Source organism: Taurulus bubalis (assembly GCF_910589615.1).
Source record: "Taurulus bubalis genome assembly, chromosome: 11".
Classification (NCBI taxonomy): domain Eukaryota; kingdom Metazoa; phylum Chordata; class Actinopteri; order Perciformes; family Cottidae; genus Taurulus; species Taurulus bubalis.
Window position 1 is genome coordinate 4,142,691 of NC_136599.1, and position 70,491 is coordinate 4,213,181.

Genomic DNA, 70,491 nt, shown 5'->3' on the forward strand with positions numbered 1-70,491 from the left:
AGCACTTTGAACGCCGCGGAACAAACGCAACCGCAAAATTAGAACTCGAGTGACAAATACTTGCAGCAGCTCTGACGCAAACCCCCTCCTCCTCCTCCTCCTCCTCCTCCTCCTCCTCCTGAAGGAGACATCACTTTGTACATCTTCATTATTTATTTATCGTTCATTCGGTGGAACATGCTTCAAAATGACAGATTTACACCAGAGATGAAAGGAGAAGGAGAAGGACTTGCATGGAACGTAAGTGTGTGGGATGAGAACATTAAGTCCATGACATGAAAGACCAAAGGCAGCATCGCGGCGGTCGGGGATGAAGTATTTAAAACCAGATGGGATGAAAAAAACTGTAAAAAAAGAAGAAATAAAATCGATTTCTTTAAATCCCCGCGTCCACAATGTTGTGAGATTGTCGTTTTAATCTCAATGCAAACAACGAATGCGACTGAGGATTGCATCGGGATTGAATGGGATTAGATGTAATCCTTCATATAATATCAAAGAGAAGTTGCCGGCAACACAAAAGGAGAGCATGTCGTCAGAGGGAAGCGGGGCCTTTAGGTCTCTCTAAATCCTTCATTAAAAGTGGACTCCGTTCAGATATTGTTGTGCAACTCGAAATGTAAAAAAATAGAAGATAAAATCACAAATAAATCAATCTAAACCAACGCAGACTCTCTGGGATTGAGCGGCTGAGGTTAAGACTAAGAGCACCGAACTGTGACGCAACCACTCGCTTTAATCGCACTGAACTGTTGCGTTGCCGCCGCTCGTAAGCAACATTCAAAGATTATGCAACACGCCCCCGTGTGCGTGATGTTACATCTTGTATCAGAGACATGACCCGGTGGTGTTTTTTTAATATTCAGAGACAGTGTATTAGAGACATTACACGGTGCGATGACTCGGGGTTAGGTTTTCAAGGAGATTACCACGAGGATAAAAACCAGGTGCTGTGTCAATTTTAGTGTTTTCAAATCCCTCTAATCTGGCTCGCAGCTGGGTTTTTTGGGATTTATTGTTTCTGATATGATTAGCAGGCAGGTTTAAAAACACAGAGGACACGATGTGAGCACTTCTATTACACGGAGGCGTCCACCAGGCGACCCCGGTTACGCAACCGCCGCTGTAGGCGGAGCTGGAATGAGGGACGTTTGTATCCTGATGCCAGGTGGTGCAAGTACTCTACCGATAATAGGAGGCCGTGGCAGTGCATTCTGGGGGGAAAAACCAACAGATCATTTAGAATGTCTCCGCTTTAGAAAATTGTTACAAATGTAAAAACACGAGGCGGTGGTGTGCAGACGTTTGCTGAAATGTTTTGTATTCGGATTATTAATGATGACACTTCATAACAACATCAGAATTCACATAAAATGACACATAAAATTACCCAGATGTGAAGGGGAAAGACCCCGTCGATGCTTTAAAAAGATCCCCCACTCCCACCCCCCTCCTCTCCTACGCAAAACACTCCATCAGGCTTCAATTAGAGCGCTCACTCCCCTTCCCAGATTAATTGTTCTCCCGGCTTCTTCTTAGGCTCCGAGGGATTTTAAAATCATCGTATTCAAGAACCTAATTACTTGGAGAAAAAGGGGTGATTTTTTTATTTTGAATTGCTTCCACCGGTGGGAGGGCCGCCTCCACTCTCAACGGGGGCCATTACTGAACCGTCAAAACAGTCGTCAGGCAGAGTGGAGGCATCCAGCTGTGACAGATACACACACATTTATAGGGCGACACCCCTCAGACGCTGCGACACGCACATACACAACCTCAGCGGAGACCCGGTGCCACCAAAACCCCCTCAAACCCTCATTTCGCCTCGGGAGAAACGCCCACAGCACCCGGCTCAGAGCGGTCCAACCAACTGCTGGACTTAACTGTGGGTCTGGGGTTTAACTGTGGGTCTGGGGTCTATCTGTGGGTCTGGGGTTTAACTGTGGGTCTGGGGTTTAACTGTGGGTCTGGGGTCTATCTGTGGGTCTGGGGTTTAACTGTAGGTCTGGGGTCTATCTGTGGGTCTGGGGTTCAACCGTAGGTCTGGGGTTTACCTGTGGGTCTGGGGTCTACCTGTGGGTCTGGGGTCTACCTGTGGGTCTGGGTTCTTTTTGGGGAGGTGATTCGGTCGCTTCCCCGAAAGAAAAAAGGGACTTAAATGAATGGACTGCTGCACACCAGACAACGGGCTGTTTATCATACCTGTGCACTTGGATGCCAACGCAGGCTGTTTTCTGTGTTTCTAAAGCAGGAGGAAGCAGCTGGATCCCCTGACGTGTGCACCGGGGTTCTGGTCTCAGTTCGATCCCTGTGGGGCACGATGCACATGAATAATCAAGCAAACAAACCCCCACACACACAAAGCATAAGCAGTGATACATCCGTATCAAAGCCATGCAGCATGATGGAAGCGGTATCGCCGTCTTTCTGGGGCCGTGATGCGAGCTTAGCTGGACATTATGGGATATTATGTGATCTGACAAGCACGATGACTCAAAGTGTCTTTACTTTGATGCTGTTTGCTCTCATGACTGCTCTCCTTCAACATCCTCTTGTCGTTTTATTCTCCCCCTGTGCTCCGCCCGTATCATTTCTCCCACCAGCTTTATTGTACCGTGCGGTAAACGCCGCCTCCCTTGTTATTATGATCTGTCACACTAAAAGACAACGATGAACTCTGGTGAAATATGGCTTTATTATTTCCATTAAAAAAAAGACATGTACTGTCAGAGACGGTAGAGGAGTCTTATAGTGTCAGTGATAATCAATAATGTAATTTATGGTGACGTTTTTTCTTTCCATAATAGCGGCCTTTCAGTTGGTCCACTACTTTGAGTTAATTCCTTTTTAAACCCTTTTAGATCACAGCCCCAGTCATGTTGTGGACATATTTAACAATATATGTCTGTTTGTCTCCAATCAGATGCAAAGGACTTGAAATAAATCCCTCTCGTAACTGTACACGACTCAAATATTACATTTCCCGTAACAGAACGGAAGCTGAAGATGATCTAACTTCTGTTTCACTGGATCTCAGGATGGATAGCGATGACATTTTGAACATTCAGGGTCCCAACGGGATGAAACCTGCAGGTTGACGTTCATGGACGTTACCAAAATATCTTGATGACAGCTGGACCGATTGGCCCAAACTTTGGATAAAGACCCCTGACTTTGTCCTCTAGCGCCACCATTACGGTATCACTATGTCACTCATATTTCTAATCAGGCATGGGACAATATTAACTTTTTTTCTGGCCAAAATAATTGCAATTGACGATGTTTTAAACAAAATATGCGTAAAACTCAAACATCTTATTTTAAAGCTTACATTTTTGTATAAAACAAGTATTTGTATTGCATGAGACACATATTTTTGTAGAGAACATCATTTTATAAAGGCTACTACGTAATTAAGTGTCCATGCATAAACAAATGATAAATAAAAAGAGTGTGATTCTGTTATTTCTTACATGATGATTCCTGTATTGTATAATATGCAGCGTTTTCCTATGAAAACATTACATATACACACACACACACACACACACACACACACAATCCCTCTCAATCATGACCCACTACGAGTGTGAGGTGGTCCGTCTCAACAGAGCCCTCTGCCTCTACTTTTTATTTCTTATTGTTCATACCTGAACTTCAGCCTCGGGTGTGAAGCCCCCGGGCGATAACAGTGAGCAAGTGAGGTCGGGACCAATACTTCTAATATTCACAAAGATATAGGAGGCTATAAATAAGCAATCTTTATTACCACTGTTGCCGTATAGCTGCAAACTAAAAAACAAACAAGCAGTGGGAACTTGAGGATTTCCACAATCTGAGGCAAGAGAAGTGACACTCAGTTACGTGACACTTCCCCTGTGTGCTTTAATGCAATGATTGTTTTTATTTTAAGACCGGAATCGGATTGATTAAAGTAAAAAGGTATCAATGTAACAATGGAGAAAGAAAAAAATACTCTAATACAAGTTTAAAGTTCCTTCATTTAAAATATTAACTCAGTAAAATTAGATAAGTAATATCAGTCAAATGCACTTTGAGTTTGGTGTCGTCGGTATTTATGACGATTGTTAATACAGACGCATCAATCCATAAGCAGCTAAAATGCTGTGTATAAACTGAAGCTAATATGAACAACTTCATATTCAGTTAAGTCGTTAAGTTCCAAACATAAGGGTAGGGGTCCCGTCATCAGATGATTAATGGGGTAGTTAAAAAATATATTTATTTTTGTAACTATTCTGCTACACAGGTCCGTATGAACTTTTTGGACTTTCACAGAAGCTTTCTTTGGAGTTAGTGTGAATTATTGGACAGTTTGACCTCTTTGTGCCTTGAAAAGCTATTTAAATGAAACCATGTTAGCAGTTTGGAGGAAGCGCTCATAACTCATACACGTCTCTGCAACATGATGGGGGTCGGGCGCCGCTAATGTAGTACATTTTATAAGCTCATCCTGATGTTTAAGGCTAGAAACGAAAAATGTTTTTATGCACTGGCCAATGAAGCTTTCTACCAGCGCCTCCGGTCATTCAGAGCCTCATTTATACGACATGCATTACTAAAAACATGGAGAAATCTGTTTTGTTAATGGCTGTTTAATTTCTGATTCATGGAGTGATACAACGATATTATCCATAATTCCCTCTTCTAGAAATGTCTACAAATTAGCACAGAATTGTACATTATTGTTTTATTATAATATTCAATTGGGGTAGTTTCATGGTGATATCTATTAGTGTTAGTTATTTATTTATTCACCCTATCCACCTGTAGGATCTCCCTTTAATGTAAAATCCTAATATGCAATGTAACTAACGCTAGTTACTACAGCTGTAAAATACACATCGTGTAGTAAAAAACACACAATATGCTTCTAAAGTGTAGTATAGGAAAGATAAACCATCTGATAAACCTGCTGTTTGTTACCTGTCCAGCACCTGAGGGCCACAAAGTCAGCAACTAGCATTAGTTAACTTAGCTAGCTAGTTAAACTAATGCTAGTTAGCTAAAGTTGTTTAAGCTAACGTTAGCTGTGAGTATTTAGCTGTTAAAGAGACAGATTTATCCCGCGAGATTTGATGTAAAACTTAAACAGAAGTAAAATATTGGACTTACATCCACCAGGTAGCCGGAAACCTTTGAGATAAACGCATATTGAGATAAACATATTGGGAAACTGCCGTTGATCCACATCTGCTTTTTCAATTTAACGTCAATGGGTCGAGTGTTGCGTTCATGGCCCATGAAAAGAAATCCGTTCCTACTAGTTTTAATTAAATATTTCGTTACATTTTGTCACAAATGTACACAATAGACCACACAATAATACAATTACTTCCATATTTATATTTATTATAGGTATCGCTTTTGTCTGAATATCTATCGTATATTCAGTTTATTTTTCATTGAATTGTAAATATTTCATTGATCGGTGTGTTTTCCCTCCATTACTAACCTGCGGATCCCGTGGACTTGAACACAACCTCCTTAACGCGCAGTTCAATGGACTCATGCTGTGTTTGAGGTTAAGTATTCCAGGTGTAAAAGGGAACTGTGTGTAGTAGGAGGATGCAGGCGAATAAATACATTTAAAAAAAAAACTATCTTTCTCAGTGTTTGTGTGATGGGTATAAACTGCAACTGATTTAATGAGGGGGAAAATGCCCTCTCAGCTCTCCAGAGTTACCGTGGCACATCTAATGCACCACCGGCACAGGAGGCTCTGGAGATAACGTGGTAAATAGGTTAACGCTTTAAGAGGGGGAACAGCGCCCCCTGGTGGATTTATTGAACCAGATCCTCCACAGGGTTACAAAAACACTACAATAAACCCACATGGAGAGGACCCTCCTAATGATCCTTTCAGCGGTGGTCGGGTTGAGGGACCCATGGCACTCAGCACGGCGTCTCAAAGGGCTTTTAAAGTGCTGCATTTCCTCCTCACCGCTCTCCACAGGCAGCTTACCCTGCTGGAGACGATGGATTTAACCGATTTCTACCGCAGTGCCTTGTCATGGTCACAAATGATTTTGTCCACAGAGTTTAAAGGCTCTTTAATACACTCGTTTTGTGAACAACACATCTTCTCTCTTTGAAATCTGACCCATATTTGCATGTTTAAATATCAGCATCTTAGATTTATATATAGGTGAATAACATGCATTCATTATATAAAACTGTACTGCACATGTACATAAAAACGTCTAGGTTGTTGAATAAAGTCAGGAGTTTTGAGTGAAAGGACAGTAAGACAGCTGTGATTTATATTTTTAATAGTTTGCTTGACACCGTCATCAAACCGATCACACAAATAAGATTTGAAATGTTTTTATTTTAATAGAATTTAGGACAACCAAACATGTAAAAGAAAAAAAAAAAGAAAACCAACAGCAAAAGCGAAATTTCATTCACTTGATTTTTTTTCTTTTTCGCTCTCTCTCATTAAAAAAATATCAGCCTCTCCTCCCCGTTGTTCACAAACCGTTTCAAAACCTGGACAAACAGAAATAACGTGTTCAATTCCGAGAAGCTGGAAGGCCATTACCATTTGTTGGCAAATATAAATATAGTGGTTTTGAACAGGGTCTCAAATAGTTCACATGGAAAGAGCATACGTACAGTTCACACGACGGGAGGACACTCGGCACTGCCTGTATCGATTATTTTTATTAATGTAGAAAACCAGGATTCCATATTTTCTGATTCAAATCAATGCGTTCATAATAAGGAAATATTTACATTCAGCCAGCTTTTAAGAGTCTCTGGAGTTTGGCGTTTTGTGTTGCCCTTCGCTCATGTTTTGATTGTCTATTCGGGAGCATAATTGTGAGTGTATGTGTAGTCCGAGTAGTGACCCTGTGCGCCGCCCCTGCCTGTCGGGTAACCCCAGGAGCAGGGGCCCCCCAGATCGTGTCCTCGTCCTGGCCGAGGCCAAAGTCCCATCGGTGGGGGTCCCCTACCTCGAAAGTTCCCCTGAGAACCGAAACCCATACCGCCCCGCATCGGCCCGTGATCCATCTGTCCAGGGAGGCCGCCATAGCCGATGCCACACATTGGATGCGGCGGCATCTTAGGCCTGAGTATTGAGCCCCCCCTGGTGGCCGCTGTGGGGATACCCACAGAGGCTCCGAGGTTGTTATGGCAGTTCACCTGAGTCCTGCCGGGGGTGCTGCCGCCGAGGGTTTCCCCGGTCGCAGGAAGCCCGCTTGGGTTCGCGGGGCCAGGCGTGACGACACCCTGGCCGCTAGCAGTCCGACAAGCGGCGCCCCACATGCCGTCCCCGGGTCGCGCGAGTGTCCTGTTGTGTTGCGCGGGAGTAGCGTTTTGAGGGACGCCAGCCATGTACGCCGGCTGGGCCGAGTCGTTGTGGTTGGCGTACGGGAGGGAGGTGGCGAGCGGGGAGTTCCCAGCCGCCCCGGCTCCTCCGGTGTCCGAGCCGTACGCGTGGCCCAGCATCATGAGGTGAGGCGGCGGGGGAGGTTTGACCTCCATGGGGAGGGACGCCAGGTTGGCCATGACGGCCGGGGGCGGGATGGTGGCGGGGGCCGCGGCCGCCGGGACTTGTGGGCGGTACTCCTGCTCCTGGGCGCCGCTGCAGGGCGACGCCGGGTAAGCCGGGGAGGCCGCGTAGCTGGAGGAGCCCGTGTAGGACGACCACGAGGGACACAGGAAGCTCTGGTGGGGATTCACGGGGAAACCTCCCGGTGACAAGCTGCCGACGTCCGAGGGGCCCATCCCCATCTGGTTGGTGGCCTTGAACTGAGAAATGGCCGTTTTGAGAGCGCTGTAGTCGGACAGCGACGGAGTTCTTTCCGGGGTGCCCAGCTGCTCCGGGAGCGGAGGTCGGAACGTCTCCATCTCCGGCGGCGGCGGAAGCGGAGGCTTCCCCTTGTCGCCGGCCTGGCTCTGCTCCGGGGGTCCCGACCCGGGGGTCGCCTCGCCGGCACCATCCTCGTCCTCAGAGTCTATTGACATGTCCTCCTCCTCCACACACTCGTCATTCACTACTAGGAGAAAAAGGAAAGGCGCAGAGAGAAAGAAACATGAAAGATATTATCAAACAAATGTGTTGTAGACGCTTTAACGGCACTAAGAGTGATTTAAAATAAACTTAATGGACATATTTAACTAGCAAGAAAGCGGTACGGAACAAAAAAAAGGTATTTTTAACAGCGGTTACACTGTGAAACGGCATGAAATCCTGAGTGTTTCTGACGGTTACAGTCCTGCTGTTGGCGCTCCCCACCTGTAGAGGGCGGTGTCGGAAGCTCATTGTGATTGATGGAGCCAATCAGACTGTGGAAGCCGCTCATGACGTCGTCGATGCTCCCGATCACGATTCCATTTCTGGAGTACTGGAGGAACATCTCAAATGGCCTCTCTGTAAAAAAAATATATATAAGAATAAAACATCACATAACAAATGAGCCAAAAGACAGTTGTCAAAACAAAGGCAAATCATTTTATATCACTCCAATAGGCCAATAGGAAGTCTTAAAAATCTTAATTTGAGTCAATATTTTGCAGCCGAATCAAGGTTTGTTTCTTTATAATGCTTTTAATACTTGACTTGTTTCTTTACACGGTTTGTACAAAGACAATGAAGTAGTCTGTGAATATGAGACATGAGTTTACAGATAACTACAATCCCTCCTCATGGTGGTGGAGGTCTGTTTAGGGTTCATGTCGGTTGCTTACACCTGCAGTCTGTGTTCATATCTCTGAGTTCCACTCGTTGGATAAAGCTCATCCATACAAAAGTGTTTCAATGACGTTACCTGTGAGGAAGATGAGGTGCCGCTGCTGCGTGTGCTGAGCCTGGAGCTTGATCAGGCACTCCAGGTCCGGCGCCTGGCGCGACTGGGTGTCGCACTCGTGATACGGGAGGAACTCCACCAGGTGCTTCTTCTGATAAGCCGTGAGGAGGTTCAGCAGCCCCATGGCGTTGGCGTTCAACCTTTCGGGGAACGGTAAAAGCAGATTCACGCCGTGTCCACGGTACGCACTCGCACGCGCTCAAAGTCCGGCGCCAGTTGGTAAAAGATGAGTATGATTAGCATTATTTTAGAGGGAAGCTCCTACTCACGATACCGACCTCCCGAGTTCTTTAAGCTTCTTCTGGGACTTGCAGTGCACCTTCCACTGCCAGGGGTGCTCCGGGGTGCTCTGCTCCTCCAGGAACTTCAGCAGCCCCTGCAACCGATCTGCACAAACAAAAGAAGAAAAAAAAAAAAAAAGAGCTGTGAGGTACCGTCCAACCGATCCGTGAAATCGTACACCAATTGGTCGGACGAAAACCGGCAGAACTTACCCTGCGAGATGAGGTCGGGGTTGAGGACAAACTCGTCCGACACCATGAAGCCCCCGGACACGAAGAGCTCGTTGTAGGTGTGGTTCTTCACGTCGTCCAGTGTGTCCACGCCGGCGAAGCTCACCGAGGGCAACTTCTTCAGGGACACCAGAGCCGGGATCTGCAGGGCGAGGAGAAAAGAAATGCGTATAACAGCAGCAGCAGCAGCAGCGGAGGTTTAAATCCAATTAGGTTGCTATTATTTCCGTTTGATCTAGATCAGCAGGAGACGAAGGCGCTCGTACCTTGTGCACGTGGGCCGCGATGTCCTCGTTCTGAATGATGATGAGCAGCTTATCTAAACTGCCGCTGTTTTCCAGAAACGTCTGCGGGCTGCACTCGCTGTTGCCGAGACTCTTCAAGTACTCCTTTGTGACAGACGGGAAGAAGGGGGGAGGGAGTTGTTAAGAAGAGAGACAGATGAACGCGTCTCTTCTCTCTTACGCGTACAAACGCCGCCTTGACTGACGGATGCAGAGCGACGAGGAACACATAGCGACGAAGAGGAGCGGGTAGTCGGTGTGCGGCTTCTCTCGTGTCGTGCAATTTACTGCTGCAGAGTGCGATCTGTAGAGATCTAAAATAAATCTACAGATGAGGAATACGACAGAAAGGGGATGCGCAACTATGTGCTAACCTAGTCCACTAATCGGTCAAATAAGATTCTCGTTTTTCCAAGGAATTCATGAGCACATCTCAGATGTAAATTGGTGCGAGTACTTTGTGTTTCATGTTAGTGGAATAAGAATTTCCTTGGTCGGAGAAAGCCAGAGTAAAAGAATAACACCTTAAATTTGTCCTGAAACGATGTAATCAAATGATAACACGGTTAATAGTAGAGGTAGCGCGTCCAAAAGAGGTTGTCTTTAGATCTAAAAATCGTTGGGTTGTGACTGGATCAAATGGAAGACGTGTGAATGGACATTTTCCAAATCTTTTCACACCTTATTGCCTAAACCATCTCACAGATGAATTGATATGTAGTGCCTGCTCCACTGCAGTAACCTTGAGTTGTACCTTGATCTCCTTGCAGACGGTGCTCTCCTCCCCCTCGTCCCCGGAGTAGATGTAGAATTTGACCGTATTCTTGGTGACGTCCTTAAAGATCTCCACCAGGCTGCTGAACACCTCGGGCTTCAGCTGACCGATGAGGCTGCCGGCCAGCAAGCCGGACCCGCTGCCGGAAGCAGCTTTTTGGGACGTTGTACCCGGAGAGTCCGCCGTGACCCGAGACGGGGAGTAGACGGCGGGCTCCAGCTCCGCTGACGAGCCTTCCGTTTTAGACTTGGCGGACGCCGCCGGCCCTTTGACGGTGCCCATTTTACCGCCGCGGGAGGAGGCGGCGCCCTTCGACGGGGAGGGGTCCGCTTTGGGTTTGGAAGTCTGTACCGGGGTCGGGGGCGGCGTCGTGAGGGTAGACGTCGTCACCGGGGGCGGTGGGGAGGTGACCTCGGAGGGAGCGGGCGGGGCCGGGATCAACCGGTCCATCCTCTCGCACAGCGCCTTGACGTGGGAGAGGACGGGGACCGGGGACACGAAGGGCACGACGTAGTCCGAGAAGCAGCGGTTGGGCAGCCAGCGCTGGCGCGGGCTTAGCCGCGGGGGAAGCCGCGACGAGTAGCAGATGCGGTGAGTCTGCATGATGTTCTTAATGTCCGAAGTGAGACTGTGAATCTCCTGGGTGAGTATGGTGTCCAGACTGATGGAGGGCCGGAAGGGAACCTCCTCCGTGGCCGCGGACGCCTTTTTCGGTTCCGCGGGCGTCTTCGGCTCCACGTAGACGTCCACCGTCACGGCCTCGGGCTCCGACTTCGGGAAAGGCTGCGCTTGGTCTGGAGGAAGGAAGACGGGACACGTGTCACACTCAAGGAAGCCTTGTGAACCCGAAATATGCGCACAAGGGAGAGGTCTTTGTGTACCTTCATTAGCGGGCTTCACCCACGTCGTGTTGTCCGAGGTGTGAGCTTGATCTGCTGGGGAGTCCGGGCTGAGTGGACTACCGGGACTACAGTCCATGTCCTCCTAAGCAGAAGAAGAAGAAGAAACATGTATTTTTAGCTCTACAAGCGCAGAGAGGTGTCGGTAGAAAAGAAAACACAGTTTTCTTCTCTCCTTTGCTGTACATCGTGGTTTTCTTGCATTTTTTTTTAAGACGTATAAAAAAGGTACATGGATATTTTCAGAGCAAGAGAGAGACGGCAGGAGGAATGTAGTGTGCTTGTGATCTCGACAATAAAAATAAAAACAGCCACTGAAATGCCGGTAGATGTGGTAGAAACGGACCATGGCAAATGCAGACAAAAGGTTGATATTAAGCGCTTTTAATTCAAAATTAAGAATATAATTATTTCCCCCCCTCTTACATTTGATCACTCCACCGGTTCGTCATCCGTTTTGCCAAATAGGCGCTTTTAAAGCGGCATGTTGCAATCGGGATGTAAATAAAACCCTAAATAAATTCAAAAACATCAACCCCCAGAAAAACCGGCGTCCACATCCTTACCTCCGTGTAGTTGGTTTGGGACGCGGGTTCGTTTGGGTTCTTGAGGTCGGGCTCGGGGAAGACGGGGTCCCCGCTTCCGGCGCCCGTCGACGGCTCGCCGTGGTTCGACAGCGCCGCCATGGAGCCCTGAGCCACGGCTTTGTTGAGGGTAGCCAGGAGGATCTTGAGCAGCCGCTGGGTCTCGTTCACCGCGGGGGCGCCGGCGTTGCCGTGGGCGTTGCCGTGGGCGCGCAGGTCGGTGTCGTAGATGCCCATGCTCTCCATCACCGCCGTCAGGTTGTCGCCGTGTGCCGCCTCGTCGCCGAGCTCTTCTGCTTGGGCTCCTGGCGGGAGACATGCAGTCTTTAGCGGGACGCATTTTCTACATTCGGTATTTATCTGCAAGAATATCCTCAATATCCGGAGATCTAATAACTAAGGGTTTTCTTCGGATGTGCATTTTTGCAAATTTGTCAACTTGTACAGGATCAAATATTATTTATAGGTTGAAAATTAAACTACTTTAATTGCTCAGCTACGATTGCTGCAGCAGTTGTCACACTGGCAGAGAAAACGCATACATCTAAAAAGTTTACCAACGTAAACAAGCGTAAAGTAATTCAATTTGCAAAGCAATACACCGGCTGCATGTTAATATAATGCCAATCAGGAAACAATGTTATTTTTTTTTAATATCAGCAATGCAATTACTGGGAGCTAATCAGACAGTGCTGTGAAACTAATATCATATTCATTATTTCAGAGGAATTGACTTTCGAGGCAGTAGGTGGAAATTATCAAGAGAGAGAGAAAAAAACAACTCAAATTAAATGACACGGTTTGAACCGGCCTCACCTCGACTGGACTCCCCGTTGCCGAGCGGGTCGGTGCGTTGCCGCTTGTTGGCGGCGCCCCGGTCGTCTCCCTCGAACTTCCTCTTCAGGCTGTTGACGTCCCACGCCCCGTCCTCGCCGCGCTCCTTCCCCGGCTCCTTCACGATGGCCTTCTTGTGGAGCTGGATCAGCTTGAGCAGCTTCTTCATCTTGTCTTTGTCGTACTCGTTCTGGGACAGACGCAGCCTCTGCGGCGTCTGAACCGGGGGCTCGGCGGGCGGCTCCGCCGGGGCGGCGTGCTGCGCCTGGGCGCCGTTGGAATGGGTCACGCCTTGCCGCCGTCGGCTGCTGCTGCTGCTGCTGCTGCTCTCCTGCGCCGGCCTCTCCGCGGGTCTCTCCGCCCGGTCCGAGCCCCGGTCCGAGCCGCCCCAGTCGGACACGGGGCTGTACTCCACCGGGGCCGGCGGCGCGGGAGCGGGAACGGGCGCGGGGTTCCTTATTCTATCGATGATGTCCTTCATCTTGCTCAGAGGTAACATGTAGCTGGCGGGGTTGTGCACGTAGGAGCGCAGCACGGCGTCCATGTTGCATTTGGGTCGGTGCAGCAGCAGCGGGTTGGTCCGGTCGTCCACGTTGTGCTTGTAGTCGGGCAGAATGAACGGCCGCACCGTGCCGGAGTCCATGCGCGTCAGGTATTCGGTGGCCTGGCGCTCCACCCCAGAGCTCGGGTCCTTGCCCGGGTTGAGGCGCAGCTTGAAGAGCGAGAAGTGCAGGGCCGGGACGAAGGCGTCCACGGAGGAGAGGGCGGCGGGCCGGGGCTCCGTGGACAGCGGCTCCGGCTCGAAGAGTCTGGATGCTGCGAAGGAGGACGAGCATTAGAGACACGGAGGAGACGTCCATCTTTATACAGGGTTCAGGCACATTCTGACCAATGGATTTCCATGACTAAACATTTAGTGAAATCTGGGTGTAAACAGTAAAAAGTGAGTAAATGTAGTATTTAAACTAACAATGAGAATCCAAAGCATACAGTAAACCTTAAATGACACAAATGAATGAGACAATAGTTTGATTAAAAGAATAAACATTTATATAGATGCCTGTATGTATGCCTGCTTATATTTTGAGTGTCTTTCTTTTAAAAGCAGATTCATTATTTCAAACTCAGCGTGAATGAGCGACGTGAACACATGAATATAACACATTTACATGACTTTTCCATGACCGTAAGAACCCTGTTTATAACAACAGGAGTTTGTTTGAACATAGAAGCTCTTTAAAAATCTGTCTTTGAGGTCAGCAGGTAGATGTGAGAAACATCTTCGTTGCCTCCAAACATTCTGTTTCTTAATAATAAAACATTGCGGAGCGAATAATACTCACAATACTTGACAACCATCCTCGACTCCTGAAAGATGAATAACGCTTGCAGGTTCTTCTCGACTCGCCCCCGCCGCTCTGGAAAACAAAAAACGGCAACCTTTATTTCGTTTGAGTTCTTCTCTCGTTTGAACCTTCACCTGAAGGCAACAAGTGGGCGTTCAGATGCTACAACGGAGAGCTGGAAGAGGAGAGTAAAAAGCGTTTCGGCACCTTTGGACTCGACCATCTGAGCCGAGGACAGCAGGAAGAGAAAGCCGCGGTCAAACAGAGACTTCACCAGCACCTGAGAGAGGAGACGCTCCAGTCAGTCACTTCAGGTGTTTTAAATATATATATTTAAAACCGCACGACCGTTTTGGACGGCTGGTTCCCGACATTAACTATTAAACGATTATGCTCAATGCAACATTGTTGTCACAGTGACGAAAATGGACGTCCTGAATCTTTTGAAGTGTATTTTGTGGGCGCCGGTGACTCACCATGCGGTCCCGCTCCAGCTTGTGGACCAGCGCCGCCAAGCTGCCGCTGCTCGGTTTGCCTTTTCCGTCCACCACCTCAAACAGGCTGCAGGACATCCCACATTTCATCACTGCGGATCCAAAGAAAAGCAAATCGATGGTATAAAGCGCATGTTTCTGAATGCAGTGAGAATCGCTCTATGAATGGAACATGATTTAGTGATGGACCGACCTTCCCGTGACGCGCTGTAGGTGTCCCAAGAAAAGAGCGCAGGGGGAATCTTTCGCTTCACCTGATCCAGCTGCATGCCTCGACTCATCTCCAGCTTCTCGCGGCTTTTGGGAGGAGGAGAGTCATCAGAGAGGACCATCATGACACATTACAGAAAGAAAGATGTATATATTGACTGTATTGCACCACCTTTGATGTCTACTCACAGTTTGAACGGGAGATAAGGGCGCGAGGAGGACCGTAAACAGATCGGGAATAACTCCTGGCCCTTGTTCACGAGCGGGCCGCTCCACACAGTGTAGCAGCTCTTCCCTGCTGACGGGGTCAAAGGTCAGGACACAAAGAGTTCACAACTTTTCAGAACTGCTGGTTTATTACAGATTCTTTTCTCTTTTTTTTTAAAAAAGGCACTTAATGCTCTTTAGATATTTGTTGGGTCTGATCTGGATCATCCAGGAAGACACACAGAAGCTTATTTGCCCCATTAAACATTTATCAAATATCTAAGATTTGTTTTAAATCGCCTTACCTCGACTTCCTTCGGAGGAAATTGTGCTAAACCTGTTCAGCAAAGAGAGAGAGAGAGAGAGAGAGAGAGACGGTTGAAACACACAGAACATCGTAACAAACCTCCACCAACTTGTCTGAAGGTTCTCGCAGGAAAACGTACCTATGTGATGTCATCGGCGTGGCGGCGGCCTCCTTGCCTTTGTACTTGAAGGAAACCACCGCGTAGGGACACACGTGCCGGGGCCGCGCCTTGATCTCGTCGAACGCAAACTCGAAAAAATATTGCTTGAAAAGAAAAAGAAAAAAGAAAGAAAGACGCATTCAATTTGACAAATTCTGTCCAAGAAATAAAAAGAACTCGCTCCTTTAAAAACAGACGTCATGAATGAGAAAAGGAAGCGGCGTTTACCTGCGTGAGCTCAAACGCCCGGTAAGACAGCAAAGACGTGACCCGGTTGGCACTTTTGGACAAGTGGCAGTCGAACTTGGGACTCGGCTCCATCGCGTTCTTCGGCATGTTCTCGTGGATGTGCTTTATTCGACCCTGAGAGACCCCACACACACACACACACATATATATATAAACATAAACACAGATACGGGTGAGCTGATGTCTCCCCGAACGAGGATCACAAATCTGTCACTGCCACAAGGTTTAAAAATAGAAGAGCGGCGGCCATACCCTCATAACTTTAAAAATGATCATGTCTCCGGACGAGCCCACTTCAAAGGGATTGATTTGTAACAGGTCGGAATATTTGGAGACGAAAACACCTGCGAAGACAAAGGAAAAAGCATCAGATTCACACTCAACGATGCTTTAAAGCTTCAGATTTACGCGCGACATTCTTCGTCAGCTAATCGTACGTCTGCGTTTCACCTCGTTCGGTTCTGTCTAGACGAAAATAATGCCGTTTCTTCCCAGGTTTTCTTTCTTTCTTTAAAAACAACACAACTACGTCAACGAGCGCTTCAGCAACACTTCAACGGAAACTCTTGACGAGCCTGTAGCCGGCCACGCTCGGCCAGTTTTTGTTGCTTTTGGCGCTCGTGGCCTGAGAATTTTACTCGTTGATATATGTATTTTTTTTAAAGACAAAGCTTTCATTCCAACATTTAAGTGATGCATGTAATCAGAATGTGTGTGTGGAGCATGTGACAGCAGTCTGTAAGTTAATCAGGTTCAGAATGCGAATCAAACATCAGTGAAAAAGAACTTTAACCGGGTGGCAACCCTTAAAACAATATCACGGAGCAGGGATCCATCCGTCATTCCCAACTCACCCACTGATGGATTTCCCAGCGTCGTAATCCTGGAGTGTCCGACCGACAGACCCTTCTCACAGATCCACTGGAGCTACGCGACAACCAAGAGAACGCACAGAGCTCAGAATCGTGCAACAAGGAGAAGACAACGGCGTGCTTCATCTCCATCAGGTCACAGATTTTGCATCCAATACCTTGGATTTGTCCGGATTAAGGAAGCAGTACGACTCCGTCAGCTCCGGCTCCGTCCGGCCCTCCTGCTTCATCTCGCGCCGCTTCTCGATAAACTGACGCCACAAAACAGACAGCCAATGAAGTACAGCAGCACAAAAACTCACACATATATATGCATACACATGTGGTGAGAGCACTGGTGGCCCACCTCCTTCTCCAGCAGCTCGTTGTGGATGAGCCGGGCCTTGCAGTAGGAGATGGTTCCCCGCGACGAGGAGTCGAGGTAGAACGACGACACGATCTTCACGAGGTCCTCGAACTCCCGGCTGTCGGGCGGCAGGAACTGGTACAAGCCTGCGAGCAAGAAGAGCGGAGACGCGGCGGGTCAGCGGCCGGCATCGAGCAACATCCTGCGCTCTCATTTATTGGGTTATATATGAAAAAAATGTATTTATAATCGTAAAGACGAGATAAATAAATATATATATATATACACGGCATTAGAAACAGCAGTAGTACTCTTTGTGTGTGTGTGTGTGTGTGTGTTAGAGCTCAGAGGGGTCCTGCGAAGAAAAAGACGCCATCAGTAACTGGGGATCTGTTAACCGCTGAACAGGTGACCGAGAGCAGTAAATACCTCTCATGTGAAGCACAGGCGGTTGAGTTTCCCACTTGGGCAATAAGACATTGAATGCAACTTAACTTTGCATATATACAAATAACTTTTGGGATATGCATGTGTGAATGTGTGTGTGTGGGGAGGTGATGTCGCTGTATTGTATTGTACTCTGTAGGAGTGTTTTGTGTAAGATGCTACAGTGACATCCAGGCCTAGATTTCAGCAATGACAACATACAAATACAAATACAAAGTAAAATGTCCTGGTATTGTGGGGACACAATACCTGTCGTCTCAGACAGGTGGAGGTGGGTCGTTTCACGCCCTTCACTGAAGTCAGTGAAGCTGCACGAGCTGCTGCAGCCTCTGGTCCCACGTAAAGGTGAGGAGGCCAAAACCAGGTGGCCCTTTTTTCCTGTTTTTTTTTTTACGGGCAGTGAACCTCCGTTAGCTGCTGCTGTCTCTGTCACTTTGGGACAAGCTGCGTCTGCTTAATACCCCGCAACCCCTCCTTCTCCTCCTCCTGCTGCCCACCGTGTCTAAATAGTACCACCATTGCTCTAATCTAAGCCTTGACACATATTTAGTTATAAACTCGTTAAACCAGAGCTGCAGCGGCAGCAGCAGCACGGGCGCCCGCTGGCTAACGGTAGCAGCGCGAGCGACATATCCGCAGAAGCGGGATCATGGAACAAGAAGGAGGACAGGCTGTGTTCAAAATAGCAGCACCACCTTTTATCTTCCTCGGAATTTGAAAATTCCTCCGCGGCTGCTCGTCGCCGGGTCTCTTGTCCGGCGGCCCGGAGCTCCTCCGCCGTTCGGGGGCTTCTTGCTCGGGCACCGCTCCGCCGTCTCCACATCCAGGAGGCTGCTGCTGATCGCCATTTTGGTTGACTGTGGCCGAGGTGGCGGTTGAATTCTTCGGGGGCTCGCCGCCCTCCTCCGGCCGGAGATCGTCCGCCTCGGCTCGGTCTGCGTCCCTTCGCCCCGCCGCCGCCGCGCTGGGGTTCAGGGCCATTTTTTTTTTTTACGGGAAGGAGGGCACCGTTGCGCGGGACAACCGGGAGGGCAGTGTAGCTCTGGTAACAGATTACGGCGCCGCTTCACGCACACACACACATAGCACTCTCTCTCCTCCTCACCCTGCCTCCGCCATTGTGAAAATGACGTACGCGTTCTTCTCCACCACTGCAAAACGCTGCCGTCACTGTGTTTACATACGAGAACATCCGCGCCGCCTATCGGCGGAGGGCGGTACTGCACCTGTATTGATGGTGATGCGATTATGTGAACTTACTGTATACACTTACTGTATGTCTTATTTTATTTTTAGCACTATGCAACATTTTACAATGATGTGTGTGTGTGTGTATATACTATATATATATATATATAATATATATATAATTTTGTCACTTTTGTGTATATATATATATACTGTGTATGTATATATATTATATATATACTGTATATACTGTATGTGTATATATAAATATATATATATATATATATATATATATATATATATATATATATATATATATATATATCTGTGTATATGCACTATTTTCAATTCAATGTGCTTTATTGGCATGAATGTTCCCAAAAAACGACAGTATTGGCAAAGCATTAATATAAGAACATTACAGTAAATTAATTAAAAGAAAAGAAAATATGTATTTATGTTTTGTGCGTGTACATTTTTATATATTACAAAATATATATGTGTGTGTGTATATATATATATATATATATATATATATATATATATATATATATATATATATATATATATATATAGTATATTACTGTAAAACCAGAAGAACAAATCCCTCCTGCAATACTTCACTATACCTCCAGGGGTCGACAAAGGCATTCTATTCCTTACTCCATCTAAGAAGAAAGACGAAAGAATCGTGCCATTTTCAATGTTTTAAAATTACGTTTTAATTTCATACTGGTTTTATGCTTTTATGCCAGCTCTCCTTTCAACTCTCTGTCTTCACATTATAAAAGGACTCCCGCTACAATAAGACTCTATAATGATACTTCTACTGTAATAATAATACATTTTCTGCAGTTTTTTTTCTTCATATTTCTTTATGACCCATTTAAACAGAGAGCCACTCAAACAAAGAGTGAATCTTTATGCAAAGCATTAACATGGCACTGTAGCTTTTAAAAAGAAAGAACTCAAAAGTATGCTTACAACTTTGTGGCTTACACATATTATTGCACAGCATAAAGTAGTCAAAAGACAGCATGTACTTGGAAAAAATCCATATTATTGGCCATATTATCTTCCCAGATCCTTTTTTTTTGTTGCTGCTGTTTACATTCCTTATAATGCAACTTAAAAAAATGCACTCCAGGAATACTCGAAACAGTTTTTGTTTTGTTTGTCATGAGTTTGTTGTATTATGTTGTGGTGCATCCCTGTGATGCATAATGACAAATAAATGATCCTTGAATCCTAATGAATACTGGCTGTCTTTGTTCCTCGGTCACATTGGGTACATGTGTTTTCATCGTGGGTCAACGATGCTGCCCCTGCTGTAGACGTCAAACTCCTTGTAGCGTAGATAGTCTTTCAGCCTCTGAGGAAGAGGAAGGAAGTTGATGAAAAAGGGGCCTTTCAACCGCAGGCGACTGAGATGCTCCCTTATCCGCAGCCGACAGAGGTGCTTCAGGTCCCGTGCGTTTCCTGAGTGGAAATAAAGTCAGTTAAAGTGGCAAAATCCTCATTTAAATAAACATGTTATATATCGCCGAAGGAGCTAACACAATGGGGACTGATGAAAGTATTGAAAAATATGTATGTTCAGTTTTATGAACTTGTCTAAGGTGACATTTATGGTGGAAAAAAATCCTTACTTCTATAAAAACAAAATATAGAACTTTGCACACAATTCTGAAAACTTTGTTGTGAACCAACAAGACTCCAGACTGCTGAACTCTCAGTGCAATTTCACTTAAAACTACTACAAAGGATTGGACATTTCCATTCAAATCACCGTAGCTGGATGGTCAGAGGGGCGGCCATTTTGACGTGTAGCATCAAAGCATGGTGGAATTACAGAGCTGCCAACTTTTCAAAAAACCTTGGAGTGAGATTTTGTCGGGGGTGACCAAAATTTTGCCGCGCACGTTCGTGGCTCATATATCAGGAAATTTTAATTATTTTGGTGTTGTCCCCATGTTGTACCCTGCATGCTGGTGGTTTGTGGGGCCTAAAGTCGTTGATCGGGGCGGCCTACTGGAGATGGACAACATTGGTGACATTCTGTGAAGCAAAGACATAGCTGATGGTCCACCCCCAGGACATTTTGGTTTAAGTTGATGTTATTTCATGCATTCTAGTGGATTTTTGGGTGGTATGCTAAAGATGTAGCCTGGTACCAGCCAAACTTAGCCCCGCCCACAACATTTGAGGTCTGGAAGTTGTTGGGGAGAAATTATCCAAAAAAAAAATTGTTTGGACCAATCAAATTGTCAGGGCGGGCTTCATACGATGATGGACAGATGACAGTAACGTAATCAACCACGTCACCAAAGAGCTCTTGGGAACCACATGTCATTAACATACCTTAGTCCAGGGGTGGGCAATTCATTTTCCCAAGGGGCCACATGAGAAATTTGGACCGTTGTGGAGGGCCGAACCAATAGTCTGAACTTAATTCAATTAACTCAATATGAATGTTATTACTTTATTAAAAAACTGTAAACTATATTGTTTTGAGCTGCTACTGGTAAGAATACATGTTACAATAAGGCTATGAAAATAAGCCTTAAATATGTATGTTAAAGACCAGCAATTTATTAACTTCAAACAAAAGCAATAAGTGCTTTTGATGTTTTCCAGTTCAGTTGTTCTTACTTAGTCCAGTCTGTGTTGCTTGAACTAGAGCATGAAGTCTGGTTGAATGAGGTGGAGATGTGAAGGACAGCTGAGAGAGGATCTGATCTGTTGAACTTCATCACTAGAATGTTTGTTCTCATGTAGGTAGATCCAAAGAGAACCAACATCTTCTGAGCATCTTTCCTCATGTGAGGAACGTTCTCCTCTTTGAGAGAAGAGTGAAGATCCTGACTTAAAGTGCTCTGCCATAGTGGATCAGACCTCTGCTCCTCCTGAGTTTCTCCCGCGGTTGTGTCTGTTTGAAAATCTTCTTCTGTCGCTAACTTCGGGACTCTTTGGGGTAAATAGGATGTCTAAGCAGCGAATAGGTTTACAGATGCGCTCCTTAGCGCCATCTATCGTCGGGGAGTTTGAAAAGGAACGAACGCGCCTCGGCCCAAAATCAGATTTATTTTTTTTTTGCCGTGAGAAATTGGTTGTGTGGCGTGAGTGCGTGTGAAAACATACAAAAACGTGTGTCACACGGCGAAACCGTGAGAGTTGGTAGCTCTGGAATTAGCTAGCTAGCTAGCAGACCGCTGGCTAGTGCCACTCAGGAGTAGGACAAGCTACCTAACAATCTTTTGGTGACGGAAAACATTTGAATGTCCGTTCAACTCTATTCTATTTATATGGGATTGACACTTTAAGTCAACAAATGCACACAATGTCATTAAAACACTTCTTTGTTGTTGCTGGCAGGTAGAAAATAACCCCAAAAAGCTGGATCCGTTCTCACTTTGAACGTGACAGATCTCCGCCCACTGTTTCTGCTCCTCCAGGGTGTCCTTAAGTTTGGTGCAGAAGGCCACGTGGTCGGTGTAGTCCAGCATGATGCGCACCACCTGAGCCGATAAGTGCTTCAGCCAGGACACCGTTATCACCTCGCAGAACTAGACGGAGACGGACAAAGACACGTGGCAGTCAAAGCAAAAAACGTCAGTTCATTCATATTTTATTCCCCCCGGACGAGCTTCGGCTCACCACCATGTCCTTGATGACGGAGGTCGTCCAGGGAGCGTAGTCGTGCGAGCCGTCGCCGTACGGACACTCGAAGCAGCGCTTGACGTCGTAGCCGTGGTTCAGGATCATCCTCAGCATGACCTCGTCCTTCAGGGCGTACTGCAGCGCGGAGGGGAAGTGGGTGGTGTTGACGCGGGAGTAGTAGTTGACGTTGGCCCCGAACTTCAGCAAATTGTTGATCAGTTCGTAGTTGCCCTGCCTGAGAGCCAGCTGCAGGCAGTTGATGGGGTCCTGGTTCACCAAGGCCCCGGCCTCCAGCAGCAAGCGGGTGCACTGGAGGTCGTTGTTGGACACGGCGAAGAAGAGGGCCGACCGGCGCTCGTCCTCGTAGTTGCGGCGCACCCGCGGGTGCAGCATGAAGTTGGGATCGTAGCCGGCTTTGAGGAGCGTCTCCACGCAATGGGCGTGGCCCCCCGCGGCGGCCGAGTGGAGAGGACTCATCCCGCTTTCCTTCACGGCGTCCAGCTTGGTGACCGGGATGAGGTGCTCCAGGGCCCTGGAGGACACAGCAGTGGGGTTCAGACTCTGTTTGGGAAAGTGGGAGAGAGCTAGTTGTTCTGGCATCGATATATATATTTACACATATATATTCCTCACAGTATGTGTCCATGGTAGGCCACGCGGTGGAGCGGCAGGTGCCCGCTGTACAGAGACACGTTGGGGTCGGCTCCGTGGGCCAGCAGCAAGGAGATCACGTCCGGGTTTCCTGATGCCGCCGCATCGAACAAGATACCGCCGGACTCTGAGTCACGCCACACACGGGCTCCTGCAAAATCAACACATACAGGCTGACTATTGGAATGTGCATGGGGGATTTGGGGTCAATATAACAACAGCAAGACAAGCGAAGGTCACATTTATAAACTGATAAAACAGATGAAACAATAAAAACAATCAACGAGAGGCCCTGCTCATTCATTGCAGCTTTAACATTGGAAGTTTAAAAAAAAATCCAGATAAAGAAAGACTAAATACCTTGTTTGGGTCAACCCTTCGTTAGTTTCATTTAGGTCAAACCTGCTGCAGTTCCTGTGTGAAGGCTGGCTGGATGTAAGATGTGTTTGCGTGGCTAGACATGCACGAGGCACAGTTTTATCTCCGGAAGAGAATTGCGAAATTAAGATAAGCAAATGAAGAAGATGGTTTTAGGAGATTCTGCAAGGTTTGTTACGTATGTGTTTATTCCAATATGACATAGTGATGCTCAGGTTTTGGGATAAAAGGTGTTTATTAGAGCTCTTTCACCCACCTTGCGTAAGAGTATAATATATTTAGGTCAATCAATGCTTGGCTAAATGTATTATGAATCAAGAAGAATTGTAATCTTGTCTGTATTCAGTTCAAATGTACAATCAGGACGTCTGGTATTCATTAATACTTTGTAACATCATGTGATTTAAAAACAAATCAAACTGTGAGCTTGGGCGAGACCGAGGTTTGTAAAAAACTGGAGTGTCAAAAAGGAGAAGTTGAAAAAAGGAGCAGAAGAAGTGCCGGCTTGGAGAAAGCCCATTTCCCCTCAGCATCCTGGTAAGTGGGGTCAAGAGGTTAGATAGATTTGCCGTGTTAGGTGAAGAGTCGTAGCAATACTTCGGTGTAGTTGAGTTAATTACTTTCTCCGCACTGTCAGTAGAGCCTCTGTTCTCCTACATTCTCAGTTTTTCTTCTCAGTACTTTTGAAGTTGCATTTGTAACTGGTACATCCTTTTCTATCTTTTGTTAAAAATAAATATCTTCAATTCTCGCTGATCGATCCACCTGAGCTATTATTATAATAATAACAATCATAATAATATAATATATATTATTAGATATATTATTATAATAATATAATAATATTTTAATAATGTAAAATAATGTTTTTAAACTATTTTAATAATATTAAATAATGTAATTTTAATAATGTTAAATTATATAATTTTAATAATATTAAATACTATAATTTTAATAATATTAAATAATATAATTTTAATAATATAAAAAATATAATTTTAATATTAAACAATAACAATCATAAAAATAAAAAAAAATTGACAACTTTTTCTGAAATTGATTTTATCCTCCACTATTGTCAGAGGAAATAAATATGTAATCAAACCCAGATATGTTTGATATCCACAGCGGAGGTTAAATCCTCTCATCTTCCACTTCATACCTTTTTCCAACAGGACCTCCGCCACGTTCAGGTGTCCGTTCTGCGCCGCCAGAGCCAGTGGAGTCTTCTGTTTGACGTCACATGCGTTTGGGTCGGCGCCAGAGTCCAGGAGCAGATACACAAAGTTCTCCAGGCCTAAAAAGGCGGACTCGTGCAGAGCGGTCCTGTTCAGGGGCCCCGTTTGGTCGACCTCGGCCCCGTAGCGCAGCAGCAGCGTGGCCAAGTCGTACTGGTCGTTCAGAATAGCTGAGAAATAAGCAGCCGAAAATTTAAAAAACAACAACAAAAGCAAATATCTCCTTGTGCCTGTAAGATTGTGCATTCAGACCTGCCACTAAAGGAGAATCCTGCTCGTCGTTCTGGAGATCCGGGCTGCAAGCGTTCTGTAACAGGAAAGTAGCGTTCTGTCTGAGTCCGTGAACCACAGACAGGAACAGCGGCGTCTCACCCTTCAGAGTGCGACACTGGGCTGCACCCGGGGGTGATGCTGGAGCACAAAACAACCAACTCAACATGCCAGAATAACAAAAACATGTTGAAAAAGAGCCACAGATTCCAGTCATAACCTCCACTACCTGAGAAGATGATCTCCAGTATCCTCTTGCTGCCGTGCGCCGAGGCCTCGTGCAGCGGGATCCATCCTCGCTCATCCACTCTGGACAGAGTCTCCGTTTGCACCGCCAGTCTCTTCAACGCCTCTTCGTCCCCTAAACACGAGGACGGCACCTTGTATCAGAACATCTGGCAAGATGGATCGATTATCTGAATAACTACCCGCGTCTTACCCTCCTTGATCGCTTTGAAGATCTCATCAGGGTCTTCGCCGGGTGTCCGATCGCTACGGAAAGAAGTTCAAAGTGTTCAACGGGAGATGGGCGAGAACGGTTTAAAACCACGCCTGGCGGTTGGAGACGAACCTTGGATTCAATCCTTTGAGCTTTCTGTACTCGATCAGACTTTGTTCGATGATGTATTGCGTCGCCTCGTCTTCGTCCAGGTCGTCCTCCGATTGGTAAAAGTCATCTTCCGACTCCTTGTTCATCTGTTAGTCCAGAGAGGGTTTCGCTCTGAAGGGACACGGTCATCAGGTAACAACATTAAATCTGGCAGCCCTCGAGACCACAGTGCAGCGAAGCATTAGATGTCAAAAGTGCATAAAAACACATTCTAGATTCTGAACCTATGATCACAATGATCCCCATTGTGTCCCGTTTAGTTCTTTAAGGCCGCGTGCCTCGTGCAGAGAGTTTACAATGAGGCCAAAAACAGCGCAAACGATTGCCAGCATTTCCTAAATATCAATTTTAAGCAGATTGTCCACACGGCAAACTCCTCAGTAATCAAATCTGTGTTTTTTTCGCCCCTGTAGAGGTATTATTTATGAACCGTCCGGTGTTTACCTTCAGTGAAATGGCTGTGCCCCTTCGGTGGCTCTTACAACAGCCGAGCCAGCATGCTGCAGCTATTTATATCCCCCCCACTATAAATATCAGATCACGAGGTCACAGCCGGCACCTCCATGTCGCTTTGACCCACTGAGCGACGGCCACCGCTCAGATCACATGTGCACGGTCGCTGCTAACACATAAGGGGCCCTTGTTTACATATCCATTGGGAAATGTTTGAGGAATGAATCGCACATTATCAGCTCCCAGCGAGCAGCCAAGACAGACATGCTGGCACTGAGAAAAGGGACCACGGCCTCTGGATGTTTTTTTATTGAAAAGCAGCAGCGGACACGCAAGATTATCAAGTTTTTAACATCTTTTTTTTGTCTTCTTCTTGCTGGTTTTCATTAAAAGCCATCTGTTTTTCATTTTTTTCAAGCTTTTGCCGCTTTTCCATGTTTGGCTTACGGCCACGTCGATGTCTGTGAATGTGTTCCAGCAGCAATGCTTTACACGCTCGCCCGGCGCGGTGCCAGAACATTATTCTTGTTGACTGGTGTAAAAAACTCAACCGGTACAAGTGGCGCGTTGATATTTACTGTACATACGCTGTAGGCCGGCAGCTCAAAGTACGGAAAACATGTGCGTTGTGTGAAGAAATAAAAGGCTTCATGTTTCTAAGGCTTGTTAAACGTAATAAAAAACTATTTGTTTCATTTTTTATGCTTGTTTTGGAACCACATCAGAACCTACTTTGGATTAAAAGGTAAATGTTCTCATAGTTTTCTATTGAAATGCCACGGTGTGTCTGAGGCACATTTTGTTTGTTTTATTGTGGAAATGATGTCAGATCTAGTTTATGTCGGTCTAGTTTTGTATTGTGTTGGCATTTGAACTGAAAAGCTCATTGTGCACCTCTCTATAACACTCAAAACTATCCACAAACACGGCCAATAGCTTTGAAACGCGTATGTGATCACACACAGTTGTCATGTTTAATATGTTTTGCATTGTGAATGGACAGAGAATAATAATAAAAAAGCATCACAGTGTTGAAACCATAAAAGTGCTCGAGTCTTAAACAGTTTGTTGTCAGATTTCAGTCGTCCAGCTGGCAGAGCATGGCAACGCCGCGCTTTATCCAGTGCTGAGGCTGCCGGCCAGTGGGCAACACCATTGAAATGACAAAGTTAGTGGAGTGGCCTGTGGTGGAGAGGGTGCCCTTCCTCTCGCTGGTCTTGTAGACAGGGCAGACGTACAGCTGCTGAGCCTCATCCATGCTCTTCTTTTCAGCTGCAGGGAGAGAAGGAAGCAAAGAGACGAAGCAGAGAGTCAGGAAAGTGAAGAGGAAACTAGAACTTTCACCTCGTGGTTGAAGCTGCATTCTATCTCCTGACCACCAGGAGGCGACTCCTCTGGTTGTATAGAAGTAGATGCTTCATGCATTAAAGCTGCATTCTCTCTCCTGACCACCAGGGGGTGACTCCTCTGGTTGTATAGACTCTATGCTTCATGCGTTAAAGCTGCATTCTCTCTCCTGACCACCAGGAGGTGACTCCTCTGGTTGTCTAGAAGTCTATGCTTCATGAGTTAAAGCTGCATTCTCTCTCCTGACCACCAGGGGGTGACTCCTCTGGTTGTATAGAAGTCTATGCTTCATGCGTTAAAGCTGCATTCTCTCTCCTGACCATCAGGAGGCGACTCCTCTGGTTGTATAGAAGTCTATGCTTCATGTCTTAAAGCTGCATTCTCTCTCCTGACCACCAGGGGGTGACTCCTCTAGTTGTATAGAAGTCTATGCTTCATGCGTTAAAGCTGCATTCTCTCTCCTGACCACCAGGGGGAGACTCCTCTGGTTGTATAGAAGCCTATATAAATGACTCGACTTCTCTCTTGATTTATTCCCTCAGTAAACATTGTAAACATGAGTTTATGTCTCAATCTCTAGTTTCAAGTCTTCTTGAATACAGAATGATGTTCATTTAGTAAATTATGGTCATTTAGAGTCAAACAGACCATAACACAGAGGATGCTTTAAGGCGGGGCTACAAGGTGATTGACAGGACGCTGCAGCTACCAGAGATGCATACGTCGTCTTTAAGTCCCGACTCCGAATTTCTAATGTGGTTACTTCCATTCATGCAAAAAAAGCCAACATGGTGACGACTGTATTGCAAGATGGCAACGGCAACAGGGGATGTGACGATGACCACGGCCACTACTTAAATACCGTCTCTGGTCCGGGTGGACGTCTGTTCTAAATGTTAAGAAATTCCCCTCCAGGTGTTTCAGAGATCACGAAATGAACGGACGGAACATGTGAAGGTATAAAATAGTTACAAGTGGACAATAATGTGTTTGAAATAGACTCCTTGGAACATGAACATTTCATCTGATGTACATTTGACAGCAAAGTATTTACTTACTGGGTTTTATCCAGATGATTGGCATCACGTCAAACAGGACTTTGGGGTTCTGCTCAACCAGAACTCCCCTGATAGGCAGACAAACAATATACGGTTTTTATCAAGTCTTCTTGCACTTCACTATCGCAGTGTATAATTATTTTATGAGAAATAACCCAAGTATGAACATCTACCTTCCTACGTCCCATCGAGCTCCATCCAGAAACAACCCGTTAACGTAAACGCCGTCTTCAGGCGCTGCGTCCGACTCGTCAATAGCGAGAACCTGCAAGAAGAGAACACAGGAACTACTTTGAGCGTCGTGAGCATATCTTTCAGGTAGAGACAGAGGGAACACAAAGCGTGCATCTTTTGACCTGAAAATCAAAGACGAGTAGGTCGATGGGGATGTGGTACTTCCTGGCGTAGTTCTGCGTGGCCCCAGTGAGGAAGGCCTGGGTGAAGAAGAACCCAGACAGCCAGAACACGTTGGGTTTCCTGGTGTCGCACCAATCCTACGAGGCACGGAAACGAAAAGTGATGTAATCCCATTTAATCCTGCTCATGTAAATTGTCCTTTTTTTAAGCGCTCTCACCTGCAAAAACTTGAGCCTTGAGAGAAAGTCAGCAATGTAGCTGCCCAAAGGCTTGAGGCTGGGGTAAGAGCACTTGGCCCATTTCTCTGGGACCTTTCCCACTATCAAACAGCCCGCGACGGCCTCCAGCTCGGCATCCATCACCACCAAACCCTTGATGGCCTTCAACAGATTCTTCAGGCTCACACGGATCGTACTGCACAGCCTGAGAGAGAGAGAGAGAAGAAGACAAAAACAGCAGTTAGATCATCCAGGTGATGATGCGCAGTGTTTCTTAAATGTCCGCACGGAGCCGCTCGTCCATACGTGTTGTAGCGCTCCATCTCTTGGACAAGCACAGTGTTCATGCTTTCCTCGTAGAGCACCGGGAACTTCAAGAGCGTCGCTTCTGTGTCGAAATTAGCTGGAAGCTGCATGGAGGGAAGTAAGCAAGTGTGCATGAAGATTACAACCAATGTCAAGGAAACACCAACATAAATGTGGCACTTTATTGGAAGGTATTTCCCATGAAAAGATGCACAAATGATGAGGCGGTTTGATTAGTTTGTACCTCATTAAGGATGTCCTTCGCGATGTCGAACAGCGCGTTGTCACTCCCGGAGCTTGCCCCTCCTTTAGCCCCTCCTCCCTGGGTGAGCAGCAGCGAATCAAACAGCAGCTTTGTCTGCTGGAGATCTTTAGAAATGTCTACGTTTTCATGCATCCCAAACACCTCGGGATGCTGGCTCAACGGAAGCTCCTGGAGCGCAACAGAGATCATATTAATCAGCTGGAAGTCATTACAGAGGGAAAAGAATACAAACACATATTTATATATTCATCTCTGTTGGCTTTACCTTGATGAATACAACGTAGTTGTCGTAGCTCGATTTCGGAGGGGCAAAGTATTCGCCGCTCGGCGAGAAAGGGTAGCGGGGTTTCTCGATGATGTCCTGGTTGTAGAAGTCGATCAAGGTGGTCATCAGGAGCCGCCTGTCCCAGTCGTCTGTCACACGGCCGCCATAGTTACACTCCCCCGTCAGGTAAGTTATGGCCTCGAAGGGCACCTCGTCGTATTCATTCACAAACAGCTGAAGAAGAAGACAACTCACATCGTTAGATTCTCGTCACGTGGAAACGTGGCCAGTGAAACTCTGAATGAATACCTGCAGCTGTCTGATGCTGATCCGCAGGTCGGACTCGTTGAAGCCGTAGGGAATATTCCAGCCCAGTGGGCCGAACTTCTTCCTCTCCTGAACGAGAGCGTGGAAGAAACACAGTCCATACAGGAGCTTCTCCCAAATCTAGTGGAGAAAACCAAGTCAAAGGACGTCCTTCTCCTTCTCCTCTGGAATGAATACAAGATAATTCTTCTTCTCACCAGCTCTTTATCGGGGCAGCTCGTGAAGAAGTTTGGGTCCGAAACGGGATCTGACAGGTAAGACTGCAGCAGGTTGAGTCGGAGTCCTGTTGGAGGCTCGTTTGTCATCTTCACCCCGTTCTGCAGGATGGTCACTGGAAACTGATATCAGAGAGGACGTTTCTTCAGAGCTATGACCGGAACACATCATTGTCTCATTGGTCATTTATGTGCGTTGAGCTTTACCTTGGGTGAAGGGTAGCTTGTGAGCCAGAGGCGGAAGTCTGGGTGGCAAGTTGCTGGACTGAAGTACTCACAGATTTTCTCCAAGCTGGACATCCAGGAAACGGCCAGGTGACAATTCTGCAAACACACCCAGGTGCCCTCCTGCATGGCCGTGGACATCATTTTGGCCGCGATGGGTCCCTGGCCCTGCCCCAGAGAGATGGACTGGAACTTGGCACCGCCCATGTTCTTGTCACTGGCAAACTTCAGTAAGCCTGCGGAGGGATGCTGTTAGTGAGTGTGTTGTGAGTGAGTGTGCGTCTTCGTGTCTGTCCACGGCAAACTTTACATTCTGCTGCAGCAAACTGCATCATATTTTGGGTGGCCAGTTATGGCTGCATACCTCTCGTGGTTTCTCAAAACAGTTGCAGAAACACCTGTCAGAGATCTGCACTCCTGAGTGCATCTTTCTAGTTTCTAATGCATTGTATGGAACCTTGACTGTTAATCAGTGGGACTGTAGGGACTTACTAGCCATGGGATCAGCTCCCGGAGACAGCACAAACACGAGTGGGACGGTGGAGTTGGAGTCCAGGTAGCTCTTACTCAGGTCAAAGGGAGGGGGCTGGACAAACTTCTTCCCCAGTTTGCCAGTTACATATTTAGTCACAGCCGGAACAATCTTGTCCGGCCTGAGACAGCGAACAATGATTATCTTCTGCAGGTCATTGAGTTGTTCACACCACGGAGCGGGCAGAGGAATGTTGCTCGGTTCTTTGCTGTCATAAATAGTTTTAAAGCCTTCTGGGCTTTTGATGAAAGCCTCTCTGTGGAATAAATAATACATCGATTCACCCCATTAGTCGAAGGGAATTCACGACAACAGGACAGGGAAGTTGCAGACATAAAGTCATAAAAAAAACATTTTGGGTTGAGTGAGTGATGCGTTTTACTTTATTCCTTGTAGGCCAGACAGTTCACTGGCTCTGCAGGTCTCATCCCAGCTCTTGTCCTGAAGCCAGCTGGGGTCGGGGTTAGCGACGGTGTTCTGCAGCCCCACTCCTCCCGTCAGGAAGAACATGAAGTCAGAGTATGCAATCTCCTTTTTAGCACTGAGTGGATAGAGAAGAGGACCGCACACATTCACATAGTAAGTCTTCATCTGAGCATGTGGTTAAAAGCTGAAATCAAATTGTAATAATATAATTAATTCGACCTTCGACCACTTACAGGAGGAGGTTGCAGCAGAGGACGAAGGAGAAGAGGAGCTTGTCCCTCTCAAACAGAGAGCGGCAGACGTTACAGTACAGGCTGTAGGTGAAGTGATCGTTCAGGTTTCGAAGCCTACGCTCCAGGATCTTCGACTTGTTGCTGTAGAATAAAAGGCGAAACACAGGAAGCTTCAGATGAACACAGACCAACTCCGATCCGTTATTTAAGCCAATGCTAAAGGTTCATGTCAGATGTCAGTGGGGAGTTTAACATGCATAATATCCACAATTGAAACGTGTGGTGTTATAGCACACAAATGCAGATTTCAGGTGTTTGCAGGGAACATCTGCAGCTCTACAAGTCCCTCTCACTTACAGCTGTTGTCTCAGAATGTTAATAAAGCAGCCATTATTGTAGCTCAGACATAGTTTGCTGGCTTTTTGACCTCTTGAGACAAGAACTGAGCTGGATATCCAAATAAAAAGTTAGTTGCTGCATGAATCCTCCTCTTTGTTAAACGTGTGACATCCAAGCCTGTGTTTATGCACAACAGTTGGAGATCATTTCTAAACTGTGACCTTTTTGGGGGACACAGGATGCTGTGCATCACTCACCTGTCTTGTATGGAGTTAGTGTAGAGGTTGACAAACCAGCTGAGAGAGTACTGGTACATGGGGTCTATGTTGGTCAGATCAGCAATGCTGAAGAACAGGATGGAGGAGTGCTTGGCAATGTCTCTGTAACCCTCTCTAGACTCCGCTATCTTGATCTCCGTCGTCTCTGCAATCTGTGAAACGTGTAAAACATGACGTTAGATTACCACATATCGGACTCATCGTCCTCACAATCGTTATTCGTGCAATGTCCACACCTGCTGCTTCTTGCTAATCTCATTGGACATGATCTTTGCGGAGTCCAGAATCTGAATGGCGCTCTCGTTCTCCAGGATATTTCCCTCGGAAGACCCCAGCGTCTCCAGGATCTTGTCCTCGATCTCCTTCAGCTGCCTCTTATTGGCAGCCGACTGCAGGATGAGAGCGTTCCTCTCCTCTTCCAGTTCCGGCCTGTAAAAAAGAGACAAAGCGGAAAACGACACTCGGAAAAAAAGAAGCGATTGCGAAGCACTGTGGCAAACCAGCGTGAAGGTTTCATGGGCGCTACCTCTCTTTGGCAACTACAATCCCCAACAGCTGGTCCTCCAAGCCCTCCGGGGTGATCATGAAATTGAGCAGGGACACCTTGGTGGCCAGTTCTGGGAGGTAGTGCGGGTTCCTCAGCTTAGTGGTGATGTAGAAACGGAAATCGCAGGAGTACTCGATCACGCTTTCCCCGAGCCGGATGCAATCCACACCGCCTGGGTGAAACGAAAAGTTCTTTATATTAGATTTATTTTCTTTCAGTTATCAGTTTTTTTTCATGCATTTCCCATTCCCAGCACCTTGTTTGAAGGTTTGTTTGACCAGCAGTGGCTCCAGCGAGGGGTCCAGCTCCTCTCCTACATTTTCCAGCAGCAACGGTGTTCCAAACTGAATGCAGTTCTCCAGAGTCCTCATGTAGAGGCCGTCTGTGAGCTTGATTACATTCAGGTTGTTGTCTTTCTCTGAATTCTTCACCCACTTGTTGGCCTGACCCTGAGGGTCGATCATCAGGGGCCTACGAGTACACACACATTGTTTTGGTGTTAATTGCCCAGTGTTAGCCGAAGGGACGTATGGCACAAAGCGTCAAAAAATACATTTGAAAAACCCAACAGCAACGTCTCTTTCAAGAAATCTATCATCCACATCACCTGTTGTGAGCAGTTTCATGTATGACCACGGTTAAAATAAATATATGTGTATCTTTTTGGAGAGAAGGCAGACATTTCTACGGCTGATATCTCCAAAACTAGGCAAGGTATTTTTGATTTAGGGGTGAACTGTCCCTTTAGGAATGTTGTTCTCAAACGTATGAGCAGTAAGTAGTGAATTAAAGATGTCAGCAGTACAGACTCACCATCGACGTGAATTACTGACGATGACACCATTGTCGATGGAGAAAGAGTCACTAGGAAGGCCTGCGATGTTCCAGGCCCGGATCTTAATGGGATCTCCCAGAGTCTTGCTGAGAGAGAAGTCGTCTGCTGATGGAATGTTCTGAGACTAGAGATATCGAGAGAAAGGTGAAAGAGAAAGATAATAAGCCATTAAATATGTCTGAACTCAAAGAGCGTAGCTTGTCCTTATAGAGAACCGGAGGACTACTTGGCAGAGCTTGGTCCAGGACTTGGTGCAGTCCTGCCTGAAGCCAGCAGTGAAGGCCCCCAGATAGGCGATGACCCCGGCGGAGATGAGAACGTCTCCCGTCAGGTTGTCATACGTGCTCTGCAGGTCATCGGCTGCCTTGGACCATCTAATGACAGAGATCCATCCAGTTAATGGCACATTGTAATTATCTGATTTGAAGAATATAACAACAGAACATGAGTGGGCATCATCCCGACCTGGTCTTCTCTCCGCCCAGGCCACCGATGAGCTTCACAGCCCTCTCCAGCTTCCTGGCACACAAGTCCACCTGGATCTCCAGCTGGGCCTTCTCCTCCGTCTTCTCCTCGAAGGTTTTCTGAAGGGCGGCCAGGCGGTCCTCGACCTCCTTGAGCTCGGCCCGCTTCTGGTCCAGCACGGCCATGATGGCGGCCAGGGACTCCTGCGCCTCCGCGAGGTTGGCCTTCTTTGGAGCCACGACCTTAAGACCCAAACGAAGGTCACAGAATGAATTGAAGCATGCGTTTGAATGCAGGACCAGTCGAGAGAAACACGTTCATGCAGAGCCAGAAACACTGCACCTTGGCCACCCTGTCGTACATCTCCATTGCTTTGACCCACTTGGACAGGCCCTCTGCTGCAGAGGAAGCTTTGGCCACAATACTGGGGTCAAAGTCAGGATTGGTCACGTACTCCCGACGGATTTTTTGCATCACAGATAACTGAAAAAGGAAAAGTAGAGGCGTTATTCAGAGGAGGATACAAGTGGCATTTATACTTTTTTAAGAATAAATTAAGAATGTATCTTTCCTGTCACTTACAGGAATATTGTCCTTGTCGTATTCTCTAAGATCTCGTAAAAAGTTCATGTCACCCAGTAGCTTCTTGCTTGGACCCCAGTAGTCGAAAACCTAAACAAAATACAGAAAACACATTACTCATCACGATGTCTCTATACCTTGTAATGTTTGATTTATTTATGAGATTTTTTCCCCCTCTGTCTAACCTTTTTTCCAGTCCCAGCCGGGTCAGCGATCTTATCCGGCTTTATATCCTTCATCACGCACACGGCCGACATCACCAGCTTCACCCCCGAAGGAGGATTTTTCATCGCCTTCACGATTGTGACGTCAGAGGGCTGAAAACAGGCAGGCAGCTCGACTTAATCAGCCGTCTAAACTGCGATGGCTTGAGTGGCTCGACTGAACGGCGCTCACCTTCAGCGTGTCCAAGGCCGAGAGGGCGTCCTCCAGGGCGGGGATGGCGTTGGCCAATTCGCTCTCACACTCTTCCTTCAGAGCCCCGGCCTCCTTGGCTTTTATGGTCGCCGCCTCCTCATCAACACGGACAATTTTACTTTTGGCTTCCACCTCTACGGACTCCACTTCAATCACCTAAGAGTCGTCACATCAAACATTCAGTATATATACACTGTACAGGTCAGTCATTCACAAACACCAAAGATTTTTTTGAAGATTTTCTTTCCATAGTCTTTTTTTCAACATTTATTTCTGCAGTGGACTTTTAGCCACATGAGGGAACCTGAATGTTTGTATTGTTATGACATTAGCTCTAATATTAAAGGCGAGCGTACATTCTGTTTGTTTCACCGATGAGAAGAAATTAAAAGAACTATATAATATAATAATTGTATTTATAAAGCACATTTCGCAGACAAAAGAGGTCACAAAGTGCTGTACAGTTTAAAAAACACAGTAAAAAACACAATAAAACAAGAAGTGAAAAACTAGACATGAGTATTTTTCAATAACACATGCAAAAAAAAAAGCTGTGCCTTATAAAGCGTATATATCTCTTCTAAATATGTGGTTTACCTGTTCAAGATAACCTAAGGTGATGCGGAAATGACAGTAAAAATGGTCCGGAAATGTTAAATTATGCACAAATTGGCTCTTTTCTACGATTTATAAATAAGGCTGTTGTTACTGTTGGGAATTGGGAACATATTGATTTATCATTTATATAAAAATGCTCGAGGTTTAAAATGCATTCACCTTCATAATTTTGTTGTTGTCTATCTTTGCCTGTTCCAGTTTGGGCTGCAGGTCTATAAGCTCTATCTTCATCTCACCGACCTGCAGGTAGACATCGAGAAATTGAGTTGAACATTTAAATCATAAAAGAAAAATGCTGGAAATAGTGCCGCATGTACCTGAGATTCAGCAAAGGCCAGTTTATCCAGACCGTTGGTGTACCGCTGTTTGGCTTTCATCACATTCTCTCTCCTCTGAGTGAGTAGCAGCCGGAAAGCTGCAATCAGCTCCAGGTAGGACGTGGGTGTCACGTAGTTATGGCGACCCAACTCAGACAGGAACCTGCCATGAAAATCAACAGCGTAATTAAGGACTCATAATTCACCTCTGAATATACATACAAGGTTATAAATAAACCATGTCTTTTACCTCAGTGAGAGTTGCTTGGCAGACGTGTGGAATGTTTTGCAGATGGGGACGACCTCCTGTCGCTCGTTCTCACTCATCTCTAGCGAGCCCAGGAAGGAGTTGGCCACTCGCTCCAGAGCTTCCTCCGGCCACGGCTGCAGAGGGGAGAAACTACAGTGAGGACGGGGACAGGGACGGACTGTGTGGAGCAGCATCTATCAGCCAAACTACAGCACTCTGGTAATGTGTAATAACTGCAAAGGTCATCTGTGAGTCTAATCCCGTGTGAATCTGCCATGTCTGTAATTTGTCAAGAAAAAGGGTCACGTGATCACATTAGTTCTGTTCGAATCAGCTTCTCTGCTTTTTGGGGAATTATAGAGGCTGCGTTGGCAATTATAAAGGAACGTTTTGACAGCATTTTGGGTGGAAATTCAAGGGGCTCATCTCTCTACACATCATGGAGATCCATTCGCACCAGAGCAAGAGGTATTTGTGAATATCATTTAAACATAAATAGGCCTATGTAATATTCAAATATTTATGATAATCAATTCATGATCAAATAACATATAGTATAATATTTTCAATATCAAATCCAGGTGTTTCTTTTCATCTCCAACACATGACTGTCCATGACTGTCCAACATAGAGAGACGTTTTTTTCTGTGTCGGTCAAACGCAGTATATTTTTACTGAAGATGATGTACAAACTATACGCCATCATTAGTTCCTAAAGCCTGTACAGCACCTGGAACCAGTCAATGGTGCAGCAGTTGATGAGCGATGGAAATTGCCGCAGGCGATTCCGAAAGGCGTTTCCAATCGGACTGAAGGCCACGACGATGTGAAGGTTCTCTCGGCAGCGTGCCACGAAGAAGGCGAACAGAGTCAAGGGACTCAACTCCAAATTCTTGTTGCCGGCCTGGGCGATGGGACGCACTGTCTGGAGGGAGAGGGACACATTGCACACACATTTAAACAAGGTATACATTGCCCAACGAGGATATAAGTGCAGTTTCTGGCGACCTACCTCCATGATCTCCTGCTTCTCGTCGATGGCGAACAGATTGGGCACCTCTCCTGTGTTCAGGACACTGTCCACGTCTTCCAGAAAAGCCTCATCTTTGATCTGAGCGTCAGTCAGCAAGAACACCGTCTTCTGACCTTTCACCCCGGCCTTTTTCAGCAGCATCTAAAGTATTATTTGAAGATACACAGAGAAATGTTAAAAGAATCTTCCACGGACGTTTTGAAAAAGGCAAAAAGAATCGTAAGCAGAGACCAGAATGTAATGCATCAAGAATTACAGGACGCAGAAGTGTATGTCCGACACCTAAAGGCTGACCTTGAGGTCGTCTCTCCACTCAATGATGCCATAGCTCTTGGAGATCTCCGGCTGGAACATGGTCATGTGAGCCATGGACGTGGCCAGACGGGTGATGGACTGGCGCCCGCTGCCTCCCACTCCCACCAGCAGGGCATTGCCTCCCGGCTGCTTCAACACACGGCTGATGCGGGACAGGTGCTCCAGGACGTAGCTACATCATGCAGACATTAGGATTTTAACATTTAACAAAAAATAGGCTAATATGAATATTTTTCCAGCGCATGTAGTTAGATTGACTCTATAATACCGAAGATTTTTTACCGAAAGATGACGAGGTTCATGCGGTTCTTGTGCATCTGGTTGTATTCGTCGAGACACGACTGCACCACTTCAGAAAAGCTTTCCATTGAGGGCACCTCAGCGTACAAGCGTTCATCATCCTCCTGGTCGGGGTTCATGTAGTCACCAAACAGAAGACTCCGCATGTCTTCCTCAACCAGCTGAGAAAGGATGAAAATGCATGCCACATATTAAAATATATATATTGTATTATTCGTTTCATATCTACATATCCCAAAAAATACATATATAACATCTTATTCAGCAAGAAGTAGAAATCAGGCAGCAACCTCCAAATCTGAAAAGTGAAGGCAATACTGAAGTGCCTCAAACTTGCATCCTCTCTACTGACCACCAGGGGGCGACTCCTCTGGTTGATTTGAAGTCTATGCTTCATGTGTTAAAGCTGCATTCTCTATCCTGACCACCAGGGGTGACTCCTCTGGTTGTATAGCAGTCGATAGAAAATGACTACTTCTCTCTTGATTTATTCCCTCAGTAAACATTGTAAACATGAGCTCATGTCCCAAATTCTCTAGTTTCAAGTCTTCTTCAACAGCATGATGTTCAGTTAATCAATTATTATTATTATGTGAAATGGCACATGGCACTACTTACTTTGCCGCTTTGCTTCAGGTGATCGAACACCTGGTCAAAGGACTCTTTGAAGTGATCTTTGAGGATATTGTTCATCAGCTCGTAGAGCCACGCTCGATCTTTGTCATCCACCAGGCGGTCGTAGTAGACGCGGAAGACCTCGTGAACAAACAAGCGTATCATCGTGCGCTTGTTCTCCAGCGAGTCCTTCTTCAGCAGCAGGCAGCCTTGGATGACGCGCGAGAAGTCCCGCAGGTTGAAGGTGTAGTGGGACTTGGCTGGAGTTGGAAGCAGATTCTCCACGGCTTTCTTATATACCTTTGGGAATTGAAACGCATCGATTGATAAAGAAAAAACATTAATTTTGTCAGTTCCTGTGATATCATTATGTGTTTTTCCGGGCGACTCACTTCCATTGTCGCTGTCACTATTTGGTTGCCAATGGTGAAATATTCCGGCGGGAATTCGTTGTTTTTGAGATAGAAGGCCACTATGCTGGAGAAGATGCGAACCATGGTGTCATCGCTGAAGGCGTTGATGCTAACAATGTTGAAGTGCCGCAGAAAGCGGGGTGTCACAGCATTCCTCCCGCCACCTGGGGGGCCCATGGCGGAGATGAGCTGGAGGTCAACAAGAGAGATCCTGGAGGTATCCTTCAGGTCATACCTGCCAGAGAATAATTACATCAGCTTCTCTAACGCAGTAATCATACTCCTCTTCCTTTATTATCGTTCTCTTATTTGGATATTAAATTGGCATCCAACAGTGGGTGGTTCATACCAGTTTCCATGGTCTATATACTGCCGAAGAAGCTCCACAGGAGGCTGTGCTCCAAACTGTTCCAGTGCAGGCATGTTCATGTCATCGACAAAGATCACACACTTCTTTCCAATGGGGGGCCCCAACACGCCCTTCTTTCTCTTATCTAACCTGGACATGATGATACTCTGGAAGATGCAATAGATACAGAATCAACACCTATTTCAAATGCTCTGTCTTAGTTATTACGGTCTAATGTTGTCCTAGCGATCCCAAACTCTCTGCACGGACATTCTTTCATCCCTGAAAAACGCTGACCTGGGTTTGGTTGGAACTTGTGCGAGCTGAAAAATTGAGAAAGAAGGGGAGATAGAGGTCTTTGTCCAGATTGTTCATCAGCTTCTCCTTCACATACACTGACTTCCCAGTGCCAGTCGGACCAACAAACAGGAAAGGCCTAAGGAGAGAAACCAGTGGAAACCAGTGGATTTTGTCAGATGAAATGTTAATAACACCAGGGGTAAAATAAGTAAGAAACACTCTGTAGAATATGTGGCACAGGCACAGTAGAAGTCAATCAATAATTCAAGGCAGTAATGCACTTTAGGAATGTGTGTGTATCGGGGCCACTGTGACCCCCCAGAATACTAACACTCCGTATCTGATGCCGAGGTCCATGAGGTAGGTGTAGCGGACTGTGTCTATCGTGGGAACAATGATCTCTTGCACTTTGGTGCTTTTGTCCCCAAGGTTGACATTCTTGATGGCGTCATTCCAGTGAAGCCAGCTGCCTTTTCCTTTGAACTATTCAAGAGATTACAGTGTGATTAACGGATTTAAACACTTCAAAACAATCCTCTGGGTGTCGTTGCGCCATACCTCATAGAAGTAGTCATACACCAGCCCTTTCTCATCCATTGGACACTCCCATTTCCCCACAGTGGCGGGGATAGGGTGTCCATCTGTCCGTCCAGACAGGGTCACCCTGAAGAACTCACTAAACTTCTCTCTGCTGTCTGCATCGCAGCTGCCGCCCGTCGACCACACCAGGGAGAAGGCAAAAGCCGCCTGCAATCATAAAAGAAGAAGGGGGGAGGCGCCATAATGAAAAATATGATTTCACTGAACTAAAAGGTGCAGAAAGAATTGCATCAACAATTGCATGAATCATTTGCATGGGAGGTTTGTAAAGAGCAGTTCCAAATACAATTGTAACATCATTTTTGTCGTTTTTACCATGATCCAGGTGCGAATATTTTTATCAACATGACTCGTTTTCACAGGTTCGGCGAGCAGCATCTCAAACAGTCGACACAGGGACACCACGGTGTTACTGTTGCTGGTGGAAACAACTTCCTGTGGACAAAATGACGGAACTTAAACAAACACGTCTAAATGTTCCACAGATATTTGTTGTTGATGTTCGTTGTTTTCTGGGCACGGGGTGGCTCCTTACTCTGCAGTGTTTACGCAGTACCCTGAGGGTAGGCGGCAGGAGCCAGTGGAAGATCTCCAGCAGCAGGGAGCGGTTGTCGGGGCTCTGCAGAGCATCGGGGAGGTTGTTCATCCAGGAAATCACTAAGGGCTCCCAGCCCAACTGAGACGGCTCCATGTAGATCATACCACATCGACTCACTGTGGCAGGCTGCGGTGGAGGAAAACAACCCAACGAAACCAAAAGGAGACGTATTTATGATAGCGGATCACATCCTGTCAATCAGGCTGTAGGTACATCGTGAATTCCCATTGGTTCAAGCATTTTGTTACATTTCAAGACAGAAGAATTGACAATCTACAAAAACGTAAACTCACCGAGGCCTGCGATAGATCCATTGCTTCAAAAATCAGACTCATCTGATTGGACATTTGGATGATCTCACCACTCATCAGGCACAACTGTGGAGAAAGAGAAAGGGAAAAAAGGTGTGTGAAAACAAATGGATACAACTTATCAAACATATTCACTGTGCATTATGTACCTTTTTGTTGTCATCCAGCACAGTGTTCATGCTCTCAATCCACAGTGTATCTATAGGACCATCAAACACCACCCATTTGCGGTCTGGTGTCTCAGCCGATGCAAACTCGCGAAATGTGTTGGCCACAATCCCATCTGTCCACTAAAAACGAGGAAACAGGAAAAAGACTAAGATGAAGGGAGGGCCACCTGTTGTGTCCCAGATCTACATCAACACTGTAAATACACAGATCTTGTATTTGTCTGAGATGCAGAATCAATTCAAGAGGCGCAGGTTTACCTCATGGGAAACTAGGTCAAACTGTCCAAAGAGCTGTCCCATGGTGATGGACTTTGGGTTCAATGTCCTGAAGATGATCCTCTCCTCCTCACCATACCCTTTCTCATTCATGAGAGTCAGCGTGTCAGCGAGAACGTGGAGCACTTTGGTCTTACCAGCAAAAGGCTCCCCCACCAGCATGAACCTGATACAAAACAAACCCGAAATGTTCATGCAATATCAAATATTTCCTTTGAGCTGTATACTGCATGACTGGAAACATGCTCAACAGGATATCATAATATGACGACAGTGAAATTGAAATACAACATACCCATGCCGGACTATCATCATCTCATACGTCTGGATCATCTTCTCTAAGAAGACCTGTGTTGGCTGTAAATTGTGATTTCCACAGCACTCTTTAGCAGCCTCCAGAAACAGCTAGAAAAGATGTGGAAAAAAACAATGATTACAATTTACGTGACAATATTAATAAATGCTCAGCAATTGTTAGACTTAGGACGATAGAATAAGAATCATATTCAATATATCTGACCTGATAGTCAGCCTCGGGAAGGGAGATGCCCGGGAACAAATCGCTGGTGATTCCGTTGAACAACGGAATATCATGGGAAAGAAACTTGGGCTCATTAACATCCTTTATGGACCTCAGGAGCTGGACGTTATAACATGTGGAGAACAGTGAGAGGGTTAAAAACGGCAAAACAATTAACAAACAAGATAAGTTTATATTTAGGGCATAGAGCATAGACTCTTTCATACTATTATTTCCGCCAGGAGGATAATGCAACTCCATCATATGTGTGCCTGCGTGCCTCCGTGAGTGAGTGTCTGTCCACAGCTAATTTCGCATTCTGCTGCAGTTAAACCACCTAATACTTTGTATGGCCAGTAATGGCTGGATAATCAAGTGGTTGCAGTGACTCACACTTTCTCATAACACCTTTTATTTCCTGTTTTTATACTGCCAGGGACTGACTGCTACCAGCCGGTAGAAGCCACGAGTCATAACACAGCTGTGTGCATCACACTAGCTAACGGAACTACGAGAACTCAAACAGCTGAGTACATCACCGCCACCCAGCTGCTGCTACTCGGGCAGACAGCTTGGTGAGTTTAATTTTGTTTTTGATAAGATTATATGAAATGTTTTAGACGCACCTGGCGGATATCTGTACTCTACTGAGGACACATCGCTAGTTTAACAAACACATTCATTTCAGTTCAGCACAGTTACCAGTATGTCCTCATTCTCATCAGGATACTTGAGCTTGAGGTTTCCTGCAGCCACAAGTACAGCTTTGACGGCCCTCATGCCGTAATCATAATGGAACTGGGAGGAGAGCTGCTCGGAGCAGAGCCTGTAGGTCATCACAATCTTTACTGACAGTGGTTTGGCATTGAGGAAGCCATATGAATACAGAGAGATCTCTGCTATCAGTGCGTAGTTGGGGACCATCATGGCCACGGTTCGGAACAACACCTGCACCAAAGAAATGAAAGAACAATTAGCTAACTGACAATGTTGTACCGTCACACACTTCTTACTTATTATGTTACATTGAACTGAAGGCGTGCAAAAGAACGATTGATTAAATACAGTGTATAATTTAGAATAGAAGTAGTAAGATACAATATTTTTGGGAACTGACATTGCCAACATTCAATGCCTGATAAAAAATGTGTTCACTGTACAGACCTTGAGATTGTCTGGCAGTTCTGAGCGTCCTGCATAGCCAGGGTTCATTGTAATGGACACAAAGCAGTTGGGATTGAGTTTGAGCATGGTCCCTTCAAAGTCAAAGTACTCCAACTTCAGCTCGACGGCCCTCTGGATGCAGAGAACCTGCTGGGCCACTACTGACAGCACCTCCAGCTCAATGCGGTTGAACTCATCAAAGCACGCCCACGCACCCGATGAAGCCAGACCTTTAAAAAACTAGGAGAAATTGCATCAAAAGATTGGTTCTAAAATTCAGTTTTTGCATTAGATGGAATAAAACATATTTCTGCTGGTGTTACTTTGCCCATGGCGAGGTAATCCAGTCCGTCAGAGCAGTTGAAGACCACACACTGCACAGCTAGAGCTTTGGCTAGATCCTTGGTGGTTTCTGTCTTTCCTGTTCCAGCTGGACCCTCGGGCGCACCACCCAAATTCAGGTAGAAAGCCCCAATCTAAAACAGGGGATTAGCTTTTTCATTGCATGTTGAAATATCCGCTCACTCAGCGTTATTCCCATAAAAGAGCAATCATGTTTAAGAAGGCGATTTGTCAGATATTTCACCAGGGTTCTGTAGCATCTGTCAGTCAGTGGAGTGATGACGAGACGCGGCGAGTTCCCCAGGTACTCGTAGGCGTACTTAACATCACAGTTGATGATGCGAACGCGAACATTGTCATTGCTCCAGTAGTAACGGAGCTGGGCTAGCCACTGGAAGTCTGTTTCATTTGATACACCTGGTAAAAAAAGGAAACCTCAACTATTTCGATTTTTCAATCATGTGCTCTTTTCTAAACTGAGGCAAAGCTCTGTTACCGTCGACCCTGCATTCGATGCCATGAGGTACCTTTCTCAATAAGCTCTGAGACCACATCCCTGGCATGGACGTCAATGGTGACCAGCGCTCCCAGTGTGGTGCGTGTTTGTTTGGGCAGTTTCCCTCTCACCAGCTCCACAATGTCCTTCAGCTGATTCTGGAGTTGTTCATAGTAGTTCTTTAAACCCTACAGAGAGCAAAAGCCCAATAACTATCCGGTGGTCCTGTTATGGTGTCACGCTCATAAAAAGACAAATTGAGGTCATTTGTTTTGGAGTGAGACTCTGCTTTGTACCCATACTTCATGTATTTGAAAAGCCAACAAAACAAGTAAAATTTTCTGAGAAAAAGGTGTAAAGCCGTACATCAGCTCCTGCATTGATGGCTTCATGAACCTCCAAGGTCCAGAAGATCTGCGAGGTGCAGAGCACCACCTGTCCAGGCCACTCCCTGACCCACTGGCTCCGTGCACTCTCAGCGTAGGCCTGTCAGCAAACCCACATTCACTGACCCAGTGATTTATGTTCACACATCATATGATCCGTACACAACATGATGGTATTAGAGACAACAAATCATCACTGTGTATTAATTGAGGTATGGAAACAGTGATCTCACCACCCTGGACCGGTCTACTACATCTCTGACACTGCGAACCATCACGTCCTCCACTTGCACCAGCCACTTCTCCACAGCGCCTTTGGCTTCAGACGTGGAGATGTTCTGGATTAGCTGAACACGCTCACCCTCGCTGCTATACATGGCCTGTGTTGAGAACAGTATGCAATTCAATCAAATGGTCCATCAACCATGGTGTCATGTAACAATATTCAAAAAGTGTGACTGCCTTGCCTGAATATCCAGATTGGGGAGGAAGTCCAGTTTGGAAATACCCTCAAAGCATTTCTTCAGATGGGGCTGCACTCGCAGTGGGTCCTTGGTCTCAGACAGAATCTCCAGCATTTCATCGTTGGACAAGAAGAAGAACCTGGCGGCGGTGTTGGTCGTCAATATCAAAATCTGTGATAATAACAACAATTGGAAAAGAAACACTGCAACTGGTTTTCGTCTACCGTGGAAAGAAGAGACGCTTCTTTTCCAAATAGGCATTCAGTCCTTTCATGATGCGTTCCAGGAGCTCGTTAGAATCTTGCAATTTCTCGAGCAAACCAGTCAGCGAGGTTGCTGGCAGAATCTACAATTTTAAAATCATCAGTTACCACAAACTTCTTTTCGAGTAATGCGTCCACTATGAACCTTTTCCCCGACGACTACCTTAGGGTCCTTAACGCAGTGCCTCATGACCTCTTTCCAGTTTTTGTCAACAGTTTTGAAAAGTCGTCCCTCTTCTGGAATCTGCTGCATGATGTCCTGAGAGGAGAAGATGGGCTCCAGGTAAAGCCACTGGGCCTGCACCTTCAGCCATTCATCTATGGTTTCCTGGATACGAAGCAGACGCTCCTCCCATTGCTAAGGTCGCAGAACAAACAGGTAAATCTCTGCAGGACTGGCAAAACTCCCATGCGAACTGAGAATTAAATGATTATCTTTAGGTGGATATACTCACTTTGATCTCATTTTCAAAAGGTTTGATGAACGGCGAGCCCCTCATAGTCTGAGTCTTCACAATCTGGTCATCGAGCATTGTCTGAATCTCGTCCAATGCAGTCAGGATGGACACTCCGGTCTCCCTGTAAGGCTGATGGTTGAAAGACATACCATCCCAGACATGCACCATGGTTTGCATAGCCTTCTCCAGAGAAAACTCCTATCGAGAGACACATTCAGCACATCGATGGAGTATTACGTTTTAACAAACGCTGTAGAAGCAAACACAAATGCCAAAGTTCGTACTTTACTAGAAGCAGCGCTGATGGACTCAAACTCTTCCAGATAAGGGGCCAAGTTCTGTTTGAGAACTTTGCGTAGTGTTGTACCAGAGTCAGGAGTGAGGTCATACCCCACTATCTCTGACATCTGATCCCAGTGGCGAGCTCTGATGCCTGGATTGCACAAGATGGACACTACAGGGATATGGTCCTGTTGATGCAAACAAATGGTTGTTTAGCATCAACAAGCAAGACTTCACTTACTGCCAGTCTTATAATGAGCCCCCTTGAGATGGCAGTTACCTTGAACTCTTTGATCTGCTCCACTACGGTGGAGCACAAAAGTACTGTGGGGCTTTGCTGCTTCTTTGGCTCGTCCTCACTAGGTCGTTTCCTCGTCTTGGCAGCAATCTTCTCTATCTCTTGCTCGGCCTTATTCTGCTTCTGTTGGAAAAACCTGAGCGTCTTGAAGATTTCCCGAAAGAACTCGTCCACTTTTGCTTCCATGGTTTCGCCGTTCAGGTCCTGGAAGGAACCGTCCATCCATCTATTCACAAAGAAGACAGAAACGTTTATATGGGTTTAAAGGTTTCGATGGAAACACAACAGAGCATCAAACTGATATCAGACCTGTTTTGTGTGCGCTGCCACTTCAGCACAAGGCCGAACAGCTTCTGATACAGTCCGATACTGTGCTTGATGGCCTCAACTTCTGGGTAACATGTCGGGTCCCATTTGTAAAAAGCCTCTTCTTTGTTAATGAAGACGATCTGCTCCTCAGCCTCCTGGAGAAGTTTCTGAACCGTTCTGACATCTGCTACATACTGCCCAAAAAGTGATGACAAGAATATTATTTCCCATTGCATTGCTTGAAAACCAACACTGGAATTAGGTTTGACAATCATTTTGTACAATTCTGATCATTGCTTACATCGTACTGACATTGACACGTTTCAGGTTTGTTGAAAGGAATTGTGTGACATTTTATGAAAGGGAGATACCACTGAGATAGTCTTGTTAGTCTCTTGATAGTCTAGCCCCTGTTGGTCTTAATGCTAAGCTAAGCTAACCGGCTGCTGGACAGCTTCATATTGTACAGACAAGCATGAGAGTGGTATTGATCTTCTTATCTTACTCTCAGCAAGAAAGTGAATACCTTCATTTTCCAAAACTATTTCTTCAAGGTTATCTGAAAGTGTCAACAACTCTGTACCTGCTGCATCATATCCAGCTCACAGCAAAGTGGGAACTCCTCTGTTCTGCGGCCCAACTTTTCCAGCTGTACCATCAATCTTTCTCTTTTAGCCAGCAGCTCCTGCTCCCCTTTCACCTTAGCCTTCTGCATCACCTAGAAAAGGACATTGCCGTCCAGAATCAGGTCGTCCTTATAAAAAAAAACATGATATAGTATTGTCGGCAGACACAAGGGCGTTACCTCATCACTGAGATCAAAGACATCAAGGAGTTTCTGAGGCCAAAGAAGGACGGTCGCATTAAGCTCCTGATCCTTGGGCTCAAGGAAGTGGACATTCTGGATGTACATGAGTCTACAGAAGGATTCCTGTCACAATGCAATGTGGAAAAATCATGTTAGAATGTATACGAGATAACTGAACCCCAAAATGCTCTTTTTTGAGATTTAAGTTGTTCACCTGTATCTTTTCATTTAGTTCTGCAATACCCTTTGTCTTAGTGAACTTAATGCGATCAATGATCTCAGTCATGTCTTCTGTACTTTTGGGTACTTTCAGAACGTTCTCTCTGATGGTTTCAAATTCAGAGCAGATCCTTCGAATAGACACAAGAAGAATTGTGAGAAAAACAAAAACAGCATATTAAACACAGACAGAGTGTTAAAGGTGCAGCGGGTAGCGTTTGGCGGCCAGCTCCTTGAAGAGGATATTTACTGCTTATTCTAAGGTAACAAAAACACAATGCTTCTTATTTTCAGGTGATCGTGCACTGGAGATAACTTAGTTAGTAATATTACATTCCATTTCTGCCAATAGAGCTCCTTAAATGCTGCACACTGCTCCTTTAAAGAATGTTGCTCAGAAGTGACTCACTGTAGATTTTGCTCCCGGTGGCTGGTGATCACATTCTTCAAAAGTATTTCGGCATAGTTCTTCGCTTTGTTGGCCAGCCCCTGTTTCAGCTCTTCACAGTCCAGATGGACCATCGTGAAGTGGGCTTTCGCTTCGAGGCTGATAATCTGCTTCGACAGAACACGAAACTCCTCCACTTGCTGTAAAAAGCGGTGAGATTACACATTTAACAGTCATCCGATGAACTCACAACAAGGCAAGAATAGGTCTAGAATGTGTGCAGCATTAGTTCAACCTTATGATTCGTTACCTTAGTGTACTCATCAAAAGAGTGCTCCTCTCCCATGAACTTCTCCACTGTGGCCTGTGCAGTTCCATTGACTAGCCAGTCATAGTTGTCAACTGCAAAATAAAGCACAACAAAAAAAAAGAAGTCAGCAATAAATGGATAGAAAATCAACGGGGTGAAATGATAGGGAATTATTGGATTAGAACGCATCACCATAGTTCTGGAAGTGTTTCTCAGGTTCCTCTAGATTCTTGCACACGGCGGTCTTCACGGCGACCCGAGCCCAAGCGAGCACGTGATCAGGCACCTTGGCATCCACGAACGAAGACGCGGCTTTCCCCATCCATGAGTGGATCGTCTGTACTTTCTGTGGGTCGATGTCATCGATATCAAGTGTCAAAAAGTGGTATTTTTTCTTCTTCTTTAAATGCCTTTCACACACTAAGCTCACCTGCAGTGTGTTAGTGATGGCATTGAGAATCTCCAAAACCGAAGCCTCCAGATCTTGTAAGGTGGGATAAATCTCCATCTTTTCATCGTCAAACATCAAGGCCATACGGAAGCAGGGCAAGCGGTTGCAATTGATTGGATCAAACAGACTGACAAACTCCTCTACACTTTTCTGAAGCAAGGATTTCAACTGGGAATTGAAAAATGAATAATCAAGGAACATATAAATAATGCTACATTAAGCCGTGCATTTCATACATTTCTAGCATCTATCCGGCGTCATCTCACCTGATTGGAGATGAGGGTGGACGCACAGTTAAAGAAGGACTCCAGATTCTCCTCTTTAACTTCCTTCAGTGTGTGTTTGCTGAATAAGTGGATGACTTTGGGAAACCAGGTCTTCAAGATGCGAGTTTCTGTCCTATTACACTCCACAGCCATTTTGTTTTGTAGGCTCTTACAGACCATGGGCCCTGGATCACTGGAGCCAAAATGTATTAAAAAAACAAATCCTCTAGTGAAAAAACAACAGCAGTCGTGTGCTCGCTCATTTAAGCAGCGCTTTCCTTCCTTACCTGCATTCTGACCAATCGAACAGGACCAGCGGACGAAGCATCGCGTTGCCAATTTCCAAGACGGTTCGCATGACCGGATGAAGGATGTGCAAGTTGGTTTTCATCATCTTGCGGCTTCTGATAAAGCTCTCGTGCCATGGTCGGGAGAAATCAAGAATTCTGCAAAAAAAGATTGGAAATGGAACACACAAAAAGGGGCATTAAAAAGACCAACTGGTTATTGTGGATAAATCATTTGTGTACGGTACAAACTCACTTTGGTGGGCTGGCCGTCTGTTTGTCTGAGACGGGACCCCCTGTCTGTGGATCCTTTAGAATGGTGTCCACTGAAGCAAGCGGATATGGCAGAATGAGGACATGGTTCACCTAAAGTCTGCATTTACTGTGAGAACACACACACACACACAACAATTACCTGTGTGCTTGACGACCGTCTCGTGGAAGATGTCGCTGACTTCCTTGCAGAGCTCCTGAAGGTGTTTATTGTTCTCCGAGCCTTTTTTAAGCTTGGGCGAGACTCTGGCGACGATGGAGTCCAGCCACTGTTGCTGGATCGGAGAAAATGGCCGCCTCTCGACGCACTGCTTCCTGAACATGTAGTTCAACTGAAAATGGGACACAACAATAAAAAACAGGCCATGGTTTAAGGGTGTAGTCTCTTCACAGGTCAAATTTTATAAAAAAGAAACAAACACCACATCTTACCCTACGCTTCCGATCCTCGCTTTGCATCTGTAGAGGAAATATTGAAATATGCCGCATTAAATTGTGCAATATTTGCAGATATACGTTTGTACTTCAAATGTGTGCACAGGTATAGAAAGCTGGCATGCGTACAGAAGCTGGCAGCTCTGGTTCTGGTGACTGGCTGCGCACTGCTCCCCTATCTCTGCTCTGTTGGTACGCCTCCATTGCTCTTGACACCCTGTAATAATTATTACAATAGTTAATAATTCAGTCAAACAAAGCTGTCACATTGCAGGGGAAACTCAGTGGCCTTCTTGATTTATTAAATGACACCTCTTAGAAGTTGTGGCTGTATAATTGAGGCACTGACACACACACACACACACACACACACACGCACAAAACCAACATACAATATCATGTGCACGCGCTCCTGCTCCACTCTGCTCCTTCTGTGCACCATTAGCTTCTTTTGCACCGCTATCCTCTCCGCTATCTCCTCCTTCGCTGCCACGGTCCGGACCACCTCACCCAGGTCCACCTCACCCAGGTCCACCTCACCCCGGGTCACCTCACCCTGGGTCACCTCACCCCGGGTCACCTGCACCCGGGTCACCTGCACCCGGTCCTGGGTACCTTCGATCGGGGGCAGCACGGGAAACTTCGACATGCCCTTCGCTGCTGTGGGTGTGAAAACTCCCGGAGAGGCGGCCATCTCTGGAAAACCCGCCCCTGGAAAGTAAATGTATACAAAAATAACTTGCATTTTGACACTTGTAATGTGACATAATGTTGCATCTGTAGCCAAAAAGTTTCAGTTACATTTCAGTTAAATTATTATTAGGCTATTTATCGGTCTACCTGCTCGTTCATTCAATGTCTTTGAGTAGCTGGTTAATAGGTTATTATTATTCAGCCTGTGAACGGACTTCTGGGACTGAAGTTAAAGTTGACGTCGTCGTTTCCGTAGCAACAGTAAACAAGGCAGCCACGTGAGGGAGGCGGGGCTTCGTGGTGTCCGTCAGGTAAACCGAGGTGCATGAAAGAAACCAGTACACACAGGCCTGGTTATTATATAGTATAGTAATGGGGAAACAAGTTGAGGGCTAGATCAACAAATGTATTTATAATGTCTTTATTATCATCAATAATATTATTATAGACTTTATGATAAAACGGTTTGTGTTATTTGCCAATTTGCAATAGAAAATGTAATTTCCATCCGTGTAGTTAAAAAAAATAAATAAAATAAAAAGAAAAGGGCACTATCACTAGTAGCATCACTTACTCTGATGTGTGGAGGCGGGTTAGTCTATTGCAAGCTTACACCAGGAGAGGTCGCTTTCCTTCTAGCTGATAGTTCTGCTGTAGTTGTAGTTATTAAACTGAATTAATTCCTATCTGATGTAAAAAAATAAAAATAAAACACTCACTGAATGTTTATAGATTTTCTCAAAAACGTTTAGCCGACTAGTAAGATCAACATGAATTCCTAATTGCAGATTTTAAAACACGTTATGCCCAGCCTGCGGTGCTGTTGACGTCCTGCAGGGGGCAACAGTGAGCAGTTGACCGGAAATGGACAAGAGGAAGCAGCCGCCGCCGCAGAAGAAGAATAACAGACTCTTCTTCGCTAGCTAGCCAGCTGCTGCTGGGAAGTAGCGTCAACAAACTCCAGGTATTGTGACTCGTACGATCATGATACTTGTTTAAAACTATATACACACGGCGATGGAAGACAATAAACCAGAATAGCACTATTTCCGGGTGCGTGTGTTCGATATAAACGCGCCGAAAACGGGGCTCGTTGTCTTTGTTTTGATTCGTTGACGAAAAGTCAGGCTTCAATGTTGTGTTTTTCACCGAAGGCCTCAACTGTTGTCAGACCGAGCGGCTAGTTTCCCCCAAAACCCGTCGCCACGTTTTATTACGTAGCTGAAATGCTTTCTTGTCCGCGCACGAGTTAACCTTGTTCCATTTCCTCCTTTCAAGGACACTATCACAATGAGTTATGCGGAGAAGCCGGAGGACATAACGAGGGAGGAGTGGATGGATAAACTCAACAATGTCCATATACAGAGAGCGGATATGAACAGGCTCATTATGAACTACTTGGTCACAGGTGAAGTACCGTTTATTGTAGTTTTTTTAATTTGTTTTTAATGTATTACTACTCAAAATGTGCTTGAATGTGTAAGTGTGGTTTTTCTTTTCAACAGAGGGCTTCAAGGAGGCGGCGGAGAAGTTCAGGATGGAGTCTGGAATCGAGCCCAGTGTCGACCTGGACTCCCTAGATGAGAGGATTAAGATCAGAGAGATGATCCTGAAGGGACAGATCCAGGACGCCATTGCACTGATCAACAGTCTGCACCCAGAACTGCTGGATACCAACCGTTACCTCTACTTCCACCTACAGGTAAAATGACACACAATCTTATTTGCAGACATCTAGGTTTTGCACTATCATTTCTACTTGTACTTCTGTTAGTTTTACTCCTTTTTGTCGTTGTTGCCGTTTGCAGCAGCAGCATCTGATCGAGCTGATCCGCTTGAGGGAGACCGAAGCCGCCCTGGAGTTTGCCCAGTCGCAGTTAGCAGAGCAGGGGGAGGAGAGCCGGGAATGTCTGACGGAGATGGAGAGGACGCTGGCGCTGCTGGCGTTCGACAACCCGGAGGACTCACCTTTTGGAGATCTGCTCAATATGATGCAGAGGCAAAAGGTACCCGTGGAGCATATTAGTAAAGGTCATCTGACTTTATGGAATCAGTTTGAACTGCTACCTGCAATTCATGGTTATCAAACACGGCACTAACAAGGTTTTCCATGTCATCCGCATTTTTCGTACCCAATTTTCATATTTGAATTCCTTGATTTGTCTGCCTGCAATCCACTGAAAGTATACAAAGCGATAACAACCCGTCTGTGTCTGCGTCCCTCAGGTTTGGAGCGAAGTGAATCAGTGCGTGCTGGACTATGAAAACAGGGAGTCGACACCCAAGCTGGCCAAGCTCCTGAAGCTGCTGCTGTGGGCTCAAAATGAACTTGACCAGAAGAAAGTGAAGTATCCCAAAATGACAGACCTCAGCAAGGGAACCATCGAAGACCCCAAATAATAACATAACTATAACAAAATGGACACATTTCCTTTATCTATTTATACCCCGACAAAGTGACTCGTACAGAGTACAACCTTTTCTTTTTTTGTAAGGGTTGCTTTTTGATACTTTAATAACTTAGAATGTGCAAACTGGATCGATGGCATTTTAAAATGACTTCTCACACTTAAGTAACACACAGACCATTCTTGACTTGGTATTATAATTTACATATTTGTTTATGTAAAATTAGTATATTTCAGTTCCAATAGTTTTTTTTTTCTTTTTTCTGTCGGTTGGCAGGGAAAGTTGTTGGCATCGGAGGGTGTGAATAAAGCCTAAATTAGGCTGTCACTTTCTGCGTGCGACCAGTTTGATGTTCAGGGAAAATGGCTAGCTCGGTGTGCACTTCCTCAAATACACAAACTTTTACCGTACATCCAAACATACACATTTCAGCTAGTAGCTTTTTAGCTAGTACTCTCTGTCAAGATACTTGAGATCTTTCAAACTACTGTGACCTTGAAAGTTGAGTTCAGCTTAAGATACGTGCCGCATTGTTGCTTGAGACATTATAAGAAGACGTAAACATAAACAGGAAGAAAGAGAAAAGTCACAGTAAATATTATCAAGTGGGACAAGGCAAGATTCCTGCAATGCTTAAAACAAATAAAACGCTTAGAGGCCGCCTCAGTTTCATACGTTATCAAATATCACACATGGTATTAAAAGATGTGAATGGCTGAATCTATGTCCACAGACATGGAGACACTTTTACAGATGGGTTATTGACACGTATGGAATAAGTAGCTCTTTTGCTCAATTTGATGTGCTTTTTTTTTTTTGCTGGGATATTGTTTTGCAATAAAAGTGACATTTTAAACTACGTGAGTCATGAAGGACTTTAAGCCTTGGAGTGTTTTTATTCTGGAACTCATAAAAGAAAGTGAAGTATGACACAATTATGAAGTACACACATATACTATATATATATATATATATGTATATATATATAAACTAAAACTTTCCAAGTACAATATTTACTTTTTGTGCAACTTTTAGTCAAACACTTCTTCCACCACTGTGTATTTATCTTTATGCTGCTACCATAAATGGGACATTTTGCAAAGTGAGCACTTTGTGTGATGCTTTATAACACTTTTACTTCGGTGCAACTTTTACTAAAAATATATCTGAGTACTTCTCCAGCCACTTTGTATTAAATACATTACATATGATGGAGTATGTATCCTTGTGTTGCTACTTTAACTTAAGGATGTAAACACTTCCTCTATTCGACCGCTGTAAATTAGTACTATCAATTTAACATGAAAAAGTACAAAGTATATCATTGTATACCATTGTTTGTGCAGCTTTTACTAAAATACCTGAGTACTAGCCACTGTGAATTAAATGCATAACCTTTAAATTAAGGATGCGAGTACTTCTTCGATTCAAACACTGTAAATTAGTACTTTTACTTTAACATCAAAAAGTAATAAGTGACATTACTATATATATATATATATATATATATATATATATATATATATATATATATATATATATACACGCACACACACACACACACACACTCTCCCACCCAGAGGATGTGAGAGCAGCTCTAAAAGTTGTGCAGAATGCAGAGTATTACGTAACGACAGCAAACTCAACCAGCCAGGAGCAGACGGACCATTTACATTTTTTTAAATAAAATTACAAAAAACCCTCCTCGAGGGCCACTGCGTATGTCTCCATCCGGAAAGGACCGGTCAGGTGGGGGAGCGGCACATCCTGGTGCTCAAACGATGCGACAATGTTGCATTGTGTGTCTGTGTGTATTTGCCCTGTCATGACTGGAGAGAGCGTCTCCTCCGGCGGATGTTTTTCACATTATTTTGGGGGGGTGGCAGTGACAGAGGCCGGTTTAGGAGATCATTAACCCTACCGATCACGAGAAGAACTGCGAGAGAGAGAGAGGGAGGGAGAGAGAGAGAGAGAAACTGACACGTGGATTCCTCCTCCTGAGGCGTCTGGGGAGAAAACACACGCTCCCTCCTCCTCCTCGGCTCAGTTCCGTGATCTTCATCACCGCCTGCGTTCAGTCCAGTGGCGCTGCTTGTTATGCATTATAGTTGTTTTTTTTAATGTAAAGATATGCACACTTACAATGAGAAGGTTTAATGTTTGTTTGTTCGCATACTTTTACTGACTTGATCGACCGGAAAGAGAAAGTAAAACAGTGGGAGGAGAGAAAGAAAGAGAGAGAGGAGCTGCTGTTAACTCGCGTTGAATGGCAGTTATTCCAAAATATGGCAAGAAATATTCTCCAGATTTGGTGTGTCACAAGGAAAGCCAACCGTCCGACAAGGCGGGAGCTCCCGGGAGTCAGAAGAAGTGGCCTGAACGCCACAACAACCACTGGTCCAGGTAACGCGTTTCACCTTAATACCGAGCGTTGCTGTTTCTTCCCGGTGGACGTGAACGTCACACGTGAGAGTGATTATGGGACTTTAATGAGGATACTTTTGAGCAACTCTTTGTTCCACACCGCCTCGTGAATATTGACATTGTGTAACGTGGTCGGCTCTCCGTGTAAAGTCCCTTTAGCTGCGCGTCGCGGGGCTCAACATGACACGTATCACGCGGGGATGAAGGTGCCACGACGTGAGAGGAAGTAGCCGCAGCGGCGCTTCCTTAGTGCAGAGATACGTCATGCAATACCATCATTATCATGATGTAGTGTCGACACCATGCTATTGCATAACTCCTCAACTCAACCCTGATGAGGGTACACTTTGAGAAGTTAGGGTTCCATCCGGGTTCCTCCTCAAAGGGCCATTCGCTTCTGAATAACCTGATTTGAAGAAAAGGGGTTTATCATCAGGTTCTTTTGCAAGATTCAGAACCCAATTTATCCAAAGAACCTCTTTTAGAAGAGAGTTATTTAGGCGTTAAAAGGAAACAGACACAATCTGACCTCACACATCCCCAAAAACCCTGGGAATATGAACGGGTTCTCTGTAGAACCCCCTGGTTAGGTTCTAGATTAAACTTTTGGAATATAATATGGTTCTCTGTAGAACCGCCTGGTTAGGTTCTAGATTAAACCTTTAGAATATGAAAAGGTTCTGGGTAGAACCCTCTGGACGGGTTTTAGATGACATTCTTGGAATACAAAAGGGTTCTGGTTAGAACCCCCCCCCCACCCCCTTCCCCTTGGTTAGGTTCTATATAAACCCCTTTGGAATATGAAAGGGTTCTCAATAGAGCCCCCTGGGTGGGTTATTATTGTTAGCACGCTTCGAAGGTGGACATGTTCTGGATAGAACCTCAGGGAGGGTTCTGAGTGGAACCATTACTCCAATTATCCGTAGAATCATCTCACAGACTAGTACAATATGTTGTGTTGTAGGTAGAACCCTCTGAAAGAGTTTCAAACAGAACTTGTTCTAAATGTTCTACCAGGAACCAAAATGAGGACAAGCTGAATAACCCTTTATGAGTTTAGCGAGCGGCTTCATATCTGAGGGTTCAGAAGCCACTCTGCCTCTTGTTGAATGTGCTTATCGACATCTCCTTTCATGTGTTGTCCTATTTGTCAAAGGTGTGTTCTCCAGGCGTCCCGTTCAGCCTGTTCTCTCCCCCCTACAGGCCGGTGGCGAGGGTCTGGACGGTGGTGCTGCTGCTCGGGACCTGCCTCCTCTACTGCGCCCGCGTGGCGATGCCCATCTGCGCCGTCAGCATGGCGGAGCAGTTCAGCTGGACCAAGAGGGAGTCCGGCATGGTGCTGGGCAGCTTCTTCTGGGGCTACTGCTTCACTCAAGTCTTCGGGGGCTACGTCAGCGACCGGTGGGGGAAACAATAGTCCCGTTGTGACGTAGCGTTGGCCAGAGTAAAAACAGTAGTCTCTTGTGTCCACGCAGGTGTGTTATGAATGCCGACTGTGACTCTGGTATTTGATTGTCGCCCCTCCTTTCAGCTTCCTGCTCGTCGGGTATTATTTGCATGGTGACGCAATCGGGCCCATTTGTGTTTGTTCAGAGGAGACAGATAATGCAGTGAATGTTTTCCCTTATGCGCGATTATGTTGTGAGCTCTCGAAGGCAATAATGAACAGAGGAGAGTTAAATTGTTGCGCAACAGTTTAAAAGGATTCCTGAAGATGCATCTCTCAGTATAGATCTCATAAAGCAGTTTTTCTCCAGAGTTTCGGACGTCCCCGAGAGAAGTTAAAGCTCTAACACCGCCCGTGTCCGTGTCCCGCAGGGTCGGAGGCGAGAAGGTCCTCCTGCTGTCTGCAGCCGCCTGGGGCTCGATGACGGCCTTCACCCCCATCCTGGCCCACTTCTGCTCCCAGCCCATCTTCTCCATGACGCTGGCCCGCTTCCTCATGGGCTTGCTGCAAGGTGAGATGGACACTTTGTTGCCAGTGTTGGGGAAAAAAGTTAAAAGGCAGACAACAACATAAAATAAACACATTTTAAAGTCATATTCGTTTGAGTGCTGAGAGTCTGAGTGATTGTTTTTCTCTTAAAGTACATTTTTAGGTATGTTTATTTGATGCATCCATTTATTGAGCAACCCTGTGACGTGGATCGACCTCTGTTGTTGACTAGTATGCAGAGTACAACATGTTTGTACATGTGGGGGCGACTGTGGCTAAGTGGTTAGCATGCCCATCCTTCAATCAGAGGGTTGGTGGTTTGTGCCCCGTCGTTGTGCCCTTGAGCAAGACACTTAACCCCTAATTGCTCCCCGTTGCGGTGTCTGCGGTGTAAAGAGCAAACATGTAAGTCGCTTTGGATAAAAGCGTCAGCTAAATGTAATGTTTGCCGTCTTTACTACCTCTTTGTTTATCTTTCACGAGAGCAGTGCTTAAAACCAAGCATGGGTGTGGTGAATCGGGCGCGTCTGCTATCTCTATCTAGACTGAAGGATCTTGTTACAAAACAAAGCAGGGTGTTTCTCAACACCTCACAGCGGTCCACATCAACCCCTCAGACGTGTGTTTTGTATTCTACTATTATTATTAACGTTAAAGTCATTATGTTTTTGTGTGTCCTGCTTTTTAGGGGTTCACTACCCTTCTCTGGCGAGCCTGTGCTCTCAGAAGGTGGTGGAGAGCGAGCGAGGCTTCCTCATGAGCACCGTGAGTAGCGGCTCCTACCTGGGGTGAGTCATCGGGGGGATGTGTGGAAATCACGGTTGCAAAGAGGGTTTGAAAGCTGTGATCTAGTCTTGACTCCCCGGATGTAGACTCCGGGTATAAGCCGGCCTCTGGCCACCTATTTCAGACTGCATTCTCCTCCCCTTCCACTACCACCGGGGTTCCATCCTGTGTTAAAGCTGCATTCTCTCTCCTGACCACCAGGGTATACTCCTCTGGTTGTATAGAAGTATAAGCTTCATGTGTTAAAGCTGCATTCTCTCTCCTGACCACCAGGGGCCCACTCCTCTGGTTGTATAGAAGTATATGCTTCATGTGTTAAAGCTGCATTCTCTCTCCTGACCACCAGGGGCCCACTCCTCTGGTTGTATAGAAGTATATGCTTCATGTGTTAAAGCTGCATTCTCTCTCCTGACCACCAGGGGGCGACTCCTCTGATTGTATAGAAGTATATGCTTCATGTGTTAAAGCTGCATTCTCTCTCCTGACCACCAGGGGGCGACTCCTCTGGTTGTATAGAAGTATATGCTTCATGTGTTAAAGCTGCATTCTCTCTCCTGACCACCAGTGGGCGACTCCTCTGGTTGTATAGAAGTCTCTGCTTCATGTGTTAAAGCTGCATTCTCTCTCCTGACCACCAGGGGGCGACTCCTCTGGTTGTATAGAAGTCTATATAAATGACTCTACTTCTCTTGATGTATTCCCTCAGTAAACATTGTAAACATGAGTTTATGTCTCAATCTCTAGTTTCAAGTCTTCTTCAATACAGCATGATGTTCATTTAGTAAATTATGGTCATTTAGAGTCAAACAGACCATAAAGCAGGGGATGATTTAGGGGCGGGGCTACAAGGTGATTGACAGGTTGCTTCCACGGTGTTGTCCGGTCTGGGAGTTGCCTTCACTTGTTCATCAAAGTTAACTGTAACATTGTTTTGGTCGCTTCAAAATGTCTTCTTCAGCGTCAGGTTGTACTTAGCTCTGCCCACTCGTGGCGCTTCTGGTTGCAAAAAAAAACAAAATGCCAAACTTTGGGCTTCAACATGTCCGTCCACAAACCAATGGGTGAGGCCCCCTCTTGCATACAGTCTCTGCACATATGCAGATGTAGGATGCATTGTCCTGAAGGCCATTTCAAAGTTCTTCCCAGTGTAGAAACCAAGGTGTGTTTGTTTGACCTTGTCTCTTGTGACCTTCCTCTCTTCCCAGCACGCTGGTGATCGGAGGAGCCGGCTCCCTCATGCTGGACCTGTACGGCTGGCACAGCGTCTTCTACGTGTCGGGTCTCCTCTCGGTCCTGTGGGCCTACTGCATGTGGAAGTATCTGCTTAAAGGAGAAGGCAAGGGCAGCTTCAGAGGAGTCCGACCGCTGCTGGTTTGTGTGGGTGTGGTTGTGCTCACCTGTTGTGCTCCTGTGCGTCTGCAGGGCCCATCATCACGCTGGAGTCACTGGGAAGCGGGGGGTCCCAGCCCACGCTGTCCAAAAGACACTGGTTAAGGCTCCTCAAGCAACCTGCAGTCTGGTGAGAGAAAGATGAAGGAAGTGTATGTAGAATTTATGAAGTAATTTAAGAGGAAGAAATGTATCAAATATATCTGTGATAGAACTTTCTGGAGACTAATATCCAGCTTTTACAATAGAAAGCCTCTGGATGCCTCTTCTGTCTGTTCATGTTATTACATTATTATTACCACTTTTTTTTGTTTTTTACTTTATTGATGAGAATGCACAATATGACATACAAGTATTTTCATGTATGTGTGTGTGTGTGTGTTCATCATTATAACCACATTCACATGTGTTAAGTATTCTTTATGCAATCACATGCTACTTTCCTTTAAGGGGAGACACTACAGGTGAATTAGGTACAAAATAATTTAAATAAATAAATACTATTCTATTTCATACTATTATTTTTGTATCAGTCTGAGAACAAACTCATGGAGAGAAAACGTCCTTTTAAAGAGATGTTTAGTTACATTACACACATCCTGAACATGACCTCATAGATATCACCATAAAACTTCACCACTGACTTTAAGAGGAGGAGTTATTGTGTAACACGTTTTATGACATGTTATGTTTAAATATGCAAATGAGGCATTGTGTAATTGTGATTTCTTTACGAACGCAAACAGACAAAGTAGTAAAATAAACACCTGAATGTGTATTTTGGATGTTCTCCTTCCACTATTCTGATAGAAGACGTTCCAAAAGCATAAAAGCCCAACATCTAAATTGACCAGTGCATGAAAAACAGTGTTTTATCCTCTGGGTGTCTCCCCTCAAACACACACATCATTTAGACGTGAAACACGGCACAAGAAAGAAATGAGTCATTGCCTTGGTCAACAACACGGAGCGACCTTCGGTCAACCTCCAGCATGTTTACATCGACCGCTCCTCATGTGTCGCTCTCCTCCTCCCTGACAGCGCCGTGATCGTGACGCACCTCTGCGCGGCCAGCACCTTCTTCACCCTTCTGTCATGGCTGCCGACGTTCTTTAAAGACACTTTCCCCGAGGCCAAGGTACCCATGCAGGCCTCCCTCCGGATCGCACACGTGACCCCGAGCTACACGCAGCGCTTCACTTTAGCCTGTTCGCTAACGGGCAGTAATGTGGACCTGACGGTGGTGCTGCGTGAAAGGTCAATAGATCACTGAGATACGTTGTCTGGAAACCATGAGCGGCTACATTAGTGGTTCTCGACCTTTTTTCAGTTGTGTACTCCTGTGGACACAAGAATAAAGAATATTAACAATTCAGTTCAAGCACTTCTTGTTGAATATTTATTAATTTAATTTATGCTAATATTAAATACATATATATTTTAAAATCTCAAGTACCCCTTGGGGTGCCTTCAAGTACCCCCATTTGAGAACCAATGGTCTACGGCAGTGTTTTTAACCTTTTTTGAGCCGCGGCACATTTTATACAATTTAAAAAAAAAAACCTGCGGCACACCAACAACCAAAAAAGTTACAAAATGTCACATTGTAGCATAACACAGCATATATTACATTTCATTTAGCTGACGCTTTTATCCAAAGCGACTCACAATAAGTGCATTCAACCATGAGTTGTACAATTTCTTCAATAAAGTTAAACTACAAAGTGCTATCAGTAAGTGCTACTAAAGGCTACTACGACGCTACCTTCCTTATTCAAGGTGTGGTAGGTAATTATTGCGATACCTACTGGCATGGAATATTATTTAATTACTAGGCCAGCCACTATATTGCAGGCTCAGATGCTCAACAATAGAAAATGATTAGCGGCAACTAAATAATATTAAGTGACATTTTAAATTTTCCCACGGCACACCTGAAGATCTCTCACGGCACAGTGGTTGATAACCACTGGTCTACGCGATGGACTAAGAGTTTTTCACTGGATCAAACCATCAAAGACACACACACACACACACTTTCTGCTCAAAGTTCTCTCTGGTTCAACGTGTCTTCCCTCCAGGGCTGGGTGTTCAACGTCATCCCCTGGCTGGTGGCCATCCCCTCCTCCCTGTTCAGTGGCTGCCTCTCTGACCACCTCATCAGTCAAGGTGGGGCGGCCGATGAGCAGATATCAGTTTTTATTAAACGTTAAAGCAGCTGAATAACGGAGCTTCCTGGTTTCTCTCTCTCCTGATCCCCACAGGCTACGACACAGCCTCAGTGAGGAAGCTGATGCAGGTAAAATACGTGACTGACGACTTGTTATTCTGTTATCTCTGTGAAAGCCCTCGTGTACATAATGAATTATTAACGCTGTGTTTTGTTTCTCTTTGTGTGCGTTCATCCCCTGTGGTAGTTCTTCTCCATGGGCGTGTCCAGCGTGTTCACCCTGCTGCTGTGTGGCAGCAACTCCTTCCCCTGGGCCGTGGCCTTCGTGTCGGCCACCATGGGCTTCACCACCTTCAGCCACAGGTACCACACCTACACTCTGCTGTTTCTTTGTACATATTGAGTCTTGCTGTATATATTGAGCATCGATCATCCCTGTTATTTTTATGTTTGTGTCTGTATGCTGCTGCTGCTACTACAACAAAACAAATGTCCCCTTGGGGATGAATAATGTACCTACCTATCTCCCTATCTCCCTATCTCCCTACCTACCTACCTACCTACCTATCTCCCTACCTAACAAATATATATCCCACAATGCACGGGAAAATAAGTGATGTTCTCACAGTTGTGGTCTTGAAATACAATAGAGTCCTTTTTGTTGTTGTCTGAGCTTCAGAATGTACTGCAACACTATACCTTTCTCTGAACACAGACATTTATTTTCTCTTCTTATTTCATTTATTTGTTTTATTTATTTATTTTATTTTGTAATTCTTTTTTTATATGTATTTTAATAAATGTGTTAGTCAGTTTAGCATGTTGAATGGCTGAAGAAACATGGCTTACTACGGCATGTCTTTCCTTTCCAGCGGTGTGTCTGTAAATGTTCAGGATCTCGCTCCTTCCTGTGCCGGATCTTTATTCGGTAAGTAAAAAGAAAAGGGTGAAAAAAAACAAAAACATTTCCACAAATGTTGTATTAAGAAGATCAAAGGAATGTGAAAGTGACACGTCTGCATCTCTTCTCCAGGTGTCATGAACACATGCGGCGCGTTCTCAGGTGAGTTCCACCGGCAGCAAAATACCTGTGATGAATCTTTCACCAGCAGTCGCTACATCACACCGAGTGATTCATCCCGCTTCGCTGAAAGTCCAAACTTTTGAGCCGACGCGTCTCCTGTCAGTCCGTCACGCCGGCTCCTATGTGCGCATGCATATTTCATCAAGGGAGCATAATGGAGTTTGTGTCAGATGAATAATACAGAGAGCGGAGGAGGACAGTTGAGGGATGCGTAATGGGCCGGAACGAAACCCCGAACAATCACACGGAAGACATTTATGTGCTTTGTTTGAATATCTGTATTATTGTGTGTTCCCGGTACAGGGGTCCTACTGGTGTACTTCTCGGGTTACCTCATCGAGACCACCGGCTCCTGGGCGTCCGTGTTCGCCCTCATCAGCGCCGTCAACCTGCTGGGCCTCTGCACCTTCCTGGCCTTCGCCGAGGCGCGCCGGGTCGACATCGAGCCGAGCAAAGCGCGGCACCACGACATCCGCATCTAGAGCCGGGTCTCGGTATCGCTACGTTGCGATATTCGGAGCGTAGATATCGGAGGAAAGCGTCCGTTTGCTGTGTAAAGACGTAGCGGAGTCTTGTACTCGGAGCTTCTTCCGGGTTTCGTTGACATCGTGAGGCCGATAACGCCGTTTCCACGACAACCAGCGCCCAATTCTCCTCCTCCTCCTCCAGGGAAGAACACTGTTAGCTCGGCCTTTTAATTAAACGGCTGTTTACGCTCGTCATCTGTTACAGAATGTGTTGCCGAGTACGATGGGAAGTCATGGAGATTGTCGCCCGCGCATGTTATCAGTCGGATGTGGAGCTCTGACAGTTGTGACTTATCTAGGTGGTGTGTGTGTGTGTGTGTGTGTGTGTGTGTGTGTGTGTGTGTGTGTGTGTGTGTGTGTGTGTCTCCGTCCAGCCCCCCGCACCTGAAGTCTTTTATTAGTCCGCCCCCCTCACCGTCTGAGTGACACCTCATTACCCGGACGCTAATTACTCGGCGGGCGCTCTAATGTCCTTCACCATTTACCTGCTATGGGTCCTCATCGCCATGGTTACAGGCTCATCTTAGTGTTATATGGGTGGGATGGAGCGCGTTCTCCTTGTTTGTTGTCTCAAAGAATATGTTATGAGTTGAAAGACCAAAGGTAATTAATTATTTGAGTTTCTTTCTATGTGATCCCATGTAATAGGAATACCTCACTTATTTTTAGAGTATATTTATATGGCTTAATTCCATCTTCTTTTTTTAAAAGAATATTTTAAGAAAAAAATGAATGAATAAATATATATATTAGTTAAAATGACAGAAAATCAGAGTAAGTTATTAACAGTGTATTATAATAATAATAATAATAATAATAATAATAACCTAGTTTCCTCACATTTCTGACCTCCACTTTGTCCACATTATCACTTGTTAGCGAAGCGCTGCACAGGAAGAGACGTCTATATTTGGGAAGTGGACGGAGAGGGAGGTCCCTTTTTATTTAGGAAATGTGTATGTTTGTCTATGGATGGAGTCAATTTTTTTTTTCATCCCATTTTGAATTGTGAAATTAACAGTATGGTTGACTACCGTACGCATTGTTTTCTCTGCGCGCACGGTGTTTAACCGGAAAAGGGGCGGGACTTCACCTCTCTAGTGAGCACCGATTGGAGCCCTTTCACTTGTCATGGCGGTGCAGATTTAAATAAATTTTCTCTGGTTACACGCTGACACCATGAATGTTGGGGTCATCACAGTTTGAGGAAATGGAGAAAACATTTTGCAAAGTTATGTAGCCACGAATGTTGGAAGTGATTGTTTTGTAGCAATATAAAAATGTCGTCTTCAGTCTCGACGCTTACTTTTTAAATCTATGCAGTCGTTATTTTGTGCCTGATTTAAGCAACGAGAGAACGTTTAAGAAGAGTGATTATTGCGCATCGCTACATTGTTGCCTTCTTTGTGGGAGTTGTGTCGTTATTCACATACGAAGGCGTTTTCTTTGGGGCGGTTTTGTCGGGATGGATTTCTGTTTCTGAAGTGTTCATTGTTACGTTCTACATGGTCTCGGTCAGGTTACAGTAATGTGAACACCTTTTAGTCAAGATACAATGTCTGTAAATCAAACGTATTGAGATTGTTTGTCTACTGGTTATTTAGAATAATTTATTTAGATATGAAATCTGATATCTGCGCCAAATGTCCCGTTTGATTCTGTACCGATTATACGTTTTGATGTGATACACAAAGTGTCTGCCTACACCTTCCGGATTTACATTCTACCACGGTACCAAACATATTTGTTTTGCCTTATTATTGCATTGTTTACAACTGCATTCATTCCTTGTATTTTTTTCTTTTCTGTTACAACATATTGCAAAAACAACTGATCTGTTATTCTGTCAAATCCTTTTTGATAACCTGTAAGATATGTATGATAGGAAGAGTACGTTCCTGCAGGAGAAAACCAATGCAGCATCTTTTAAAGATGTGTTGTATTTAAAAGCATATTGAGTGACATTGAATAAAAAAGTATATTTTGTCAACACTGGTTAGCTGTGTGTGTGTGTGTGTGTGTGTGTGTGTGTGTGTGTGTGTGTGTGTGTGTGTGTGTGTGTGTGTGTGTGTGTGTGTGTGTGTGTGTGTGTGTTCCCTGTCGGGCCATGAGGAGGCAGCACAGTCCCAACAATGAGGAGATCACATGAGGGAGGTCTTCTAGTACGGAGGATCTCCTCAAAGCTAAAACATTTTTCTTCGTGCCTATTTGGCTTCAATAACGTGTAGTGGAAAGAAAACATCAAAAATACACATTTACGTGTTTATTTTAATATTTTGTCTGTAGATTTCTCCTGAAATCACCATTAGATAATGCCTAATTTGCATATTTAAACATGACATTTCATAAAACTTGTAATACAATAAATCCTCTTAGTGTCAGTGGTGAAGTGGTGAAGTTTCATGGTGATATCTATGAGGTCATGTGTTGACCTTCTTCACCTGTAGAGTCTTCATCATGATGTCACTAAACTTCTCTTTAAAGGACGTTTTCTCTCCATGAGTTTGTTCTCAGACTCTGATCCAGAAATCTCTCTTCAGCAGCTCTGACATCACCAAACTTTACTCTTTCATTCCTTCATATATTCTGAGGGTTTATGCAGAGGGGTTTGTTCATAACGCATTCATAACCTCATTTATATAACTTTACTCTTTCATTCCTTCATATATTCTGAGGGTTTATGCAGAGGGGTTTGTTCACACATTCATAACCTCATTTATATAACTTTACTCTTTCATTCCTTCATATATTCTGAGTGTTTATGCAGAAGGGTTTGTTCACACATTCATAACCTCATTTATATAACTTTACTCTTTCATTCCTTCATATATTCTGAGTGTTTATGCAGAAGGGTTTGTTCATAACATTCATAACCTCATTTATATAACTTTACTCTTTCATTCCTTCATATATTCTGACGGTTTATGCAGAGAGGTTTGTTCACAACATTCATAACCTCATTTATATAACTTTACTCTTTCATTCCTTCATATATTCTGAGTGTTTATGCAGAAGGGTTTGTTCATAACATTCATAACCTCATTTATATAACTTTACTCTTTCATTCCTTCATATATTCTGACGGTTTATGCAGAGAGGTTTGTTCACAACATTCATAACCTCATTTATATAACTTTACTCTTTCATTCCTTCATATATTCTGACGGTTTATGCAGAGAGGTTTGTTCACAACATTCATAACCTCATTTATATAACTTTACTCTTTCATTCCTTCATATATTCTGAGGGTTTATGCAGAGAGGTTTGTTCACAACGCATTCATGACCTCATTTATATAACATTTTATTACTAAAATCTATATTTGTTTTAATGGCTGACAGTATTTTCTGATTTCTGGAGTAACACAAACATATTCCCGTTTGACATATCAACAAAATGAAACAAGATTTTTATAACTTGGCTTTATCCAATGTTCATATTTCCGTTATGGGAATGTATGCAAATGACCTCATATTTGATAAACCTCATTTGTATATTTAAACATAACTTGTAATCCAGCAAATACTTGTCTTAATTAATGCAAGTATTCAACTAGTGAAGTTTCCCGGTGATTTCTGTTAGTTATTTCATAAATAAGTGTTGCTTACAGGTCAATAATTAGTTTTTTCCCCACCACTAAGAACTTGAGAACCATTGGTCGGTTCACGAGGGGCCCCCGCCCCGCATGAGGGTCCGATGCCGATCGGGGGTCCGGCGCAGGTCTGTCCCTGGTCCTCACTGCGGGGGGAACAGAGATCCGGGCTAGCGGGGACGTATGTGGTCGGCGCCATATGGCAGGATGCTGTGTGCCATGTTGGCTAGCTTGGCACTGCCCACGTGTGAATGGCCAGACGCTAGTCAACCCAACCCACTCCATCTCATGGGACCCACGAACGGTTGCCATGGAGACGGGTGGCTTGTGGCTGCCGCGTGGCGATGAAAAAAGAAGAAGAAGAAGAAGAAGAAGAAGAAGAAGAGGGCGGGGACGAGGAGACGGGTCACAAGTGAGTGAAAGTAACAAGTCACGTAGAAGTCAGCGGAGTCCGAGTGAGCTGGCAGGGAATTTGGCTTTTTTTTGATGTATAGTTCATGCAAAAACAGCCGCGGCGCCGAAGAGGCGGTCGGCCGCTTATTGGAGTGCTGTCGCTGACAGGAAATGGTGTTGTAAAAGCAGACATAATCATGATGAGTGGCCCACTATTTAATTAGCAGAGATGAATGAGTGCGGAGGAGAGAGAGAGAGAGAGAGGAGGGGGGAGATAAAAAATAAAAAAACCTCCCCCAACTTGTCGGCCCGGTAAAGGCCCCATCAGAGAGCCAGAGATACATGTAAATGAAATAGCCCCATTAATTAGTAATTAACATCAAGTTAATGACATTTCACCGTGTCGCCATCTCGTCCTATGTCCTTCCTCCGTGGCGGAGGGGCCCGTCTCTCCGGTCCCTGATCTGAATGCTAATTAGCGCGAAGCTAAACTGCCATACAGCGCTAACCTACCAATACAGAGGCCTCGTTTAAAGACCGGTCATTGTGTGGGAAGGATTAATGACTTTGTAGTGGCAGATCAGGAAGCTTTATAAGTCTGTTGCTCCTCCGAGGGCCGTGATATTGAGGGCCATTGACAGGTTTTATGTGCTAATTGCGTTGCGCCTGTTAGCCTAATGTTGGATCGTCCCTCGGGAGTGAGAACTACTTTTAACCATTCTCCTACTTTAAAGAAAAAAAGAAAATACACCCCAAGAAATGTCTCCGTCATAAAGCGAGCATTAACATGTCTTTCTTCTTCTTCTTCAGCGTCGTGCGCACGGGGGTTTGATTGGGTTTGAAGGCCCCGGCAGTGGTTGCATTTTTTTTGTGCAGAATCCGCTCTGTGACAGATGCATTTTGGACGCCATTGGACTGCAGCCGGTTCCAGCGGCTCTGTGAAGCGAGATGAAACGCGAAGTTAACACTCGGCCCCGGAAAGGACAAGAACGCCAAGCTCCCGAATGAAGGAAATGTGTTGATGTTTCAGGGGGGGTGGGGGAGAGGGGGGGGGGGGGGGGGGGAGGTCCTGCAATGCTAAACTGTTCTTTGAATCCTCCGCCTCCATTAGAAGCCCTCTTGTTTCCTATAGCGATCATCGTCTCTCTCTTTTCTTTTCCCCCTTTCTATCCAAACTGTGTTCTGATACACAGTTGACCCTTTAAAAGGATCCCCTGAGCCCCCCCCCCCCCCCCCCACACACACACACACACACACATACACACACACACACACGCACAACCAAATATGTTGATTTCTGTCAATTAAACCCCATCAGCTGTTTGCCTCCTGCTAGACATATGGCCTGTGTTAAATCTAAAGAGCAAATGGAGCCGCTATTGAGTGGGGCATCATTTTAATGGAACCCTGGGGGACCAGACCCACACCTGCGCAATAATAACATTAAATCATGCTCAACCCGCTGGCCAGATGAGGACAGTGTTGGTGTGTATGTGTGTGTGTGTGTTGGTTTCACTGGATTATGAGGACGTTTTAATGCTATACATGCTCACTTGTGAGGACATCACAGACGAGGACAAAGGACGAGTGCTAACAAGCCGAGCGGTGCAGAAGCACTTATCAAGGCGTAACTGAGTTCTCACAGCTCGTTCTGCTCGCGTCTCAAATGAAACTAACGCGTTTGTGTTCACGGCATCTTAATTCAGAGCCAGCAGCATCAGAAAAAAAGGACTCTTTACAGAATAAAGTGGCGTCCAACGCGGTTGTTTCGGGGCACTATCATTGGAGTAATGTCTGTTCTATCGGCTCCACAGGTACGTTTGTGTTGAATCCCTCCTCACGGTGTTTGTTTTCTTGCTTCAGAGGCGCTCCAGGACAAGAGGGAGCTCAGGCTCTAATATTTGTGATTATATAAGCCAGAGAAAAGACACGAATGCACTCCAATCGGCGCAGAGCATCTCTCCCCTGCAGACGGAGCGCAGGGTTTAATTTATTCACTTAGTTTTTCTTATTTTTGCCAAATGAGTGGTGATGGAGGTCGGAGGTCACGAGTCAGAAACGGAGACAAATGACTGAATAAATGTTTGGAAATATAATTTCAGAAAGCAATACGGTGCTTTGCCTTCGGCGGGGAGCGTCAGAAGCTGAGAGGAGAACAAACACTCTCACAACTGTGTCAATATTTAGCAAATCTTCTTTCTATAACAATTTTTACTTGTTAAGCGTGAATGCTTCTATATCGCCATCCACTGTGATAATCATGCCAGTCTGGCGATTACTCTTTTATGCTTACATATTTTCAGTGGGGCTGGAATTCACAATTATTTTTCCATTATTGCTCCTCAAATACAAAATGTCAGAAATGAGCAAACATTCAAAGTGCTGTCAGTCAGTTTTATATCACAGAAGACAAAGAAAAGCAGCACAAAAAATACATAGATTATTAAAATAGTTGCAGAATATTTTTTCAGTCGATTGACTGATCGGATAATCAAATAATAATTGCTGCTGGAATATTGTTATAATATATAAAATGCATGGAGACAACACAATTGTTTATATCTTGCTTGCAGATCCTGGACTGTCACTAACTAATGAGTGCATCATTTTCTTAATCAATGTTAATAATACAAATAATACAAATAAAGAATATCCACCAGAGTTTTCCAGAACATCAATGTGATGTCTTCAAATTCTGCTTATTAAGTTTATTATTTCAAATCCTCAGATTGGAGACTTTTACGTCATAAAAAAAGAATAAACGTTATGTCCGTCGACTAATCGATTAACCGACCAATCACGGCGGAGCTGTGCAGATCTTTTCTAACACGCTGATGATGAGAAACGCTCGTCCTTTGCAAACTAAACCATAACCGCTCCCGCATTGTTAGAGGGGGGATAAATACTTGTTAAATAGCTCTGCTTTTTATTCCTAATCGCGTGCAGCATTGTGTTTGTGCATGCCCCCTCCTCTCATCTGCTCCAGCTCTCTCTCCGGCTTCACGCCGCTCACATCTCCAAACACACCGCCAGATCTCCCCTCCTCTTTTTTTTTTTTTTTTTTTTCCGCCCCTGCTTGCTCTTTACTAAAGTTTGGCTGTCAATCAGCAGTGGCCTCGGGCAACAGGCACTGATGAAAAGACCCCTGAGACAAGG

At 45.3% G+C, this 70,491-nt stretch overlaps 5 protein-coding genes across 5 annotated transcripts; 2 read left to right on the forward strand and 3 right to left on the reverse strand.

Moving 5' to 3' along the window:
* Positions 1-6,330: 6,330 nt before the first annotated feature.
* tasorb (transcription activation suppressor b) lies at positions 6,331-18,344 on the reverse strand (the record flags this gene model as incomplete). The annotated part of the gene is made up of 23 exons (XM_079226823.1): positions 6,331-8,024; positions 8,267-8,401; positions 8,799-8,977; positions 9,116-9,224; positions 9,332-9,491; positions 9,616-9,738; positions 10,388-11,202; positions 11,290-11,392; positions 11,874-12,196; positions 12,708-13,541; positions 14,069-14,143; positions 14,279-14,351; positions 14,548-14,657; positions 14,759-14,862; positions 14,965-15,070; positions 15,288-15,319; positions 15,429-15,553; positions 15,678-15,812; positions 15,951-16,042; positions 16,553-16,625; positions 16,729-16,821; positions 16,917-17,062; positions 18,059-18,344. 23 exons carry the CDS (start codon positions 18,342-18,344, stop codon positions 6,829-6,831), a joined length of 5,427 nt encoding a protein of 1,808 aa, XP_079082949.1. The 3' UTR covers positions 6,331-6,828.
* Positions 18,345-19,307: 963 nt separating this feature from the next.
* asb14b (ankyrin repeat and SOCS box containing 14b) lies at positions 19,308-25,444 on the reverse strand (the record flags this gene model as incomplete). Its single annotated transcript, XM_079225583.1, has 9 exons — positions 19,308-20,030; positions 21,964-22,117; positions 22,209-22,743; positions 22,845-23,013; positions 24,403-24,648; positions 24,731-24,889; positions 24,978-25,109; positions 25,188-25,240; positions 25,320-25,444. 9 exons carry the CDS (start codon positions 25,442-25,444, stop codon positions 19,852-19,854), a joined length of 1,752 nt encoding a protein of 583 aa, XP_079081709.1. The 3' UTR covers positions 19,308-19,851.
* A 1,445-nt stretch (positions 25,445-26,889) lies between these two features.
* On the reverse strand, positions 26,890-50,626 carry dnah12 (dynein, axonemal, heavy chain 12; the record flags this gene model as incomplete). The annotated part of the gene is made up of 71 exons (XM_079226455.1): positions 26,890-27,083; positions 28,217-28,284; positions 28,390-28,481; positions 28,573-28,710; positions 28,792-28,996; positions 29,098-29,201; positions 29,342-29,530; positions 29,628-29,861; positions 29,937-30,074; positions 30,152-30,292; positions 30,377-30,630; positions 30,887-31,182; positions 31,309-31,467; positions 31,586-31,726; positions 32,182-32,354; positions 32,439-32,631; positions 32,729-32,921; positions 33,006-33,220; positions 33,563-33,708; positions 33,811-33,958; positions 34,050-34,291; positions 34,392-34,532; positions 34,632-34,721; positions 34,817-34,948; positions 35,028-35,204; positions 35,826-35,906; positions 35,984-36,146; positions 36,234-36,367; positions 36,964-37,158; positions 37,246-37,407; positions 37,561-37,753; positions 37,864-38,042; positions 38,500-38,796; positions 38,889-39,144; positions 39,259-39,425; positions 39,556-39,694; positions 39,890-40,041; positions 40,117-40,305; positions 40,474-40,593; positions 40,694-40,882; positions 41,050-41,133; positions 41,217-41,357; positions 41,496-41,679; positions 41,809-41,918; positions 42,034-42,153; positions 42,736-42,981; positions 43,198-43,437; positions 43,521-43,673; positions 43,784-43,956; positions 44,067-44,223; positions 44,402-44,521; positions 44,655-44,801; positions 44,889-45,024; positions 45,110-45,231; positions 45,312-45,506; positions 45,604-45,804; positions 45,891-46,076; positions 46,169-46,412; positions 46,496-46,689; positions 47,079-47,213; positions 47,301-47,426; positions 47,518-47,653; positions 47,932-48,110; positions 48,221-48,312; positions 48,413-48,566; positions 48,651-48,839; positions 48,938-49,130; positions 49,225-49,383; positions 49,481-49,550; positions 49,640-49,829; positions 50,339-50,626. 71 exons carry the CDS (start codon positions 50,624-50,626, stop codon positions 26,890-26,892), a joined length of 11,883 nt encoding a protein of 3,960 aa, XP_079082581.1.
* Positions 50,627-51,497: 871 nt separating this feature from the next.
* Positions 51,498-53,887, forward strand: LOC306743268 (glucose-induced degradation protein 8-B homolog). Its single transcript, XM_079225773.1, has 5 exons — positions 51,498-51,589; positions 51,904-52,033; positions 52,131-52,327; positions 52,434-52,631; positions 52,852-53,887. The coding sequence occupies exons 2-5, from the start codon at positions 51,916-51,918 to the stop codon at positions 53,023-53,025; spliced, it is 687 nt and encodes a 228-aa protein (XP_079081899.1). The 5' UTR covers positions 51,498-51,589; positions 51,904-51,915; the 3' UTR covers positions 53,026-53,887.
* Positions 53,888-55,300: 1,413 nt separating this feature from the next.
* slc17a9b (solute carrier family 17 member 9b) lies at positions 55,301-63,306 on the forward strand (the record flags this gene model as incomplete). Its single annotated transcript, XM_079225647.1, has 13 exons — positions 55,301-55,437; positions 56,662-56,859; positions 57,277-57,416; positions 58,083-58,182; positions 59,386-59,516; positions 59,603-59,699; positions 60,611-60,707; positions 61,651-61,738; positions 61,834-61,868; positions 61,987-62,102; positions 62,612-62,667; positions 62,773-62,802; positions 63,127-63,306. 13 exons carry the CDS (start codon positions 55,301-55,303, stop codon positions 63,303-63,305), a joined length of 1,404 nt encoding a protein of 467 aa, XP_079081773.1. The 3' UTR covers position 63,306.
* Between the last annotated feature and the right edge of the window lie 7,185 nt (positions 63,307-70,491).

Excerpts from the sequence above, each read along its gene's own strand:
- LOC306743268 (XM_079225773.1), top strand. The coding sequence starts at position 51,916 with ATGAGTTATGCGGAGAAGCCGGAGGACATAACGAGGGAGGAGTGGATG. Across the intron at positions 52,034-52,130 it reads TATGAACTACTTGGTCACAG|AGGGCTTCAAGGAGGCGGCG; the intron begins GTGAAGTACCGT and ends TCTTTTCAACAG. Across the intron at positions 52,632-52,851 it reads ATATGATGCAGAGGCAAAAG|GTTTGGAGCGAAGTGAATCA; the intron begins GTACCCGTGGAG and ends TGCGTCCCTCAG.